At 48.4% G+C, this 56,881-nt stretch overlaps 2 protein-coding genes and 1 pseudogene across 3 annotated transcripts; 2 read left to right on the top strand and 1 right to left on the bottom strand.

Moving 5' to 3' along the window:
• Positions 1–21,890: 21,890 nt before the first annotated feature.
• Positions 21,891–27,062, bottom strand: PNMA6E (PNMA family member 6E). Its single transcript, XM_025276613.3, has 2 exons — positions 26,933–27,062; positions 21,891–24,975 (listed from the first exon to the last, which is right to left on the bottom strand). Exon 2 carries the CDS (start codon positions 24,963–24,965, stop codon positions 22,731–22,733), a length of 2,235 nt encoding a protein of 744 aa, XP_025132398.3. The 5' UTR covers positions 24,966–24,975; positions 26,933–27,062; the 3' UTR covers positions 21,891–22,730.
• Positions 27,061–52,199, top strand: ZFP92 (ZFP92 zinc finger protein). Of its 2 annotated transcripts, none has more exons than XM_044936847.2 (4): positions 27,061–27,180; positions 45,818–45,865; positions 46,061–46,187; positions 47,499–52,199. In XM_044936847.2, the coding sequence occupies exons 3-4, from the start codon at positions 46,154–46,156 to the stop codon at positions 48,773–48,775; spliced, it is 1,311 nt and encodes a 436-aa protein (XP_044792782.2). In that variant the 5' UTR covers positions 27,061–27,180; positions 45,818–45,865; positions 46,061–46,153; the 3' UTR covers positions 48,776–52,199. The 2 variants fall into 2 exon arrangements, with proteins under 2 accessions (XP_044792782.2, XP_025132104.3); XM_025276319.3 differs by lacking the exon at positions 27,061–27,180 and adding an exon at positions 37,104–37,218.
• On the top strand, positions 27,126–33,246 carry LOC102393744 (annotated as a pseudogene).
• Positions 52,200–56,881: the final 4,682 nt, after the last annotated feature.

Raw genomic sequence — 56,881 nt, 5'->3', positions numbered from 1 at the left:
TCTATACATGTTCACTAGACAAAGCTGCCATTGTTTCAAATCCATATCCTTACTGATAATTTTGTCTGCTTGATCTGTCAATTACTGGGAGAGAGCTGTTAAAGTCTCCCAGCTCCACGTATGAATTGCTCTTGCTAAAAAAAATTTGAATCCAAATTTGGTCAGCTTTCTAGACTAAACTCATAATTTACAGGAAGTAATAAGCCCAGAGGAACTTGTTGAATTGCCCCACAGGGATGCAATCATCAACATACAGACTGTGGGAACTCTACAGTACAAACAACACAATTTTCTCAGCAAATAAATTGCAAGATTAAAAAAAGATAAAGGAAGAACCTATAGATTTAAAGATACTTGAAAATATATCATTCCACTATGGACCTCAATTGGTTCCTAATTTAAACAAACTACCTATAAAGAAAAAAATGTGAAAATGGAGAATTTGAACACAGACCTGGATATTTGATAGTAGTAAACAATTGCTGTTGGTTTGTAGTGTGATAATGGTATTTTAGTTATGTTATTAAAGAGTCCATCTTTTAAAAGTACATACTTAAATTGCATGTGACAATCCATCACCTTTGCTACATCAAAATATTTTATAATCTTGATGCTATTATAAATTAAATGTTTTCTATTTTTATTTGGAAATCATTTCAAACTTACTGAAAAATATCCAGATTAGAATAAAAACAACCCATACACATTTTAACCAGATTAACCTACTCTTAATATTTTGCCCCATTTACTTTATCATTGTCATCCTCTCTATTTTTTCTACTAAAATCAAGAGTTGTATCTTCTCCCTCATTTGTTTATTCATCTATTTATCTCTGTGTTATGGGTTTGGACTCACAGGTTTCCATCTTGCAGTGGCTTATGATTTGTTACCCTCCTTACTTATTTGAGCACTTCTTTACTTCCTACCCCAATTCTGATATCAACTATTTCTTCAAGGAGCCTTAGTTTCTTTTAGTGAGGAATGGTATTAGGGACCAAGATCTGAGTGTTGAGCATGTTAGTTGCTACTGGGCTTTTTTCACTGAAAGGAGCTAAGAAATATATGTGTGTATCTATCAGTATACACACATACTGTGGTGTTGGAGAAGGCTCTTGAGAGTCCCTTGGACTGCAAGGAGATCCAACCAGTCCATTCTAAAGGAGATCAGCCCTGGGATTTCTTTGGAAGGAATGATGCTAAAGCTGAAACTCCAGTACTTTGGCCACCTCATGCGAAGAGTTGACTCATTGGAAAAGACTCTGATGCTGGGAGGGATTGGGGGCAGGAGGAGAAGGGGACGACAGAGGATGAGATGGCTGGATGGCATCACTGACTCGATGGACATGAGTCTCAGTGAACTCTGGGAGTTGGTGATGGACAGGGAGGCCTGGCGTGCTGCGATTCATGGGGTCGCAAAGGGTCGGACACAACTGAGCGACTGATCTGATCTGATCTGATACATTTACAAGTGAAAAAGCTGGCCTAAAACTCAACATTCAAAAAACAGATCATGGCAACCAGTCTCATCACTTCATGGCAAATAGAAGGGGGGAAAGTGGTTCCAGTGACAGATTTTATATTTTCTTGGGCTCCAAAATCACTGCAGTGACTGCAGCCACAAAATTAAGACTCTGGCTCCTTGGAAGAAAAGCTATGACACACCTAGAAAGCGTATTAAAAAACAGAGATATCACTTTGCCAACAAAAGTCTGTATAGTCAAAGCTATGATTTTTCCACTAGTCATATATGGATGTGAGAGTATTAGAAAAGACTCTGATGCTGGGAGGGATTGGGGGCAGGAGGAGAAGGGGACGACAGAGGATGAGATGGCTGGATGGCATCACTGACTCAATGGATGTGAGTCTGAGTGAACTCCGGGAGTTGGTGATGGACAGGGAGGCCTGGCGTGCTGTGATTCATGGGGTCGCAAAGAGTCGGACACGACTGAGTGACTGAACTGAACTGAACTGAATTGAACTGAAAGGAGGCTGAGTGCCAAAGAACTGATGCATTTGAATTGTGCTGGAGAAGACTCTTTAAAAAAAATCATTTATTTTTGATTGAAGGATAATTGCTTTACAATGTCAGGTTGGTTTCTGCCAAACATCAACATGAATCAGCTATAGGTATACATATGCCACCTCCCTCTTGAACTTCCCTCCCACCTCCCTGCCCATTCCACCCCTCTGGGTTGTTACAGAGCCCCAGTTTGAATTCCCTGAGTCATACAGAAAATTCCCATTGGCTATCTATTTTACATATGATAATGTAAGTTACCATGTTACTCCCTCCATACATCCCACCCTCTCTTTCCTCCCCCTCCCCCTCCAACACCCATGTCCATAAGTCTGTTCTCTATGTTTGTGTCTCCATTGCTGCCCTGCAAATAATTTCATCAGTATCATCTTTCTAGATTCCATGTATATGCATTAGTATATGATATTTGTTTTTCTCTTTCTTTCTTACTTCACTCTGTATAATAGGCTCTAGGTTCATCCTCCTTGTTAAAACTGACTCAGATGCATTCCTTTTCATGGCCAAATAATATTCCATTGTATATATGTACCACATCTTCTTTATCCATTCATCTGTCGATGGACACCTAGGTTGCTTTCATGTTCTAGGTATTGTAACTAGTGCTGCAATGAACAATGGGGTACATGTGTCTTTTGTAATTTCAGTTTCCTTAGGATAAATGCCTGGGAGTGGGATTGGTGGGTCATATGATGCTCTTATTCCTAGTTTTTTTAAGGAATCTCCATGCCGTCTTCCATAGTGGCTGTATCAATTTACATTCCCACCAACAGTGCTAGAGGGTTCCTTTTTCTCCATACCATCTTAAACATTTATTGTTGTAGACTTATTGATGATGGCCATTCTGACTAGTGTGAGGTGATATCTCATTGTAGTTTTGATTTGCATTTCTCTAATAATGAGCTATGTTGAGCATTTTCTCATGTGTTTATTAGTCATCTGTATGTCTTCTTTGGAGAAATGTCTGTTTTTGTCTTTTGCCCACTTTTTTACTGGGTTGTTTGTTTTTCTGGTATTAATTTGTATGAGCTGCTTGTATATTTTGGAAATTAATCCTTTGTCAGTTGTTTCATTTGATATTATTCTCTCCCATTCTGAGGGTTGTCTTTTCACCTTGTTTATACTTTCTTTGGCTGTGTAAAAGCTTTTAAGTTTAATTAGGTCCCACTTGTTTACTTTTGTTTTTATTTCCATTACTCTAAGAGGTAGGTGGAGAAGCCTTTTGAGAGTCCCTTGGACAGCAAGGAGATCAAACCAGTCAAGCCGAAAGGAAATAAGTCCTGAATATCCACTGGAAGGACTGATGCCAAAGCTGAAGCTCCAATACTTTGGCCACCTGATGCAAAGAGCTGACTCATTGGAAAAGACCGTGATGCTGGGAAATATTGAGGGCAAGAGGAGAAGGGGACAACAGAGGATGAGATGGTTGACTGGCATCATCGACTCAATAGACATGAGTTTGAGCAAAACTCCGGGAGACAGTGAAGGACAGGGAATCCTGGCTTCCTGCAGTCCATGAGGTCACAAAGAGTCGGACACAACTGAGCTACTGAACAACAACAACATACAGATGCATGTGCACATGTGCATGCGTACACATCTATACCTTCATTCTACATTCATTCCGCTCCCCAGCTTCTTATTTTTCTTCCTCTATTCCTTATCTGTACCTCTCTTCTTTTTTTAATGTAAATTTATTTATTTTAACTGGAGGCTAATTACTTTACAATATTGTATTGGTTTTGCCATACATTGACATGAATCCGCCATGGGTGTACATGTGTTCCCCATCCTGAACCCCCCTCCCACCTCCCTCCCCATCCATGTATATTATCGTATGTGAAATGAATCACCAGTCCAGGTTCGATGCATGATACAGGATGCTTGGGGCTGGTGCACTGGGATGTACCTCCCTTCTTTCACAGTGAGAACCATGACTCCCAACAATGACACATTCAGTCATTTGCCCCAGCCTATAATATAGCATACTTCCTTCATACTTCCCAGCACCATAAACAAACCTGTAGGAGCTTGGGCCTCTAGGCAGTCCCCCTTGGTTCTCCAACCTTTCCCAAGAGTGAAGGTAAATAGTCAAATAAGCTTAAAATAATTTTTAAAAATAGTGTTTATGAATTACTGAGTGTTTTATTTCCTCCTCATTGTGGTTATGGTATTCAGCTGACATCCAATCAGGTTCATTTGTTTTCAGTTCTAGGGTTTTTCCCCCGTTCTTATCCTTATTGATTTTGTTTTCTGAATATGAAGAACATTAGCATGATCATAAAAGTGAAAAGTGATCAAAAAGGCATATTCAGAAAAATATATCTACACCTTCCTCACACACCTCTTCTGCTCCATTTCCCTACTCCTTATAGATAACCAACTTCTTTGTTTTCTGTATTATCCTTTCCTTGTTTCTTTTTGTAATGATTAGCAGATGTATATATATTTCCTTATTTCCCCTTCCTTATTATACAAAAGGCACCATACTCTATATTCTCTTTGCACTTTCCTTTTTCCACTTAAGCATAACTCTTGTCATTTCTCTTGAGTGAGTTTTAGGATTTTATCTTTACCTTTGATGGTCTACACTTCCACAACAGTGTAGAGTGGTTGGGGATGTGTTTTCTTTTTTCTTAAACCTTGCTTGACTGTTGGTAAGCTGTTGAAATTTGAGGACTTGTATCTTGATTCAAACCTGGAAAAATTTTAACCACTGGCTCCTAGAATATTTGATATCTCATATTCACTGGTCTTTCTAATTGGATATCCTATTTAATTTTGGAGGGTCTTGACTGATTATCATCCATGCCTCATTGTCTCCCTGTGCTATGCTTTAGGGGCAAGAAGTTTCTTGTTATATTAATATTTCTCTATTAGGGACTGAAGTGGCCCCTGCCTCAAAATTCCTGTGTTGAAGTCCTAGTGCTCAATACCTCAGAAGGTAACCCTATTTGGAGACAGGGTCTTTACAGAGGTAATCCAGTTAAAATAAGGTCCTTGGGATAGCCCTAATATAATATGACAGGCACATTTATAAAAGGGGACACTTGGAGATGCAAACACACACAGAGGAAAGACAACATGAAGACACAGGGCACAGACGGCCTCTCCAATCCCAGAAGAGAGGCCTGTAACAAACCCTCCCTCACGGCCATCAAGGAGGAGCCAACCCTGCCCACACCTGGATCGTGGACTTCTGGCCTCCACAACTGGGAGACAATATGTTTCTGTGGCTTAAAACTACCCAGTTTGTGGTACTCTGTTCCAGCAGCCCCCACAAACTTATCCCAAAACAACAGTTCTCTTCAACTCTGTCTGCTCCACTACTTGACAAATGAGATTTTCTTCCAGTAGCCATTTTAAATTTCTAAGCTCTTACCTTAGTCTTTCTTCTATGTCTTTCTGCCTTTGTTTTATGACATCCTGATCTTGTCTTAAGGGTGCTATTTCTTCCTTTATCTCTTTGACATGATGGAGGACTCTCTGGCAGGGCTTTGAGCTTCTTGGTGTGGTTTATGGTTTCAGTCTGGGAGTTCATCCTTAGAGGGAATCATCTCCACAGGAGTTCCGAGCATGGCTGATGCTTGCCTGGTCTGGCAGTTGCTTTGTTAGTCTCTTAGCTCAGGAGGGTATCTCCCCGCTTGCAGGTGATGCTTATCCCAGCTGTACGTCACAGATGATGCTGGCTGGGCGTTCAGCACTCCCTTTCTAAACTATTCACTTTTGGCTTCCATCCCCAACTCTTGTCCAGGTCATCAATGGCCTCCAAGGTATAAAATCCAATAGACACATTTATGTCCTCATTTCAGTCAGTCTCTCAGCAGAATTCAACACCAGTGGAAACTTTCCCTCCTGGAAGCACTATTCTCTTGGCTTCTGTGACACCACACACTCCCAGTTGTACTTTCAGCTTTATCTTCCTACCATTCTCCCCCATGTTCACTCCATTCTGGCCTTACTAGCCTCCTTTTTATTCTCACCACATGGCCTTTGCACTGTTTCCTCTGCCTGGAACACTCTTCTCCCACACAGCCACATAGCTCATATCTTAGACTGGACTTCCCAGAGCAGACCCTAAAATGAGGATTTAAGTGAAAGTGGTTTATTTAGGAAGTAATCCCAGGAAGGCCACTGGGAGAATGGGGAAGTGAGGCAAGGAAGGAAGGATGTCAGCACTGTGGGCAAGGGGATCGCAAGCCTGAGATGCAAGACAGCTGAGGTATTTATTCTCCAGCTCCCAACTGTCATTACCTGAGGGCTGCTTTCAGGAGCATTGACCCTCGCACCTCTAGCCAGCCCCTTGATCACAGCCTGGCAGGATCCTGAGCAGAGGACCAGCCAAGTCCAAATACCTAACCCAGGGACTGAGTAAAGTTGCTCAGTCATGTCTGACTCTTTGCAATCCCATAGACTGCAGCATGCCAAGTTCCTCTTTCCATAGGATTTTCCAGGCAAGAATACTGGATTGGGTTGCCATTCCCTTCCAGGGGATCTTCCTGACCCAGGGATCGAACCCAGGTCTCCTGCACTACAGGCAGACTCTTTACCATCTGAGCCACCAGGGAAACCCAGTGACCGGGAAATAACAAACGTGTGCTATTTTAAGCTGCGAAGTTTTTAGTCATCTGTTATGGGGCAATGAAAAACAGATACCTGGGGACTTACCTGGTGGTCCAGTTGTTAAGACTTCATGTTTCCAATGCAGGGGGTGTGGATTGAATCCCTGGTTGAGGAACTAACATCCCACATGACTTGGGGCCAAAAAAAGCATAAAACAGAAACAAGATGATAACCAATTCAATAAAGACTTAAAAAAAAGAAAAAGAGGGATTCCTTAGTGGCTCAGTGGTAAAGAATCTGCCAGCCAAGCAGGCAACAGGGGTTCCATCCTTGATCTGGGAAGATCCCACATAGCACACAGCAGCTAAGCCCATGTGCCACAATAATAAGCCATGCTAAGTCTGTGCTCTGGAGCCCAGGAGCCACAACTACTGAGGCCACATGACACAACGACTAAAGCCCCTGTGCCCTAGAGCCTGCGCTCTGCAACAAGAGAAGCCGTCACAATGAGAAGCCGGCATCAGCCCAACCAGACGGTAGCCCATAGTCTTCACAGCAACAAAGACCCAGCAGAGCCAAAAATAAATGTAAATAAATAAATTTTTTGAGAACGAAAACACACACCTGTTGTAGAGAGCTGATTGGTGGCCCTCCCCGCAAAAAAGGACATAAGTACATGGAACCTGGGAACGTGAGCTTATTTGGATGAAAGAGCCTTTACAATGGTGATGACAGGAATGATCTCAGTATGTGATCATTCCAGATGAAGGCAGACCCTAAATCCAGTGACTGAGTTCACAGAAGAGAAGACAGACACAGATGAGAAGCCACATGGAGGGACTGAAATGACACGGCCACAAGCTGGCAGATTGGCCTGAGACAGATTCTCCCTCAAGGCCTCTGGAGGGAACCAAGTCCGCCCATACCTGATCTCAGACTTCTCCCTCCAGAACAGGGAGAGAATGCATTTCCATTGCTGTAAGCCCACCCTCCCCCCACCCCAGTTCGTGGCCCTTTGTTATGGCAGCCCCATGAAAGCCATACCCTTGTAAGTGCGCCAAGCAGCAGTGCCCAGGGAAGAAAGTGATGTAGTTCCAGAGTCCAGTGGGGATGGGAGTGGAATCAGGCTTGATCCTAAGGAAAAGGAAGGCTTTGAACACAGAGGAGATGCGTGAGAGAATACAGAGGGTGGGCTGTGTCTGTCTGAGGGGCAGTGTTAGCTCTGGTGACTTTTGTGTGCAGAAGGCTGAGGGGACATTGAAGAGCTGAGACTGATTCTGCTGCTGGTGTGAGCCTCTATGATAAGGGCTGAAGGGAGGCCTCCCAGTGGCTTTAAGCAGCTGAGGACAAGATGCGAGTGGCATGTGCCAAGGATCCCTCTGCTGCTGGGTAGAGGAGGGTTTGGAGGAGACCAACCTGGAGGCTGAGAGAGCCAGAGGGGACAGTCCCCATTGTTCAGAGGACAGAACAAAAAGGAAGGAAATGGGAAAGAGGACACTCGAGGATGGAGCCAGTGAGACCAAGAGAAGGTAAGGCTGGCAGAAGAGACAAAATCAGAGTGAACACAGAGCCTCTCTGAGACCAAAGAAGGGTCTCAGTTTCACAATGAGGTAGACTTTGCTCCATGCTCAATAACCCAAAGAAAGTGGGAAGCGCAACCACAGCAGAAAACCAGGAAGTGCCCCTGGCCCCCCAACTGTTTGAATCATCAGGTGGTCTTCAATGGACCGATCAATCCATCAACTTGTACCTCTTAGGTGACTGCAGTGGCCCTTCCCTCTGTAGGCTGATTCTGAGCTCATTAGACCCCCAGCTGGGCCAAGACCTTTCCAGTTCTTCTCAGTTTCTGAGTAAGCATATTGGAATTCTAGGTACGAGGGACTCAGCTGTTACAGGAGTTGAGTCTTCTAGGCCAGCTTCGCACATCTTACATTCCTTTTGGATTGTGCTGAAAATCCCCGGCAGACTGTAGAATTTTCCAGAGAGGGCAAGCTCTGCCCCAGTGTGCTCCCAAGGCTTCTGCACCTCTTGTAACTGCTCAGACCCTTGTAGCCAAGGCCAGTGAACCTGTGATGGCCCCTGGGAGATGTCCACATTCTAACCCCTGGAGCCTGTGGATGGAGCACTTTGCAGACATGCTTGAGCTCAGGACTTTGAGATGGGGAGAAGACTCTGGGTGATCTGGGTGCACCTTAACTGCAATCTTCTGTATCCTTATAAAAAGGATCTGAACAACAGAAGTGAGAAGGCACTGTGATGGCAGCAGAGAGAGAGTCGAAACTGCTCTCCTGCTGGCGTTGATGATGGAAGGAGCCACAAGCCGAGGAGTGCAGGAGTTTCTCTGGAGGCTGGAAAAGATCATGAAGTGGATTCTCCCCTAGAGCCTCCAGAGGGAGCACAACCTTGCTGACACCTTGATTTTGACCCAATGAAACTGAGTTTGTTTTTCTGATGCCCACCCCCACCCCCCAGCCGACTGTATAAACTCCTTGGGCACAGGCCCCTCCTCAAGTCCTGAGAGGGGCGCTAGCAATATTGTAGCTGTAATTTTATGTTCTTTCCCTTGTAGCTCAGCTGGTAAAGAATCCGCCTGCAATGCAGGAGACCTGAGTTCGATCCCTGGGTTGGGAAGATCCCCTTGACAAGGGAAAGGCTACTCAATCCAGTATTCTGGCATGGAGAATTCCATGGGGTCACAAAGAGTCAGACACAACTGAGCGACTTTCACGTTTCACGTTTCTTAAAGACGACAGCCCTCCAAATTGCATGAGCTTTAAGCTCTGCAAACATTGGATCCACTTGTGGCCAGGTACCCACTGGCACTTGGAATGAAACCCTGATAAATGGCTCACTGAGGTTGGCAGAATTTCTCCTCTGAGCCCCCTTCTGCATGAGGCCTCAATCTTGGCTGAGAAAGACTTGAACAAAACACTGACATAGTTTTGAACAGCTTGAATCTGCCTCCCTGGGATGACTCTAGCCTCCTTAGAGTGCCTGCCTGAGAAAACTCAAGGCTGGCCAAAGAACTTGCAGTTTTCTCCAGCCTGTGCCTAAAGATGGATCTTATTTGCCAGCCTGTGTGGGAGGGCAGGAGCCTAACTTTGAGAAGTACCAGTTAGAGAACCCATGCAGGTTTCATGTGGATCAGCCTCTCCTTAAAATGCCCAGTCCACTCTGTATGGATTGGAGTTGCATTGAGTTCATACTGGGCTCTTTTCCCCACTGCAGTAGTAGATGATTAATTAGCATCTGTTCTTTTGCCACTTCAACTAGGGCTAGGCTTTGATTTTCTCTGACCAACCCCAAGTCCCAGCCCCTGGGGTATCCTCCCTGTGTGATGCTCCAGCCTCCAAAGTTGATGGGCCACCATGCCCATGACTGGGTTATGTTCTAGGTCACAGGTGACTTCAAGAAAGAGAAATTATCCCCAGTAGACCTGACCTAATCCCATGAACCCCTTAAATCTGGGCCCAGCAGCCAGAGACCAGGAAGTTAAAGATTCAAAGCACAAAAGGGATTCAATAAGAAGGAAATTCTCCTGCTGGCTTTGGAGATGGAGGAGGCCTTGGCGAGCTGAGAGCAGTTCCCAGCTGATAGCCAGTGAGGGAACAGGGACCTCATTCCTATAGCCACAAGGAGCTGAACATGCCAATGGCTTTGATGAGACTGCAGAGTAGAAGGTGGCCTGGTAGTTGTAATTTTATGTTCTTTATGCACCTCCAGTGCAACCTGAGAACCCAGCTACATCATTCCTAGAACTTCTGACTGATAGGGCTGTGAGCTGAAAAGTAGGTAGTATTGGTGAAGGCCACTGAGTTTGTGGTAATTTGTTACACAGCCATAGCTAACTAATACACTTATCACTCATGATGTGGCACCTAGCTGAAACACATGCCTGTGGCAGGCTAACATTCAAGAGAAGGGACGCTGCTCCTTCTCTTCCTGTAGATTGTAGAACAAAAGTCACTTTCTCGGGGCAAGTTTTCTGCCCTTCTCCTCCTAGACTATATTTGGACGCTGTTCTGCACTCAGGGAGCCCGGCACTTTCCTACACAGCTCTTTGTCTCCATTTGTAAGTGGCCATTTAACTATGAGGTGACTTTCCCATGTCTGGGTTTTGACATCCATGAGGTCAGGGAGCTGTGTCTCAGCAGCTAGCAGGCCCACAGTTAGTGCTCAATAAATGGGATGGATCAGCAGCCACATGGGAGGCAGGGGTGTCGAGGAGGTGGTCAGGGGCAGCCCCTGTCTTCCAGGCAGTGAAGAATAGGAGCCCGGAAGGGGCTGGGCTTGTGTTCTCTCCCATCAATGTCACAAGAGGCGGTGGTGGGGAGGACAAAATAAGGAGGTATGGGCCCAGTGAGGGCGCTTGGCTGTTGGGGGGAGGGGTGGGCAGACCCAGAATGTGCCCACAAGAGCAGAAAACTAAGGGGGTGAGGGGTGCAGACAACAGGGATAGTTGAGATGCATCTGACTGGAAGGGTCAGACTGTATACACAGGCGGAGGCATGCAGGTACATGGAGTGACTCTGAAGGGCAAAAAAGATGGGGGGACAGGAGTGTAAGACGACAGCCCCTGGAGGCACACCTCAGCTGAAGCAGGAGGTGAAGGAGAGGAGGGTGAGGGCCAGAGGAGGCCATGGCAGAAGGGCTGGGGAGGAGCGCGAGGGAGAGTGTGGAGGGCAGTGCAGGGCAGGGGTGCGAGGCCCAGGGAGCTGGCACTGTAGCACCAACCAGCAAGAGTGGCGGGTGAGGCTGGTGGTTTCAGCTGTAGCCAAGATTTCCAAATGGACCTCGGGGGTCCAGGTGGAGATGGTAGGGCCCAAAGGGAGCTCTCACTGTCCCTTATCAAACTCTGGGTTCCCAGGTGGGCCAGAGTGGTTGCTCCATGGATGTGGGTGACCTAAAACAGCACCTGCTGTGTGTAGGCCAAGGGCTAGGAGCTGGGGTGTTTGGTGGTGGCAACATATTCCCTGGTCTCACAGAGCTCATTGTCATGAAAGGGCAATGGGCATCTCTCCGGGAAGGAAGTGGGGTCATGATATAATGGTTATGGTGAAGGGAGCCTCAGTTTGGGTCACAAGTACCACACAAGGCCTTGGCACATGAGTCCCACTTCCAAGGAACCCCCTTTCCTGCCCCTTGCTGCTGGTCCTTCAGGTGACAGATTCAAGGTCACCTGCTCAGAGCGCCTTCCTTGAATCCCCCTGCCCCTGCCCTGTTCATCTCTATCCTATCTGTTCGCTTTGGAGCCCTCTGCCCTGTCCATTCTTTTCCAGCATGTGAATGGGACCTTCCATGAGCGTCCAGGTCCCTGAGCCCATCCTCTGGGCTCTCAGGTACTCCACAACCCAGGCTGGCGTGGGCCAAGCCTTGGTGAGTGCTGGCAGACTAAGTGAAGGGAGGGGTTGTAAAGATGAAATGAGGTGAGGGGTGGAAAAATGCCCAGCGTCGCATCTGCTAGAAAGTGCTTTTGGCATTTCCTTGAACTGTGAGATCCGAGCAGAATGTCAGTTTCAGAAAGTTGGTAACCACAGCAGTGGAGTTGAGAGTGTTTCCCATCAGGCAGGCTTTGATCACTTGACCACGTGGCTCCAGAGGTTGCCTCCAGCCCTTCCTGGGCACCCCTGGCCTGAGTCACGGGAATCCCTAAGTTAGAACACATGTTTCCATCAGCAGGGCTTCTGATCAAGGACAGATCTTGTCGCCCCTGGCCACCCTCCCAGCCTCTGCCCCTGGAGCTCTGCTTACTGACTGAGCACCAGTTCAAGGCATCAGGCAGAACCCTTGGCCCCAGAAGCCCAGAGGAGGCCCGTCTCACAGTCTCTCTTTCCTGGAGCTACAGCTTGGGGCCCGCCACCCTCTACATTTCACATTGTCTTCACAAACACGTCCTGCATTAGATACCAGAGAAATGGCCACCCCCTCAACGCATGCACCCTAACTTGAATCAGGGCCAGGGGAGGCCCCATGACATTTGGGGGCTGTAGGGAACATATATTTTTGAGGACTCACTAACCCAACGTGGTTACCTGTGTGTTCTTACTGATCATGATGGATGGGAAGCCACACAGGACCTGGCATTACACTTTGTGTTTCCTTTTGTCCTGGTGGCCTTTTTTAAAAATGTCGCTTCTCACTGTTTACAATAGCTAGGACATGGAAGCAACCAAGATGTCCATCAGCAGACGAATGGATAAGAAAGCTGTGGTACATATACACAATGGACTATTACTCAGCTATTTAAAAAATGCATTTGAATCAGTTCTAATGAGGTGGATGAAACTGGAGCCTATTATACAGAGTGAAGTAAGTCAGAAAGAAAAACACCAATACAATATTAATGCATATATATGGAATTTAGAAAGATGATGACCCTATATGCAATACAGCAAAAGAGATACAGATGTAAATAACAGACTTTTGGACTCTGTGGGAGAAGGCAAGGGTGGGATGATTTGAGAGAATAGCACTGAAACAAGTATATTACCATATGTGAAATAGATCACCAGTCCAGGCTCAATGCATGAGACAGGGTGCTCAGGGCTGGTGCACTGGGATGACCCTGAGGCATGGGATGGGGAGGGAGGTGGGAAGGGAGTTCAAGATGGGGGACACATGTACACTCATGGCTGATTCATGTGAATGTATGGCAAAAAACCACTACAATATTGTAAAGTAGTTAGCCTTCAATTAAAATTAATTAATTAATTTTTTTAAAATGTCACTGCTGTGGGAACCCATTACCCAAGTTCAAACACATGGCACTGCCTTGGGATAGACACCAGGAGGGATGTGAAGCTGCCATCCCAAGTTCTGACATCAAGAGCAGCAGTAAGAGGGTGTGAAGTCCACCCACTCCGCTTTACCAGCCCTCCCAATGTGGACCACACATGCACACACCCACCCCAGTTGCCAAGCCCTCCCTGACTGTGACCAGGCAGTCTTCTGGCCCTCCTTGCTGCTCATATTCTCTTTCCACCATTTTCTCCCAGAGGCCAACATCCAGTCCCCTCCATGGGGCCAGGGGTAGCACAGGGGGCATACCCAGATAGTGCAAGATGACGTTCGCCTTCTTGAAGACCACAGCCCATGGGCTTATGGGGCCCTATGGCTCTGGAGCTGAGCTGAGACCCACTGACTGCGTGGTAGTCCCAGGCCCATGCTTACCAAATCAGAGAGGGCCGTGCTACCCCACTCAGATTTCAGGAAGCCAGAGATGACACCCACGAGGTAGGAGGCAACTGACATTTGGCCTTGGGCCTAGAAATTAGAAACATGATCAAATCTCAAGCTATAAGGTTTTGTTCCACAACCTCCTTTCATCAGAGCTGTTCTATCTGAGACCCACCCGTGGCAGGCGGCCACCTGGCTCCCACAGTGAGCCTGACTTGGAGCACACAGAGCTTGCTTACAAAGGGCAGAATGACTTGTGTGTGTTTGCAGACTAAACTAAGCTCCCACAGGAAGGTCAGGTAGGATGGTCCTCTTGTGACACATGGCTTTATCAGTGGCACCATGTGCCTGGGGGCTTCCCTGATGGCTCAGTCAGTAAAGAATCCATCTGCAATACAGGAGACCTGGGTTCAATGCCTGGGTCAGGAAGATCCCCCAGAGAAGAAAATGGCAACCCGCTCCATATTCTGGTCTGAAAAATCCCACAGACAGAGGAGCCTGGAGGGCTCCAGTCCATGGAGGTGTGAGAGTCAGACCCCACTTAGCAACTAAATCACCACCACCATGTGCCTGGCTGGCTCTGTGTGGCAAATTACTTATGTCAAACTTACGATGGACTCTGTGCCTCTTAAGGACATGGGTTCCAGACTCCACCGGAATTAAAGCCTATTTCATGATGCAGAATCACCATGTCCCGGCGACAAGGAAGCTTAGCTCGGCAGGCAGAGCCCTAGCAGGCTGCATGTGGCTTTCCTCGTAAATCCCGTCTCCCGTGTCAGATGAGTAGTCTGCTGTTGCCGTGGTGAATTGGTATTATACTGTGACCTTGATTCTGAGCAAAAATGTACGTTGCCTTGACCGTGATTACACAAAACTGGTTGTCTAGGAAACAGCACAGTTCCGAGAACAGGAAGGGCTAGATCCTTTGGGACTTTGACTGGAAGCCACACAGGGTTACCTTGTACCCAGGGGCGTCTCAGCTTTCCTCAGGGGGCCTCTCGTCTTCGTGTTTCTATACGTGACACAGAGAGAGGGAGGGGGGCAGGGAGCAACACAGAGGCAGACAGAAAGGGGGGAGAGCTAGCCTGCCTCTGCCCCCCAGGAAGTTTCAAGCCACTAGAAGCCTCTCCAGCTGTGGATACAAGTGAAGGGGCTTGCAGCGCCCTCTCCCATCTCTGACTGGGATGCTGCTGGAGAGGGGAGTGACGTTCCTCAATGCTTTTGGCCTCCTGCCTATTTGCTATCACTCGACAGAGCTCCAGAGCTGGGGAGGTCACCCCAGGCTCTGGGACATTACTGCTTCCCATTGAGGGTGTCTGGTTCCACCTGTGAGAAGCTCACACACACACACACACAGCACACAGCACACCCAGCACACCCAGGGCAGATGGATGTAGCTGAACTGCACATGGTCTCAGAGATGTCTTCCCAGGGCAGCTGTGAAAGCTGCCTTGACCTAGAAAGAAGCCTTGGAGGAGGGCTGCTACCCGCCTGTGGGAACAGATGCCAGTGTGGCAGGGGAGGCAGTTTCCAGCAGGGCACACTGAGTGAGAACCCAGCAGAGGCTGCCCATAGGGGGCATGGCCTCCTCCACCCCAGCACCTTCCCCTCTTCCAACCCAACCAAGGAGCAGCCCAGGTTAGGAGCACATTCCCCGCCCTGGGTACACACACGTGCTGATCACGAACCCCCATCAGTTGCCCAGGCTGAAAACCTCTCCCTCATCCTTGACTCCTCTTCTTCCTCAACCAGGAGCCCACACCCCTCTCCAGGCAGTCAGGAATTCCTGTTCTCTCAGCCCCTCCTTGGATCCCCCGGTCCAGCCATCCCTCCCTCTCCACTCTCCCTGACAATGACTCCCGGCCCAGGTCCCATCCTCCATCACCTGACAACTGCACACAGGACAGGTACCATCAATACTTCTCAAATACATAACTGACGAGGCCTTGCTTTACTGAGATATCCACTTTATGGCTGTAGTCCAGAACCAAACCTGAGATATCTCTGAGGTGTGCTTGTTCTACACTAATTTGACTGGGGGCAAACTAATACAATTATGTAAAATTTATAGAACAGTCTTATGGACTCTGTGGGAGAGGGAGAGGGTGGGAAGATTTGGGAGAATGGCATTGAAACATGTAAAATATCATGTATGAAATGAATTGCCAGTCCAGGTTCGATGCACGATACTGGATGCTTGGGGCTGGTGCACTGGGATGACCCAGAGGGATGGAATGGGGAGGGAGGAGGGAGGAGGGTTCAGGATGGGGAACACATGTAAACCTGTGGCGGATTCATTTTGATATTTGGCAAATCTAATACAGTTATGTAAAGTTTAAAAATAAAATAAAATTAAAGAAAAAATAAATAAATAAATAAATAAATTTCCAAGCAAAAAAAAAAAAATAATAAAATAAAATAAAATAAAATTAAAAAAAATAAAAGAAAAGAAAAGAAAAAGAAATGGCAAGACCCTTTAACTTGTACTAAATGCTTCTTTCCAAGGAGTATTAGTTCCTAAAAGATCTCACAAAAGTTAAAGAGTAAAATTCTAAAGAATGCTAAGTTTTCTGAGATATTTGAAGGATTATGTTTAATGATATCTTCCAACACAGTATCCAATGACTCTTGGCTCTAACAGATGAAGAAATCATTTCACCATCTTCCTCCTGCCCTCTCGGTTCTCCACTTCTGGTTTTGGTTAGATTATTACTTTTACATTGTCAAGGTTTCAAAAATTTGCATTCTGTCCTATAATAGGACAATGATTAATGCATAATTCCACAATTATGGAATACTAGTTCTGCATATAGATGGATTAAGTGATCGGGATAGTTCCTTCCATCTCCAAGGTCTTGATTTCAGTTTATCTTTTAGTTGGCTAGGCTTTATTGTTCAGTGGTAATTGCAACTTTCTGCTTTTAGACTTGAAGGACAAGTTGGACAAATGGAGCATTCTCAGAGCAAACTGCCTTTTCCTCAAAAGTTTAGAAAACTTTCCCCACTGGCATCCAGCATTGAGAATTGATTACGAGATGTCTAAGGCCAGCGTGACTTCTCCCAGGAAGATATTCTTCTCTTGATTGTTCTCTTTTCTAGAAAACCCATTATATATGTGCCTCATCTCCTTTTCTGCCTCCCAGACTGTCGTCTGCTCTGCAATCTTCTCCTCCCTCGCATTTTATATTGTGTGACTTCTTCAAGCCTTAACACTATGTCCCCACATCGTCACTATGTCCCCACATCGTCACTATGTCCCCACATCGTCACTATGTATGTGGTCACCTTGGTCACACTGACCTGAATTGCTCTCACTGTGGCTTTCATCTCAGCAATATTTTTATTTTTTCTTTCCATTCTTTTCTGAACTCTGCTACCTTTCTTTCATTTCCTTCTGCTTTCTAATCATCCCTTCTTTGAACTCTACATCTCTTCTTCAAATTTTATTTTGAGAAATCATGTTTTCTGAAACTTCTTTGAGTTTTGGGGGAGTTGTTTTTTGTTTTTGTCTAGAGTCTCCCTATATTTTTCAGGTATTAATGATTCCCTTTATGATGCGCTTTTCTTCTGTTTGCTCCCATTCCTTTCCTCCTCTTATTATTTTTGTGATTGGTGCTGTTTCCATGTTACGAATAGGACTCATGTTGGGCTGTGAATGCCCTGGCTTTTGCCAACATGTCCACATCATCTCCCTGGGTCTCCATAGTGACATTCCATGGCTTCAGTGCTCTGTGTCCTTAATTTTCCTTGATCTAACAAGACCTTCCAGATTGACCCTGGACTTTGGGGCAGTCTGATTCCTCCTCCACTTCTGAGAAGGCATTGCTGGCCCCGTTTGCTCCCTACACCTGTGCAGACATAGCAGTGTTTGGCTGGAGAGCTTCCTAATTTAATGTGTGGGGATGTAGCTGTTTTTCTCTTTGAAGCCAGGCTAGCCTATCATTTTTCTGTGAAACTAGGTGGAGGGGTGGGAACCCAATGTTTGGAAGAATTTCCTTTCTTAGGTCATACCTACCACAGGCAGCTAAGACTCAGGCAGGAGCACAAAGCACCTGGCTCTACCAGTTCCCTGACTCTGGACTGGGGAGGAGCCCAGGCTGGAAAGGCCTCGCCTATCTAAGCTGAGAGCTTCTCTGTGGGGAAGAATATGGGTGGAGACGACTGTCTGCTTGCCCTGCCCTCTGCCAGCCATCATACTTGTGAGATCACATGCAATGTGTCTGTTAACATCACACTGGGTCACTGGGAGATGTGTCATGGCCAGGAGGCAGCCCTCAGCTGGCTGCCTCTCAGGGGCCCCAGGAGGGAGCTGAAGACAAGCACAGAAGGAGATGTCAGCTTTCTAAACACGGCTGAATGTGGAGAATGGGCTCTAGCCCTTTGATGAGCAAGTTGAGACTCTTAGGAAGTCCCAAGTCTGAGCAGTTCCTTAAACTTGGACCCAGGGCATTAGGTGGCAGACTTTCTCAGCCACCCAGAAAAAAGTTAAAGAAAAAGTAGCCAGAAGTAACTGCTGAAAGGCAAAGACAGACTGCAAGTGGCCCAGAAAGACAGAGCAGAGCAAGACACAAAGAGCCAGCAAGCCTGTGGTCAACCCTAACCTGGGACCCTAAAGAGCAGGGCATTCTGGGAAAACTAGTTGCAGTTCAGCCCAGGGGACATGGTACACTTGACAAGTGCTGTCTCCCCATTATAGATGCCTCACTGTTTTCTCCGGGCTTCCCTCATAGCTCAGTTGGTAAAGAATCTGCCTGCAGTGCAGGAGACCCTGGCTCAATTCCTGGGTTGGGAAGATCCACTGGAGAAGGGACAGGCTACCCACTCCAGTATTCTCGGGCTTCCCTTGTGGCTCAGCTGGTAAAGAATCTGCCTGCAATGCGGGAGACCTGGGTTCAATCCCTGGGTTGGGAAGATCCCCTGGAGAAGGGAACGGCTACCCACTCCAGTATTCTGGCCTGGAGAATTCCATGGACTATACAGTCCATGGGGTCACAAAGAGTCAGACACGACTGAGCGACTTTCACTTTCCTTTCACTCTCACTGTTTCCTCCACCCCTCCCCACTGCCCCTCTATACAAACCTGCAAACATTGGCCTTCTACCTCAGAAGCACATGTGTGCACTCGGGTCCCCAAGGAACCCCCCCCCAGCCCTGAAGGCACCTGTCTCCATGGGCACCAGAGGGCAGGACTGAGTGGGAGGATCATTGCAGGGAAACAGCTGGGGCCCAGCCTCTTGGGGACCCAGTGGAGAAGCATCACCCTGCAGCTGTGGCAAGATTCTCGGGTGGCCCAAGATGGCGGAATGCACCAGATGTTAAGATTGGCAGTTTACGTGAAGATGATGGACACGGTCTCCAGCCTGAAGCCTTCTGAAAGCCAGGGCTTTGGGGCCTGCCAGACGGCTGCCAGGACACAAGTTCACAAGCTCCTTCCATGCCACCCTGAGCCCAGATTCCTACTCACCTGGAAGTCGCTGGCTCCCTGCGGGACCTGGCTGCTGGCGGAGTCCCTGGAGCCCTGCTCTGGTGAACTTGTCCCTTAAAGCCCAGCGTGGCTACTGAGATGTGTCCACAGAGCAAGACGCAGGCCCCCACACCAAGGCCCCTGTGGAGGAGCTGCTCAAGGCCAGTTCTTCAGTGCCCCCAAGGGTCAGGTACCAAGTTGCACCCACCCCCAAGCATCCATTCTTATAGCTGAGTCTCAGGGGGCTATTGGCTGAATACTGTCTCCCCCTCTGCACACAGGGACTGGGCTGGGACCGAGATGGGCCAGGGGACTGCAGGGGGCACCAGCAGGATCTCCCTGGGGCTTAGGGAGGGTGTCCACATGGTGAGCTGCCACCCCTTGCCAGCAGAGCCGTGGACATGGACCTGCCCACTAGAAAGGGTGTGTCAGGGAGTAGAGGGCATGCCACCCCACAGGCTTCCACCAGCTGCCCCAGGTCCTGGCAGGGCCAGAAGGGGCTATGCCAACGTGGGCTTGGACTGCAGGGCAAATGAAGGGCGGAGGGAGACAGAGAGGGAAATGTGAAAGGCAATGTCAAGGTCTGTAGAGATATCTCTGGCCACCCCATTTGAGACTTGAGTAAAGTACCTGAAGCTTTGGGGAATGGGGACAGGGTGGCACACTGGGGACAGGGGCTCCCCCTACAGCCAGTCTGCTTGGCACCCTCAGTTGGCTGGAGTCAGCTGACATCATCTTCCTCCGGCTCACAGGGAAGATGGAAGCTGGTGGAAGTCTCAAGCTCCAGTCAGCAAAGGTGATGTGGCCTGAGAAATAAGCCCTTCCATGCCCACACTCGCTCACATATATATGTAGCCACACACACACACACGCTCAAACATGTTCACATCAACCCTACACACACTACACAATCACACACACTCACAAAAACTCCACACAGTCACATATACCCACATATGCACCACACAAATGCACACACATACTGAAGCTTTGCCTGGAGATTCCAAATCCCAGGGCCTCCCCCAGGGGCTCACAGGCTCCTCGCCACTGGCAATCAGCCCTCCCAGGCAGCAGGAGGCACCAGCTGGACATGCATGCGTGTGTGCCCTGCCACTGACCACAGACTGTGGGCTCTGCTCTTGCCATCAGCCTGGCTCCCCCTCAGACTTCAGTTCCAAGAGACAAGAGGTGAAGACCCACCCTTTGTACCTCTGCCTGGTTTGCCCTAGACTTGCCCTTAGGGCATCAGCCCCAGCTTTCCAACTCCGGCCACTCAGCAGGCGCCTGCTGAGGTCTGGGATCCTTTCGGCAAGTGTCACTGGGCGGCCTTCGTATCACTGACAGACTTTAGCCATCACATCTCATTGTGGCCAGTGCGAGCACAAAGGGAATTAGCCAAAGGATGCCCGGGGTCCCATCGGCATTCGGGGAGAGCTGGAGAGCCAGGCCCAGAGGCTTTGCAGAAAGGAACAAGGCTCTAAATCATGCCACATGATTTAGTGCTAGACAGGCGAGGACACCCCTCTGGCCCCCTCCCTCCCACCACTTCCCAGATGGCACTAGTGGTAAAGAATCTGCCTGCCAATGCAGGAAGCACGAGATGCAGGTTTGGTCCCTGGGTCCGACAGCTTCCCAGTGCCCTTAGTGTCAGGCCAGTTTCCCCCATCCCTGAACATTACCCCTTCAGAGAGCACCCCTGGCCCTCCCCCTCACATGACTGGGCCTTCGCCCTTGCAGGTCTCAGTAGGCTGGTCCTGTCTTCTCTTCAAAAGCAAATTTGTTTTCAGGTGGAGGTGGTGTGGGTATGTTTGCGCCCGCTCTCCCAGAAACCCTACGAGTCTCCAGGCCCGATTTTCCACTGCCAAGTGCTGTCACTGTTGTTGACAGTGAGGTTTTCGCATTTTACAATCCCTCAGCTTAAAATACATTTGGGTTTTTTCAAAACTCTATCAGACTAATACTAGTTTTCTCACCAAGGAGGCTAGAGACCTCCGGACATGCCAGTTCCTTGTTTTGGAGCCCCACTCTGCATCCCACCTCTTCAGCGGCCCTGGGTCCCAGGCACTTGGATGCCAGGGGCACCTGCCCCCAGTGAAAAAGAAAACCAGGATCACAACCATCCATTTTCAAAAGACAGAGGACTATTCTGTCTCTGTCAACTATAGTTGTGTTCAAAAGACACAACTATCCCAAATTGAGAACAAACATAACCTCAAAATGTTATGGTTCACCTATCAAATGGAAGAAAAACCCTCACCATGTCTGGGTCTTCAAAGTACCTACCCTACCCTCTCATTGCCATGGGTGCTGAGCAGGAAGCTATTTTGGCCACCGCCCCCCACCCTGCTAGGACTGCACCACAGTGCTGACTCGGGATACTGGGCCACTGTCACTCCCCCCACCCTCGGCCCTACCCCCAGCAGCCCCTCCCCTCCACTGTCCAGAGCAGAGACGAGACTCAGCTGAAACATTCAGCAAATTTTATTGAAGTGCAACACAGACTGAAACCATTGAAGACAAGGAATGACAACACAGGGAACTTCTGATGGCCGCTAGAGATCACAGTCCCGCCCCCCCTCCTCCCAGAGTCCCTAACGAGGTGCCCTCCCTCCCGCCACACAGTGGCCCTCCCTCCCCCCACCCTCTCCCTTTCCGAGGGCTTTGTGTGCAGTGTCTTGCCAGGATGGTGAGCACTGGCAATGCCCGATCCCCTCAGGGCAGCCCCTCCCACTCGGGCCCACATGTCCTATGGCGGGCACAGGACAGTCACACAGCAGGGCATGCCGCACCAAGCCGAGAACACCGAGTCCCAAGGAAGCATGGCGTGGCCCAGCAGGGCACAGGTCCTGGGGGGCCTCCCGAAGCCCCGCTGCAAAGCCCCAATGCAGATCTTCCTTCCTGAGGTCCCGGGGTGGTCACCGGCCAAGCCCTCGTCCGTCCCCTCCTTCCCAACGGCTCCTGGGAGTGGGCTGGGGTGTCTCTGCACCATGGTGGGGGGAACTGCTCAGAGAAGAACACATGCTCATCTCCAGGAGACCAAGCAGAACTTGGCCTGAATCCACAATGGGGAAGCACACGCTGAGCTGAGGACCAGGTCTTGGCTGGTGCTCAAGCTCAGGGCATGTGGCAGGGCTCAGGGTGGCTGACCGGGTAGGTGGGGACATCCGGCCTGGGTTCACAGGCACCTCAGGGCTCTGCAGGGGTTGGGAGGGGAGTTGATGACAGCTCAGGGATGTGTTTTGACAGGGAGGGGAGAGAGGCTGGGCCAGGGAGGCGTTCCTTGAGATCTGGGTCACTACGGGGCCTACAGGGACACATCTGGACTTCCCAGGACACTGACCAGCCTGTCCCAGGGGATGCTGAATAGGGGACCCCTCTTGGGGGGGGTGGGGAGGCCCAGGCACCATGACTTGGCCCCTAACGTGGGGCCAGGAGGCTGCCTGACCTGGCCTCTCCCTGCTTCCAGGCCAGGGGCCTGGGACCTGCTGAGCCTATTGACCGGAGGAGAACCCCAGGGGGCTCATCTCCACAGCCCCTTCCTCATCTTTGGGCTCCTCTGGGATGGGCTTGAGCCCCTTCTTGGGGGGCTCCTCAGCCTCCTGGTATCCTACCTGGGGGAGACCCTCTGGCTCCCAGCCAGGACTTCCTGGGACCACCGGGGAAGCCCCACCCATCCAGGCAGTGGCAGGGCCCCAAGGGGCCTCTGAGGGTGCTGCTTGACCTAGGCCCAGGGGGCTGGGAGCCCTTCCATCTTCCTGAGTGGTCTCCCCAGGGGCAGAGGCTGCCGTGGTGGCACCACGGGCTTCAGGAGCAGCCTGGGCAACCTCGGCACTGCTGCCAACTGCCTTACTGGCCTCTTCACACGTTGGGAGGGCCTCGACATCACCTTCCTTGGAAAAGGCAACCTGGGCAGAGGTATCTCCCCTGGCTGGGGAGGCCTCACTTCCACCTGCAGCTGCGCCCTCGGTGATGATCATATGGCCTAGGGCAGCAGCCAGGTCTCCAAGGACCCCATGGGCCTCCTCCTCCACTGGGAGCTGCTCACCCATCGCTGGGTTGGTCTCCCAGGACTCCGTCTCCCGGATGAGCTGCAGCATCGCCACGAAGCTGGGGGGTCTTCTCTCCATCCGCATCCTCTTCAGCTTGTTCTGCATCAGGTTGTTGGGCCGGGCCCGCATGAGCACCTGCCGGGCACGCAGCTGATCTGCAATGGCTGGGTGCACGGCCCCCTTGCCCAGGGCCAACTGAAGCAGGCCTTCTAGGCGCATCACAAAGGCAAAGAGGCTCTCCTGGGGCCACTGGGTGCACGTCATGAACTTCAGCCGAGTGGTTACCCAGGGATCCTTACTCCCGAATGCCTCCACCAGCACTGTCAGGCAATCCTGGGCTGTCAGGTTGGGATCTTCCTCCAGAAGGCTGCACAGGAGATCCAACGCCGGACCCCCCAAGCGCTCCACCAGCCGCCTCCTCCGCTCCATCTCGGTCACATGGCGACACAGGTACAGCATGTCGTTGGCATGATCCAGCCAGCTCTCAAAGGACTCTTCCCCTTCGTCCGGCTCTTCCATCCCGGAGAAGGTTCTCAGCTCCAGGTAGCCCATATTCTCTAGCACGGGCTCCAAGGCCAGCCACCACTGAGGGGACCAGGCCCGTGGCTCATCCATGGCTCCGGCGATGCCTGCAGCTGCAGCCTCCATGGGAACTCCTGCCTCCCCGGCCGCTCCTGCCAGGCTCAGTGATCCGGCCACACCTGCAACTCCCGTATCACCTGCCGCTCCCTCCTCATCAGATGTTCCTGCTTCATCTTCAGCTCTGGCCTCACTCTCAGCTCCTGCCTCACCAGCCACCCTGGCCTCATCTGCAGTGTCTGCTTCACCTATACCACCTGCCTCATCTGCAGTCCCTTCCTCATCTGCAGTGCCTTCCTCACCTGTACCACCTGCCTCACTGGTAGCTCGTCCCTCGAAGCCAGCTCCTGCCTGCCCTGCAGCTCCTGCCTCCCCTGCGGCTCCCTCCTCATCTGTGGCTCCCTCCTCACAGGCAGGCCCATTCTCACTTGAGGCTCCCGCCTCACCTGTGGGTCCATTCTCAACTGCAGCTCCCTCCATACCTGCAGCTGCCTCCTCACCTGCCTCTATCTCACCTGCAGCTCTCTCCTCATCTGCGTCTATCTCACCTGCAGCTCCCTCCTCACCTGTGGGTCCATTCTCACTTGAGATTCCCTCCTCATTTGAGGTTCCCTCCTCACCTGCTGCTCCTACCTCATCTGTTCCTCCAACATCTCCTGCGGCTCCCTCCTCACCTGCTGCTCCTACCTCACCTATTCCTCCAACATCACCTGCGGCTCTTGCCTCACCTACCCTACCAACCACTGCTCGTCTCTGGGGCTGTGCAGGGAAATTGGGTCTATCCTGTGGCTCAGCATCAGGGGCCTGGGGCAGGCAGACAACATCCCAGGGCCCCCCTTTGCCTGGTATTTGCCGGGGGATCAAGCTTCGGCTTAAATACTCAGCAAACTCGACCAAAGCAATCTTCGACCCCAGATCCTTTCTGAAGATCTTGCCCAGCACTCGGTATCTGCCCAGGGGGCCCAGGGCAGCCTGCACGGCATCCCTGAATTCTTGGTCTTCGCAGTCATCTGGGATGCCCAGGAGGAGCAGAGAGCGCTCCTCATTCACGTCCATCCACCTGCACCAGTCTCGCAGCAGTGCCAGTGGCTTCACCATTTTTGAGGACCTGAGGGTGGGGAAAGTGATCAAAGGGGTGTGCACAGACTTTTGAAGCGTGGGAATAGGCTTGTGCGTGCAAAGGGGAGAGAATAATGTTTGGGCCACACGGCCCACCCCACTGCCCCTCACAGCAGCAGCTTGGAGCACTGCCCCAACCTGTTTTGTTTGTTTGGTTTTAGGAAAATTTTCTGATAAATTAAATGTATTTACAAAACAAACCACAAAATTCTGTAAAACAATAAATATATATTTACAAAACAAAACATTTTCTACATTTCTGGCATCAGTTTTAAGAAGTTGCCTTTTTCCCAAGGAATTTTTCAAGTTTTTTAGCATAATTTTTTCTATCATAGCCCTATATTCTCTTTTTACTGTACATCTGACCTGTAGTGTTAGCCCTCTTTCATTCCTAATATTGGTGTTTAGCATTCTTTGTATTTTTACTTGATTCATCTTTCTAGGGCTTTCTCAGTTTTGTTGCCCTTTTTTAAAAGAACAAACATATGGCTTGGTTTATCGTGTCCATAATTTGCTTTCTATCACCAACCTCCTTTCTTAGCCCAATTATTACTTCAGTCAACTCATTTTATGCTTCTTTCGCTCTTCTTCTTTTAGCATCTCTATAGGGACTGTTAGGTCACTGATTTTATGTCCTCACTCTTTTCTAACATAAGCATTTAGAGCAATACATTTTCCTCCTATTGCTTCTTTAGCTGCCTCCCACTAATTTGGGTAAGTTGTGTTTTTTCATTATTCAGTTTGAAATATTTTCTAAGTCCCTTAGTGATTTTTTTTCCTTCAATCCATGGATTTCCCAGTATTTAAAGATATATTATCATTATTAACATCAAATAAAATTCCCCTGTGGTAAGAGAACTTATCATGTAAAATTGCAATACTTTTAAATTTAGGTGTGGTGTATCCTGGTGAATGTACAAAGCACCCTCATGAAGAACCTGTATTTTGTGTGGAGACCAGGGCCCCGCCCCTCCCACCACTGCAATTCTGGTGACCTGGAACCTCTCCGTTCCTAATACAGTGCACCAGAGCACCCCCCAGAACCCCCACAAATCCATTTGCAACGGCAAACAGCCTCCACCAGATCACAGCAGCTCCAGCGCCGCCAGTCTCAGCCTCACTCACTGCACATGGCCAGGCGGCTCCTCCTAGCTCCCTTCAACTACACTCCCCTACCCTGCCACTTGGCAGCGCTCTCCTCTAGGCCCTGGAAGCAGGGCGCCACCACATGTTTAGAGATCAGACTTCCCCTCTCACCTCCCCACACTGGGAAGTCCTCCCACAAGCACTATCTCACCCATGTAGCGACTGCCCCTCTTGCCTCCCCCCTCCCAAGAAGAGAGCCAGGGCTCCCTTCCGGCCACCAACGCCCTCTCGCCTCGCCCCGCCCCGCCCCGCCCCGCCCCCCGCAGAGCTGGTACCTCCCCTAACGGTTTCCAAACCACACCCACAAGTCCATCCCATCCACCCTTCCCTCAGCCCCTTCTTTCCACCACAGGGGGCAGACATTAGCCCTTTCCTCATGTTCCCTTCATGTCTCGGCATGGGGGACCCCCTCTCACGTCCTCCCCACTCCCTCAGCCAGTAATACTCTCTTCTGGCCTCCAAAGTAGGCCTCACCCACTCAGCAGGAAGCCCTTCCTTCTGAGACCCCCACAAGTTTAACCATTAGCCACCCCCTCTGAACCCCCAAACCAGAACGCCCCCCCCACCAGCCACCCTGGCAGCCAGCAGTCCTCCCCGCAGAACCCCTACACTGAGGAAACCCTTCCCTCAGCCCCTCTGAAGCCTGCCGCTGTCTGTGGCCTCACCAGGATTCCCAATCTAGTACGTGTTGGCCTTCCCCCCACCTCCACTCCTTGCTGGGCCAGCTAAGGGACCCCCACCCGGGACCCCTGGTAACTGCGGAGTCCAGACCCCAGCAAAGTCCCCACCTGTCTACTTACTTTCTCTGACTCTATAAACGACTCTCGAATCCCGCTCAGAAGGGTCTGAAGAACTCGGCTCAGCAGCGCAGCCAGGAACCGTGCAGCGCACTATTCCGAGCCCTCTGTGCGAATGCCACCTGGGTTTCCTCCATGCTCCCAGAAGCCCGAGGAAGATGAGGGGGAAAGGTCTAGGCAGCTGTTTACAAGGAAAATGATTGGATGAGAAACACACGAGAGGAGGCTCTTTGCTACTGTATCAACAAGCGGTGAGCACTAAGGACTTGATGTTCCAAGGCTTGGCCCCCCGGGAAGCAAAGATGGCTTCCCTGATGGCACAGATGGTAAAAAACTGCCCGCAATGCGGGAGACCTGGGTTCAATCCCTGGGCTGGGAAGATCCCCTGGAGAAGGACACGACTGAGCGACTTTCATGTTACTTCATTTGCTTTCCACCAATCAAAAGGTCTCCCTGCAAGGCAGCTGAGTTGCAAAAGTAAACTTGCAGATGGAAAACCCATCGCTGGCAAATTGGTTAATTTCTGTTTAAGTGTGTGCTAAGTTGCTTCAGTCGTTTCTGGCTCTTTGCAACCCTATGGACTATAGCCCGCCAGGGTCCTGTGTCTGTGGGGGTTCTCCAGGCAAGAATACTGCAGTGGGCTCCCATGCCCTTCTCCAGGGAATCTTCCCGACCCAGGGATCAAACCTGCACCTCTTAGTCTCCTGCATTGGCAGGCAGGTTCTTTACCACTAGTGCCACCTAGGAAGCCTGTTATAGTTCATCTTATACTGTGACTGATAATTTCATAATGCTGTTCTGTATATTACTGATTTTTGTCTAGTTTTATCAACTAGCCATCTTCTCTCATGGCAGAAAGAGGATGAGGGAACTCTCTGGTGTCCCTTTTATAAAGTCACTAATCTCTTTCGTTAGGGTTCCACCCTCGTGGGCTAATCACTTCCCAAGGCCCCACTTCCAAATCTCATTGCTTTGGGGGTTAGAATTTAATAGGTGAATTGGCGGGGCGTTTACAAACATTCAATACATAGCATTGTCTGTCCATCTATTTTTGTCCCTATGTTCCCTTTTTTCCTGCCTGAGGTAATAATTTCATAAAGGCTTTTAGTTTTCTCTCTTTTTATTTATTTATTTTAATTGGAAGATTAATTACTTTGCAGTGTTATGATGGTTTTTGCCATGCATAAATATGAATTGGCCATAGGTATACATGTGTCCCCTCCATTCTGAAATCTCCTCCCACCTCCCTCCCCACCCTATCCCTCCAGGCTGTCACCTTTCTCTTAAATCAGCATTAAGCTGAGTGGACTTACTGATGCTGATCTTGCATTCACACACTGAGACATTTCTCTTTCTCTAGCTCCTCCATCACTTTTTCACACTTCTGCCATATTATTGTTCACATCATCGACACAGCCAACTTCACATGTTCCATGATTTTGTCATAATGCTTTAGAATCATCCAGTGGTTGAATAAGTCATGTTATAAGAACAAGTGACGTCTACCACCTTTCACCTTGCTCCCTCTCTCCATTCTTTTCACTTTTGTTTCCATTGTTATCGCTTGGGACTTCTTCTCAGTACCGGCTACATTGCCACTGCTTTTATGATTGAGTCTGGGCATCCTGGGCTTGAAATACAGATACTGTACTCCATACAGTACTGTACAGTAAAGTACACTAAAGTACATCCACTTGTAGAGGGTGCTCACACATGACAGTTTACACCAGAAAGGTGAGCTAACTTACATGATTGGACATGTGAATATACATTCACATCTTTGAAAGTTCCCCACTTGAATGCTGTTCTATAGGGGACTTATTGGATATCTTTAATTTTTCACTGCCTGATTGTGGTTAACATTGTACCACTTCACATAAATGTACGGACATTTCTACAACATAATTTACAATATTGTGATGTTTTCTGCCATGCATAAATATGAATCGGCCATAGGTGTCCCCTCCATCCTGAGCCCTCATTCCTGCTCTACCCCATCTTTTATGCTGTAGTTACCATGTATGTTATATCTACATGGATTATAAAGCTTACAATATACTTGCTATTACAACTTTTAATAGCCATATGTATAATAAAGAAATTAAGAGCAAACAAGTATTTTTTAACGTTTAAATGCCTGTTGTTGCTGTTCAGTCACTAAGTCGTTTCTGACTCTTGTCGACCCCATGGCTTGCAGCATGCCAGGCTCCTCTGTCCTCCACTATCTCCTGGAGTTTGCTCAAATTCATGTCCATGTTTAAATGTTTACACCCATATTTACCATTTCTGGTGTTCCTCATCTCTACCCAAAGACCAAGATTTCCCTCTACTATCATATTTCTTCATGTGGAAAGATATTCTTTAGCATTCTTTTAGTACAGATCTATTGGTGAATTTTCTTAGCTTTCATCTGTCTCAAAAGGTACTTATTTCACCTTCATTCTTTTTTTCCACTTTCCTTTTAAATTTTTTATTGAAGTATAGCTGATTTACAATGTTGTGCCAATCTCTGCTGTCCAGCAAAGTGACTCAGTTATACACATATATACATTCTTTTTATATTCTTTTCCATTGTGATCTATCACAGGATATTGAGTATAGTTCTCTGTGCTCCACAGTAAGACCTTGTTTTTTTTAATTAATTTATGTATTTTAATTGGAGGCTAATTACTTTACAATATTCTGGTGGTTTTTGCCATACATTGACATGAATTAGCCATGGGTGTACATGTGTTCCCCATCCCGAACCCCTCTCCTACCTCCCTCCCCATCCCATCCTTCTGGGTTGTCCCAGTGCACCAGCTTTGAGTGCCCTGTTTTATGCATCAAACTTGGACTGGTCATCTATTTCACATACGGTATGTGCTCAGTTGCTAATTTGTGTCTGACTCTGTTACCCCATGGACTGTCGCCCACCAGGCTCAGACTTTGTCCATGGGATTTCCTAGGCGAGAATACTGGAGTGGGTTGCCATTTCCTTTATCACATATGGTAACATCACATATGTAATATCACATATGGTAATATCACATAAATTATCACATATGGTAATATATATGTTTCAATGCTATCCTCTCAAATCATCCCACCCCTGCTTTCTCCCACCAAGTCCAAAAAGAACAGAGTCTGTTTTTTATATCTGTGTCTCTTTTGCTGTCTTGTGTATAGGGTCATCGTTACCGTCTTTCTAAATTCCATTAGTTCAGTTCAGTCACTCAGTCATGTCCAACTCTGCAACCCCATGGACTGCATAAATTCCATGTATATGTGTTAATATACTGTATTGGTGTTTTTCTTTCTGGCTTACTTCATTCTGTATAACAGGCTCCAGTTTCATCCACCTCATCAGAACTGATTCAAATGTGTTCTTTTTAATACCTGAGTAACATTCCATTGTGTATATGTACCATAGCTCTCTTATCCATTCGTCTGCCAGTGGCCATCTAGGTTGCTTCCATGTCCCCGCTATTGTAAACAGTGCTGCAATGAACATTGGGGTACGTGTGTCCCTTTCAATTCTGGTTTCCTCGGTGTGTATGCCCAGCAGTGGGATTGCTGGGTCATACAGCAGTTATATATCCAGTTTGTTTGTTTGTTTTTGTAAATTAATTTATTTATTTTAATTGGAGGCTAATTACTTTACTATTGTGGTGGATTTTGCCATACATTCACATGAATCAGCCATGGGTATACATGCGTCCCCCATTCTGAACTCCCCCTCCCACCTCCCTCCCCATCCCATCTCTCAGGGTCATCCCATTGCACCAGCCCTGAGCACCCTGTCTCATGCATCAAGCCTGGACTGGCGATCTATTTCACATATGGTAATATACGTGTTTCAATGCTATTCTCTCAAATCATCCCACCCTCTGCTTCTCCCACAGAGTCCAAAAGTCTTTTCTTTACATCTGTGTCTCTTTTGCTGTCTCACATACAGGGTTATCATTACCATCTTTCTAAACTCCATATATATGCATTAATATACTGTATTGGTGGCTTTCTTTTTTTTTTTTAATTTTATTTTATTTTTAAACTTTACATAATTGTATTAGTTTTGCCAAATATCAAAATGAATCCGCCACAGGTATACATGTGTTCCCCATCCTGAACCCTCCTTCCTCCTCCCTCCCCATACCATCCCTCTGGGTCATCCCAGTGCACCAGCCCCAAGCATCAGTATCGTGCATCGAACCTGGACTGGCAACTCGTTTCATACATGATATTTTACATGTTTCAGTGCCATTCTCCCAAATCTTCCCACCCTCTCCCTCTCCCACAGAGTCCATAAGACTGTTCTATACATCAGCGTCTCCTCTGCTGTCTCGTACACAGGGTTATTGTTACCATCTTTCTAAATTCCATATATATGCGTTAGTATACTGTATTGGTATTTTTCTTTCTGGCTTACTTCACTCTGTATAATAGGCTCCAGTTTCATCCACCTCATTAGAACTGATTCAAATGTACTCTTTTTAATGGCTGAGTAATACTCCATTGTGTATATGTACCACAGCTTTCTTATCCATTCATCTGCTGATGGACATTTAGGTTGCTTCCATGTCCTGGCTATTATAAACAGTGCTGCGATGAACATTGGGGTACACGTATCTCTTTCCCTTCTGGTTTCCTCAGTGTGTATGCCCAGCAGTGGGATTGCTGGATCATAAAGCAGTTCTATTTCCAGTTTTTTTAAGGAATCTCCACACTGTTCTCCATAGTGGTTGTACTAGTTTGCATTCCCACCAACAGTGTAAGAGGGTTCCCTTTTCTCCACACCCTCTCCAGCATTTATTACTTGTAGACTTTTGGATCGCAGCCATTCTGACTGGTGTGAAATGGTACCTCATAGTGGTTTTGATTTGCATTTCTCGGATAATGAGTGATGTTGAGCATCTTTTCATGTGTTTGTTAGCCATCTGTATGTCTTCTTTGGAGAAATGTCTATTTAGTTCTTTGGCCCATTTTTTGATTGGGTCATTTATTTCCTGGAGTTGAGCTGTAGGAGTTGCTTGTATATTTTTGAGATTAGTTGTTTGTCAGTTGCTTCATTTGCTATTATCTTCTCCCATTCTGAAGGCTGTCTTTTCACCTTGCTAATAGTTTCCTCTGATGTGAAGAAGCTTTTAAGGTTGGTGTTTTTCTTTCTGACTTACTTCACTCTGTATAATAGGCTTCAGTTTCATCCACCTCATTAAAACTGATTCAAATGTACTCTTTTTAATAGCTGAGTAATACTCCATTATGTATATGTACCACAGCTTTCTTATCCATTCATCTGCTGATGGACATCTAGGTTGCTTCCACTGCCTGGCTATTGTAAACAGTGCTGCAATGAACACTGGGGTATACGTGTCTCTTTCAATTCTGGTTTCCTCGGTGTGTATGCCCAACAGTGGGATTGCTGGGTTGTATGGCAATTCTATTTCCAGTTTTTTAAGGAATCTCCACACTGTTCTCCATAGTGGCTGTACTAGATTGCATTCCCACCAACAGTGTAAGGGTTCCCTTTTCTCCTTGTTGTTTATGCATTCTAAATGTAATGGCTTGCCATCAGGTTTGGGCTTTGTCTGTCACTCCCTTAGTGTCTGGAGTTGGAAGGACACCACTCAAGGCTCCACACACCTCCCAGGCCACCTCCCACCACTGGCTTGGGCCCTCCCTCCTTCCTGAGGCTTGGCTTCGCCCTGGACTTTTCCAGGCCCCTTCCCTGCTAGGATCCCTGGGACTCACTACAGAGTGGCTGAATCAGGGCTTGCTGCCCTCAAGGTACTATCTCTGCCAGCACCCACCCCACCCTCACTCTTGCCACAATAAGGAGAGGTGGATGGAGGAAAGACAGAGTAGGATGGGCCTGGGTGGATTGCTGCTGGAGCTGCCAGGTGCATCCACAGATTTCTGTTACATGACTTTCTCTAGGCTGGGCGTGTGTTTGAAATTCTTCATTAAAAAAAAAACTGGGAAACCTTCTGGAGAAGGCATCTAGAGGCATTCATGATGGTGCCTACAATACAGCCTCTAACAAAACCAGGCTGTCCCGAACCCCTGGTAATAGAATTGTTTATCTTTATACCAAGAAGGTTGGGAAAGCACCAAAATCCGCATGTGGTGTGTGCCCAGGCAGACTTAGGGGCATTCGTGCTGTGAGACCTAAAGTTCTCATGAAATTGTCTAAAATGAAGAAACATGTCAGCCGAGCCTATGGTGGGTCCATGCGTGCTAAATGCGTCCGTGACAGAATCAAGCGCACTTTCCTTATTGAGTAGAAGATTGTTGTGGAAGTGTTGAAAGCACAAGAACAGAGTCAGAAAGCTAAATAGGACCTTAAGGAAGTCTCTTCTATTGTTGGATTGCTCCCCACCCTGAAAAGTTTTTTTAAAAAATGAATGGTTATTAAATTCTATCAAAATCTCTTTTTTTGTTTTTTGCATTTGGCAAAATAATGATCACATGGTTCTTCTCCTTTATTTTATTAATATGGCTGATTTTATTGATTGATTTCCTACTTTTTCTAAACTTAAATGATTTCAAATGGTTTATGGACTCAATTTGCTAATATTTTATTTAGAATTTTTGCATTTGTGTTTATAAGAGAGATTGGCTCATAATTTTCCTTCCTTGTAGTACCTCTTTGTGGGCCTGAGTTTTCTTTGCAGAAAGATTTTTTTAATACAAATACAATTACTATAATATAAGATGTTCTATTTCAAAAAAATTCTAAATAAAAAATGAAGCATTTTTGAGTAAGAAAAAAATAAAAAAGCCTCAAAAAAACAAAAACTGGAAAACTTCTAGAAGGAAATGAATCTCCTGATACATGCTGAGGACACTCAGCCATTCCACAGTGTGGCAGATGTGGGGTGCACTCCAACAGGCTCCTGCCCCACCTCAGGCTTTCACTCCCTCCTTCTGTGCAGGTTGGATGCCAAGGCTCTCTAAGAATTGCCCCAAACCACAAAAGCTGCCTTCCCCAAGGTTGCGCTTAGCACACATCCCACTACTAGTTGCTAATGTGGGATACAAACGTCCAGCCCCTTGCGTCAACTGCCTCAATCCATTCCCTAGTGGATGAGTTTCCTACGGATGCAGCAATAAATAACCACAAATCAGGTGGCTTAAAACAAGAGGAATTTATTCTCCTGGCTCTTGAGGCCAGAAGCCCCAAATCAAGGTGCCAGTAGGGCCGTGCTCCCTCCAAAGGCTCCAGGTTCCTTGCCTCTTTCATTTTGTGGGGCTCCAGGCATCCCTTGGCTTGTGGTCACATCCCTCCAGTCTCTGTGTTTGCCTTCATGTGGCTTCTCTTCTGTGTGTGTGTCTCTCTCCTCTTCTGTCTCTTTAAGGACACTTGTCATTGGATTTAGGGCTCACCTGATTTCATGCAAAGATGGGCTCGATAAAGGACAGAAATGGTATGGACCTAACAGAAGCAGAAGATATTAAGAAGAGGTGGCAAGAATACACAGAAGAACTGTACAAAAAAGATCCTCACAACCAAGATAATCTCGATGGTGTGATCACTCACCTAGAGCCAGACATCCTGGAATGTGAAGTCAAGCGGGCCTTAGGAAGCATCACTACAAACAAAGCTAGTGGAGGTGATGGAATTCCAGTTGAGCTATTTCAAATCCTGAAAAATGATGCTGTGAAAGTGCTGCACTCAATATGCCAGCAAATTTCAAAAACTCAGCAGTGGCCACAGGACTGGAAAAGGTCAGTTTTCATTCCAATCCCAAAGAAAGGCAATGCCAAAAACTGCTCAAACTACCGCACAATTGCACTCATCTCACACGCTAGTAAAGTAATGCTCAAAATTCTCCAAGCCAGGCTTCAGCAATATGTGAACTTCCAGATGTTCAAGCTGGTTGTAGAAAAGGCAAAGGAACCAGAGATCAAATTGCCAACATCCACTGGATCATGGAAAAAGCAAGAGAGTTCCAGAAAAACATCTATTTCTGCTTTATTGACTATGCCAAAGCCTTTGACTGTGTGGATCACAATAAATTGTGGAAAATTTTGAAAGAGATGGGAACACCAGACCACCTGACCTGCCTCTTGAGAAACCTATATGCAGGTCAGGAAGCAACTGTTAGAACTGGACATGAAACAACAGACTGGTTCCAAATAGGAAAAGGAGTCCATCAGGGCTGTATATTGTCACCCTGCTTATTTAACTTATATGTGGAATACATCATGAGAAATGCTGGGCTGGAAGGAGCACAAGCTGGAATCAAGATTGCCGGGAGAAATATCAATAACCTCAGATATGCAGATGACACCTCCCTTATGGCAGAAAGTGAAGAGGAACTAAAAAGCCTCTTGATGAAAGTGAAAGAGGAGAGTGAAAAAGTTGACTTAAAGCACAACATTCAGAAAACTAAGATCATGGCATCTGGTCCCATCACTTCATGGCAAATAGATGGGGAAACAGTAGAAACAGTGTCAGACTTTATTTTTCTGGGCTCCAAAATCACTGCAGATGGTGATTGCAGCCATGAAATTAAAAGACACTTACTCCTTGGAAGGAAAGTTATGACCAACCTAGATAGCATATTGAAAAGCAGAGACATTACTTTGCCAACAAAGGTCCATCTAGTCAAGGCTATAGTTTTTCCAGTAGTCATGTATGGATGTGAGAGTTAGACTGTGAAGAAAGCTGAGCGCTGAAGAATTAATGCTTTTGAACTGTGGTGTTGGAGAAGACTCTTGAGAGTCCCTTGGACTGCAAGGAGATCCAACCAGTCCATTCTAAAGGAGATCAGTCCTGGGTGTTCTTTGGAAGGAATGGTGCTAAAGCTGAAACTCCAGTACTTTGGCCACCTCATGCGAAGAGTTGACTCATTGGAAAAGACTCTGATGCTGGGAGGGATTGGGAGCAGGAGGAAAAGGGGACGACAGAGGATGAGATGGCTGGATGGCATCACCGACTCAATGGACGTGAGTTTGGGTGAACTCTGGGAGTTGGTGATGGACAGGGAGGCCTGGTGTGCTTCAATTCATGGAGTTGCAAAGAGTCGGACACAACTGAGTGACTGAACTGAACTGAACTGAATCATCCAGAATGATCTCATGTTGAGATTCTTAATTTCATCACATCTGCACAAGACCCATTTCCCGGAAAACTCACATTCACAGATTCTGGAAGTTAGGGCGTGCACGTATCTTTTAAGGGGCTACCGTTCACCCCATTATACCTCTAAAGCCCAGGTCCAGGCTTATCTAGCCAGACTCCTGGTGAGAAGACAAGAGTTGGCATCAGAACCTGCAACCAGGGGCCACAGGGGATCTCCCTGCCTCTGATCCAGGGACGGGGCCCTGAAGCTATGCTGCATTTGGCCTCCTGAGAACCCTGCTCCCCGAGGCCAGAAGCACCCAAGTTAGGGCTCCCAGCTTTCCTCCTAAACCAGGGTCAGGCAGCTTCTGTCCTGGGAGCATCAGCATGGGGAGGGCTTCTCTGTGCAGTCCTGTGCTCTGCTTGTGGAAGGAAGGGTCCCCACCTCATGCTTAAATCCCAATGACCAGGGCCGGGAGAAACAGAACAGGCAGTCCTGGTGCTTTTTTGTTGTGGATTTTCTTCCACAGCCTTTTTCCTATTCTTAACGTTGGGAGGAATCATCATGCCCAAGGGCAGGCATGTGCATTCAGCCCTGGATTCCAACCCCAGTCCTGTGGGGAAATGCAGATTCCAAGGCCCCTGGGGGACCCAAGGAAAGACCAAAGCACGCAGTAGCTCTTCACTACTCCTCCGTCTGTCTGTCCACTGGTCTCCCCAAATCCCCTCTCACTGCCCCCCACTTTCTTAGCTTCACCCTTCTGCCTCAAATGGGCTGGCCCCATACTGAGGTGCTGTGGCTGAGCCACTTGGTGCTGACTGCCCCCCCCAACCCCAGGGATTCTGTGAGTCCTAGATGGATGGACGGATGGACAGACAGACAAAAAGTAAAGCCCTGCAGTCTTGAGACATGGGACGTGCGCGACTAACACTGCCCCTCCCCTGCCCCCTGGGGGATGGTCTTGGACTGACTGCGACCCCCAAGTTCTCTAAGCAGCCCAGACTGAAAGCGGAAGTGCCCCGGGGGACACAGGGAGCCAAGCCAGACCCCCCGCGGGGCGCGCCGAGGGTGGATGCGGGGCCGGGCCTCCCTCCTGCTGTGCTGCGCATGCTCCATGCCCCCCCCCACCACGCCCCATCCCACGCCGCGCCCCACCGGCCCTGCTAGTGCCCCGGCCCCAGCAAATTGGAGCTGAACAGACGGACTACTGTGCAGAACGCGCCTCCCGCACGGCACCCAAGGGTAAAGTCAAGCCCCGTCGCCCCCTGAGGGTGGTGCCGTGGAGGGCTGCTCGGAGGTGGTGGCCTTGGCCTCGGACTTTCTCCGACGCAGGGACGGGGGCGCGGTGCGGGGGGGAACGGAAGGACGGCTCAGAAGCCCGCGAGTCAGGTCTCAGCAGGTGGTTAGGGACGCCCTGGGAGGTGGCGAGCGCGGAGAGCTGCCGAAAAAGCCCTCGGGGCTTCCCTCCCCTTTCCTCTCGGTTTCTCTCCTCCGACTGCGGTTCGCGGCTGACTCTAGGGCTGCTCGGAGAGCGTCGCGACGCGAGTAAGTTTGGATTTTGCGCCTCTGCGTCAGGTCGCAGCACTCCCGCCCAGGGACACCCAGCCAACCGTCCGCGAACGTGAGCCCCCGAGGTCCCTGGACCGGCCCCCTGCGGTTCTCGGTGGGTGGGGCGTTGTGTTCCTGGGTAGTGAGGGATGTTAGCGGGGCCGAGCACGTCCAGAGAAGGTGCGAGAAGAGGAAGCCAGGGGCCGAGCGGCAAAGCATGCCGGGCTCTGGACAGAGGTAGCGGTGCCAGCCCTCCGGCCCCCAGACAACAGCCAAGCACTCCCGGAGGCCAGGCTGCAGCGGGCACTGCAGATCCAGCCTTGGGGAACAAAACCCGCAAATCCCTGCTGGGGCTGGGGGGGGGGGGGGGGTTTCCGATTCTAGTGGCAGGAAATGGGCAAGAAAGAGTCGACGTTTGGAATTAAGAACCACAGAGTCAATGTATGGCCAAAACCACTATAGTATTGCAAAGTAATTAGCCTTTAATTAAAATAAATGAGTTAATTTTAAAAATAAGCAAACAGAAAAGAATCACAGAGTATGTTAACCAGTGCTAAGTGCTGCGAGGCAGAAATAGAGAAGAGAGGTCGGGTCCGGGTTTAAGCAGTGTGGTTAGAAGGCAACCTTTCGGAAAAACTGAACGGAGGTGAAAGATCATTGGGGCCAGAGGCAACAGCCAGTGCAAAGGCAAGAGCCACTCTGGGCTAGTGTGGAGTAGAAGAGGGCAAGGTCCGGAAGCTTCTCCACATGAGTGAGATAGGCACTCCATGAAGGGCTGGGAGCAGGTAGCATCTCTCTGTTCCCCACCCCCACCCCCGCAAAGAGCAGAGCCTGGAGACCCGGGTTGCGAGGTTGCTCCCAGAGGCCTTTGCTGGCCCCGAGCAGCTCTCAGACTGGTCCTCAGGCCTTTCCCCTGGGTGGCTGGCAGGTGACACGGATCTCCGGGAAGGCTGCCTGGCACTGAGCACTTGGGGTCTTGAATTACTAAAGCCCAGAGGAAGTTCCAGCAGGGCAGAAGGCGGCCAACCCTTGTGGCCCCGTGCGTTCCTCTCGGTGGACGACAAAGCCCCAATTCCCTGACCCGCCCTCAGTAGAACTGCTGCATGCCTTCCCTGGTGTTTGTTTCCGTTTTCTTTTTCTGGGGAAATAGCCCCATCTCGTGGTCTTCAGAAGACATCAGCACTGAAGCGCTCTGCTTCTCCCTCTGGTGCCCACGTTTTCACCTGTCTCCATCCCGCGGCCCCCAGCCAGGCTCAGCCAGTGACGGGGAGTCTGCCTCCCCTCTGTGGGGTGGACCAGCCTGGAAGGGGCTGCCGGGTTCCCCAGACTCTTGGGACCTTCCCAGCTCCTTGCCCCAAGTGCTGCTATCTGAGAGGCCCTCACCTGCATACCTGGTGTCCTATCTCTGGGAAACCCGAGCCCCGGGGCCTAGAATCATCCTTCCGCTTCTCCCCTACTCTGGAGAGGCCACAGTGTCTCGGGAGAAGCCACCCTCCAGTTCTGCAAGCTCCTTCCATATCTTTTCTTCCATTCCTGCTTGAGAAGGTCACACTGTTCCTACCCGGGGCTTTTAGGGCATTAGGGTCTGTGAAAAGGATTTCCCTGTAGTTCAAACGGTAAAGAATCTGCCTGCGATGCAGGAGACCCTGGTTCGATCCCTGGGTCAGGAAGATCCTCTGGAGAAGGGAATGGCAATCCACTCCAGTGTTCTTGCCTGGAGAATTCCATGGATAGAGGAGCCTGGCAGGCTATAGTTCATGGGGTGGCAGAGTCAGACACGACTGAGCAACTAACACACACACACACAGGGTCTGTGAGCACAGGGCTTGTCATGTTTCTTTCCAGGATTTGAAACTATGCTGCCAGTGGGGTGCTAGGTCCCAAGGATAGACGCTGCTGTGTGTAACCAGCTTGCTGGCTGGCACCTCTGATGCGCCTTGTGGTACTGAACTTGAGCATCAGTCTCCATCCACCAGTGAACTGTCCATGACGTGTTTCTCTTGGGCAGTCACAGTTCAAGTGTCTTCTCTCTTGAGGGCTTGCAGCACAACTTGGGATATAGGATTAGAGAAAACACCTCTTCCTTTAAGTTTTTCTGTGTTTTTCAAAATGGTTGGTGACCTGGCAGTACGGTCATGATAGAGAAAAAAATAAGGTTGTGATGTGTTTGAAAACAATTTGGCAATAGTCTGAAAACCCTTGCTAATATCAGTATTCCACACACACACACACACGCGCGTGCGCACACACACACACCCCTTCAGCTTGTGCAGGCCTCTTAGTGAATGATGGTGGTTTCCCAGTGAACATGGTAAAAGAGAATCCCTTGACAGCGACATTAAGTATATTGGCAACACTGTGCAGCTGTCACCAGTAGCAACTTCCAAACACTTTGATCACCCCGAAAAGAAGCAGTCACCCCACCCCACCCAATCCCAGCCCCTGGCTCTCTGACTCCCTGGATCTACCTATGACTCTCTGGATATGTCATATGTTTTATAAGATTTAAAGATTTCTTGTTTATAGTGAGCTACAGAACAGTGACACTCTGGAGAGATGACAGGCAGAAGAAGGGGTGAGTGCCGCAGGAAGGCGCACCTGATAACGGTAGCTAGTGTCCACAGGTTCCCTAGGCGGTGGCTAGTTTGAATGGTTTCTCAGGCTCCAGGACACAGGGACTATCCTAGCTGTCTGGTACCTGGCCCCAGAGTGTGAGACCTCAATAAGTGGGACTTGGGCCATGGGTTTAGTGGCCCAGGAGAGAGGGGCCCTGATATGGGGGGTCCGTGGGGTGGGAGCTTAGCAAACTGCCTGAGAAGGTGAAAGGAAAAGAGTTTTTCTTTTTTTTTTTTTTCCACAATATTTATCTTAAATATTTTTAAATTTAATTTATTTATTTTAATTGGAGGAAGTTTTTAGTCATAATCTCAAAGCTCGATCAAGAAAGCTCTTGTGAAATCTTATCTTGCATCATATAAGTAGAATCATGCAGTAGTTGTTGTTTAGTTGCTCAGTTGTGTCCGACTCTTTGCGACCTCATCAACTGCAGCATACCAGGCTTCCCTGCCTTTTACCATCTCCTGGAGTGTGCTCAAACTCATGTCCATTGAGTCGGTGATGCCATCCAACCATCTGTCGCCCGCTTCTCCACTTGCCCTCAATCTTTCCCAGCATCAGGGTCTTTCCCAGTGAGTCAGCTCTTTGCATCAAGTGGCCAAAATACTGGAGCTTCAGCTTCAGCATCAGTCCTTCCAGTGAATATTCAGGGTTGATCATGCAGGATGTGGCCTTTTGTGTCTGTGTCTGGTTTTTTCACTTAGCATCATGACACCAGGTTCACCCACATGGTAGCGTGGGTCAGTATTTCATTCTCCTTTGCAGCCAAATAATGTTCCATCTTTGTCTAGACCATGGTTGGTTTTCCACTCTTCTGTTGATAGACACTTGGGTTGTTTCCACCTTTTGGAGATTATGAGTTGTTTTGCACTTAATTCACATGGGTGGACAAGTTTTTTTTCTTTTGGTGGACAGGTTTCTTTCTCTTTTTTTTTTTTTTTTTGGTGGACAAGTTTTTATGAAAACATGTTTTCAATTCTTTTGAGCATATACTCAGGAGTGGAACTACTGGGCCTGATGATAACTATGTTTACTTACTAAGGAACTACCAGACTGTTTTCCCTTTTAACTTTGAGCATTGTCAAGCAAATGGACAAGTGGAATGGTCTAACGAAGCCCAGTACCCACCTCCCAGGGTTAGCAGTGGCCTCCAGCTTGCCTTATGTGCTTGTTTCCCTCCCTCACGCTCTCTTCCTCCCTCCCCCTCTTTCCATCTCTCTTTCTTTTGTTTTCATTAAAATACTTGAAAGTCACTTCACAAGCCCTGTTCTCCCCAAATGGTTCACTGTGCATCTCTTGAGAAAGACATTTTCTTCCCTGACCCGGGGGCCACGATTCACTCACCATGTGGGCAGCAGTTGCCCCACCCTCACCCTCCACTCCCCCTTTGATTCCTCTTTTGTTCATGCTAGCATGTCATCAGGGACTTCCACTGCACTTGGCTGTTGGCCACTTAACTCTTTTTTAATCCAGAACAATCTCCCTCCCCAGCCTCCTCTTTCCCCTGTGACACTGATTTGCAGAGGAAACCAGGAAACAGCCCACCTTCTGGATCAGTGCTGGCTGCTCCATTGTGGTGCCCTTAACCGGTCCCTCTGTCCCAAGGTCCTCTGTAAACCAGAGGCTGAGTCCCAAGGCGGCATAGAATCAGATCAAGCTTTGGCAGGAGCCCTACTGAGCACTTCCACCAAGGGAATGGACATCCCACCTCTGGGGGACATCCCAGCTCTGTCCCACCCTTAGGTTCACTTCATCTCTTGTGACCAGCAGTAAATAGGGAAGACATTATGACATCATGTGGCCAGCAGCCCTCAGCATTTCACCTCATGGTTTTGCAGGAAGGGGGACCCCTTCCAGAGCCTGAGAGAGGGCTCGTGTCTGACACTTGGAAATGAATTGTCCAAGGAGGCATACATCCTGAGACTTTACTGAGACTTTACAAGAGATTTTACTGAGAAGGGGCACCCAGGCAGAGAACAGTAGGGTAAGGGAACCCAGGAGAACTGCTCGGCCACGTGGCCTGCAGTCTCGGGTTTTATGGGTGGGATTAGCGTCTGGGTTGTCTTTGGCAAGTCATTCTGACTCAGGGCCCTTCCTGGTGGCACATGCATTGCTTAGCCAAAATGGATTCCTGCAAAGAGGATCCTGGGACATGTGACATCTCCTTTTGGCCTTTTCCGAACTCTTCTGTTTGGTTGTGGCTTGTTGGTTATGTGTTCCTTACCAGGACCTCCTGTCGTAAAATAACTCACGCAAATGGTTATTGTGGTGCCTATGATTTTTATCCTATTTTTCCAATTTCTGCCATCTTTTTCCTTGAAGTTAGCTCTAGTTCTAACTCTTCTTACTGCTCCTTTGAAGGTACTATGTCTTCTCCTTACTCCTTCTCCCCCATGCTGGTTGTAAAGTTTTCTCTTTTTCTTTGGTTTTCATCAGTGGAACTATGTTGTGCCTTTGTATAATTTTTCTTTTTTTTTAATTTCTCTTGCTTGATATTCTTAGAGCTTCTTAAATCTGTTGGTTAATACCTTCCTCTTACATTTAGAAAATCTTGTAAACGTTTGTTCAGATCTGTTTTCTTCATAGATCTTCAGTTATAGTGTTTCATATGTCTCTTATTGGTCTTTTCTGTATTTTCCACTTTTTTGTTTTTTAATGTCTGGGCTTTTATTTATAGTATTTTGTATCGACATGTCATCCAATTCAAAATTCTGACTTTTGTGTTACTCTCCTGTTGGTGGCGGTTTAGTTGCTAAGTCATTTCTGACTCTTTGTGACCCCATGGTCTGTAGCCTGCCATGCTCCTCTGTCCATGGGATTCTCCAGGCAAGAATACTGGAGTGGGTTGCCATTCCCTTCTCCAGGGGATCTTCCCGACCCAGAAATCGAACCCTGGTCTCCTGCATTGCAGGTTCTTTATCAACTGTGCTATGAGGGAAGCCTTATCTCCTATTAATACCATTTATTGAGCTCACTTTAGACGTTTCAGTTAAAGAGTATCCTTTTGATTCTTTTCTGATACAGATGTTGTCTAGGGAAATTGCCATCTTTTCATGTATTTCTTCCATCTCTTTCACTATTTTCTTTAACATATTAATTATATTTTAATGTCTTAGTTTGTTAACTCAAATATGTAGATTGCTTATTTGGTTCTGTTCTGTGTTGTTTTTCTTCTTTTTGAGGTTTGTTCTTATGGTCCTATTTCTTGGTAATGTAGTTATTTTTAGTTAAATGCTAGAAATATAAATAATCCTGCAGTATTTACAATTAAATGTTAATTTAATTCATATTTTAGAATCTTTAAAATTATAGATACTCCTGAAGATTATATCTTCCCCTGGAAAAGTTTCACCCTTTCTTTGCTAGGTTGATAAAGTGGAAGTTAGCCCCCTTAATTCAGGAAGGTACTGAATGGAATGCGGGTTGGGTTTTGTTTTAGTAAGGTATCAGCTGCCTTTGATTATTTCTTGGCTTTCATCTGAAAACCTAGTTTGTTCACCAGACTTCTTCCCTTAAAGGTTCCTTAACTCTTAAGTTTTGTATCATCAGTTCCCTGAGCTCTGCTTTTCAGACTTTCAGTTTAGTTGTTGGGCCTTTTTAGCTTCAGAAGTTCATATACACCATGAGAGGAAAAGACAACCATATGCTTAAGATGTCTCATGTCTATGATTTTGTTACAACAGCCTTCTCAGACTGCTTTAAACTTCTGCTCAGGACAAACTGTAATTCTCAGCCTGTTCCCTGTGCCTTGAGTTGTCCAAGAAAAGAACATTAAATTAATTATCCATGGTTATCTCCTGAACTTTAGTCCCTCTTGTTCTCACTGCTTAGGCAACTCTTAGGTGCTTTCTAAGAAATGATTTTGTATTCATTTGGCTTTGCCAATTTAGGGAAGAATTCTTGGTTTGTTATAAGCTTTTTGTCCCAACTTGGAGGTTAGTTACATAGCTACTTGCAAGTGATTTAGTATTAATTTTTCTCTAGTCACTGACAGTTGATGGTGTTTCTTTAAAATAAAAATGTACTCCTTTAATTGGTGCAAGGACATTTCAAGTTGAATTTTTTTGTCATTTGTTAAGATATTTTTCCCCCATCATTCTACTACTTCTGCTTCCCTGGTGGCTCAGATGGTAAAGAATCTGCCAGCAATGCGGAAGACCCAGGTTCAGTCCCTAGGTTGGGAAGATCCCCTGGAGGAGGGCATGGCAACCCGCTCCAGTATTCTTGTGTGGAGAGTCCCCATGGATGGAGGAGCCTGGCAGGGCTACAGTCCATGGGGGTCACAGAGAGTGGGACACAACTAAGCAACTAAGCACAGCACATTGTTAACTGACAGCTCATTGTGGGTGATAAGGAAATTTGGGGCGATTTAAATTGTTCCAGGGACCCTGTCCCCTTGCCCTTTCTCGGGGCTCAAACAGGCTGTGACACCCACTCTTCCCCCAACGGCCCAGCTGGGGCCCATCTTCGGGCTGGGTATGGGCCATGCCCTTTGCCTGCTACTCTCTTTGCTCACCCCCAGTCCACAGCTCTCAGCCTGTGCTCTCAGAAAGCACCCTCTCTCCCAGCATTGGAGGGGGGAAGCCTCCATCATGCATTCCACCAGCTTGGTCTTTCTCTTTCTCTGAGAGCAAGTCTGTTTACAAGTGAAAGTGACGTGTATTTGAAGTTTTTCTTTAAGAACCCTGAGCTCGATCTCCTTCTGCGGGGCTTCCCTGGTGGCTCAGTGGTAAAGAATGTGCCTGCCAATACAGGAGACACGGGTTCAATCCCTGGGATGGAAAGAACCCACATACTGCAGAGCAACTGAGTCCATGCACCACAACTACTGAGCCTGTGCTCTAGAGGCCAGGAGCTGCAACTACTGAGGCCACATGCTGCAACTACTGAAGAGAAGCCACTTCAGTGAGAAGCCACTTCAGTGAGAAGCCTGTGCACCACAGCTGGAGAGTAGTCCCCACTCTCTGCAACTAGAGAAAAGCCCATGCAGCAACAGAGACCCAGTACAGCCAAAAATAAATAAAAGCATATATATATTATATATATATATATATATATATATATATATAGGCTTCCTAGTGGCTCAGACGGTAAAGAATCTGCTTGCAATGCAGGAGACCTGGGTTCGATCCCTGGGTCAGGAAGATCCCCTGGAGAAGGGAATGACAACCCACTCCAGTATTATTGCCTAGAGGATTCTATGGACAGAGGAGCCTGGTGGGTTACAGTCCATGGGGTTGCAACTAGAGAAAAGCCCATGCAGCAGCAAAGACCCAGAGGAGCCAAAAATAAATAAATAAAATTGTATATATATATATACATTTATATGTGTATGTAAAGAACCCTGACCTCAGGGGCAAGGGAGTGGCAGTGGGGCTTCCAGGGATAGCTTGAAAGTCAGGATTGAGGGGCTAGTCATGTGGTAGGAGGGCTGAGAGAGGAAGGAAGTGAGAAAAGGAAAGAAGAAAGACACTCCCTTAACAGTCTGGCAGCCTGGCTAGGCGGGTCCAGCATGAGGAGAGATGGAATCCTTGTCTCCTGAGGAGAGGGGACAGAAGCTCAGCTTTGGAAAGTGTTATGTGTTGAATTTTGTTAGCAGCTCTGATTGGGGCCTTATCTGGACAAGGTCACACAGTGCATAGGCTCAGCTCACATCAGTCTCTCTCCACCCCCTTAGCATCCCTGTACCCCCAAGATGGCAGCCATCCTGACAGCCAGACCCAAGGTGAGTGGGTCTCCAGCCCCTTGGCCTGGCATCCCCTCCCATCAGCCTCCATCTGTTGCATTTTCCCGTCCCACTGTCACAGCTCTTGCCGAGCTCTCTGGGCCCCACCACGATCCATGTTTTTTGTTGCTGCCAGCTCATCCTGGGACCCATGGGGGTAAATTCCCCTGAAACCACAGCAATGGTTTGTTTTAGGTGCCAGTATCTTTTGAGGATGTTGCCGTGTACTTCACCAAGACAGAATGAAAGCTTCTGGATCACAGACAAAGGAAGCTGTACAAGCAAGTGATGCTAGAGAATCACCACCATTTGGTGTCAGTGGGTAAGGATCCTGCACACAGTCAGGCCCCCATCCTGTCTCAGGACTCAGTTTATTTCTGAATTCCTTTTCTTGCTAGTTACTATGATTCTAAGAATAAATGCATTTCCCATCAGGTCAGTAATACACTGGTGTCCAAGCTTTTACCTCAAAGACAGTTTTATCTAAATGGTTTTAGGCCTATAGGTATTTTGATATAAAATCGGGGGTTAACTAAACCTCATCTACCCAAAAGATAAGTGCAAGTTATGCTTGAAAATTTATATGCATTAATTTATACTTATTTTTACCAAGGTTGTCTTTTATGTACATTTCATATTATAGAGTTTAGAAGCATCTGTTCCTTGCATCAAGCCATATAGAGCCCAGGGCATAGAGGCCCAGGACTTGGTTTTCCAGTCTGGAGGCATCTGGAAAGAGCTGGCAAAGGCTCCTCCACTGTCCCCCCCTTGGTTGTTTCTGCCCCTCACCAGGCAGTGAGGTTTGGTGTAAGGAACAGAGACATCTCCTCTCTTACATGGTGAAACAGGCAGCCTTTCAGCTCTGTTCACTCCTTGATACTCCCTGCAGCTTTGCTCCAGCCCTCTGTCTGTCCTTCAGTGTCTCTACACTAACTCCCCACTTCCCACAAGGCTGCCCATCTGGCAGACCAAATAATAACATGGTTATCTTCTTGGCCCAAATCACCACCTACTTAAGACTCTTGATACACGCCAAGCCTTTTCATACACTCAGAGCTCTTTGCCCCTAGAGGGACTGTGCCTTTTTTCAGGACCTTCCCAGTGACACTTTCTAGAAAGTTCTTTATTCTCTGGTCCTGAAGATACTAATGCTGGACTGAGTCCAGGAGTGATTAACCTTGTTCTCCATGGACAGGATTTTCGTTCTCCAAGCCTCAGCTGATCATCCAGCTAGAGCAAGGAGAGAAACCATGGGTAGCAGATGTCCACAGGATGAGGATCACCACAGGGATGCACGAGTGAGAGGAGCTCTACTGGCTTGCCTGAGCCATTGGCAAAGAGCAGCAGTTGATGGAGGGTGGCATGGTCACTTTGGGTTGGACCTTCTCTTTCACGACAGTTTTAAATCTGCCATGGAATCCTCTGTCTCACAACAGCTCTTCTGTTTTTAGCTCACTGCTACCTCCTCCCCTCTTGCCTTCCTGTCTGCTGATGGTCATCTTGCTTTCTCTCCCATGTCCTCAACTCCTGATTCAGCTCTTCTCAGCCTTGGAGTGAGGGTGAGGGTTAAAGAACAAACCTAAATTGAGACCCAGGAAGGTAGTGACACTTGGTGCTCTCTATGTCTTTCCAGGTGACAGGATGAATAGCACGCTGACAATTTCAAAGGAGAAAAATTGTCCAAAAGAACTCCCAGGGGCCGATCTTCAGGTTGGCAACATGGGCCAGGTAACTGGGCAGTCGGAGGAAACACTTGAGAACAGACAGAAACATGCCTGTTGTCCACAGACAAGTTCCAGCAGGGATGACCCTCCTGAGGAGAAAGGCCAAGGCAGCTCCCCAGGTGAGGGAAGAGAGATGCAGGGAAGCAGCTGCGGAGGTAAGCAGGATTTGGTTGTAAGGCAGCCGAGTTTCAAAGACACAGAGAGGCGGTTCGTGTGTCAGCAGTGTGGGAAATCCTTTACCCGGAACTCCAACCTCGTCAAGCACCAAGTCATCCATAGTGGCGTGAAGCCCTTTAAGTGTGGTGAGTGTGGGAGACATTTTCAGCGCAAGTTCTCACTCATGGAGCACCAGCGCACCCACAGCGGTGAGAAGCCCTATACATGTGGTGAGTGTGAAAAGACTTTCACACGTGGCTCCAGCCTCATGAAACACCAGATTATCCACACTGGCGAGAAGCCCTATGGGTGTGATGAATGTGGGAAACGCTTTGGGCGCAAATTCACACTCAAGGAGCACCAGCGCATCCACAGCGGTGAGCGGCCCTACTCCTGTGATGTGTGCGGCAAGGCCTTCACCAGGAGCTCCAACCTAATGGAGCACCAACGCACGCACAGCAGTGAGAAGCCCTACACATGCAGCCAGTGCCCAAAAGCCTTCAAGGGCATCTCCCAGCTCACTCACCACCAGCGTGTCCACAAGGAAGAGAAGCCATTCATGTGCAAGGAGTGCGGAAAGGCCTTCCGGGGGCATTCAGGCCTCAACCAGCACCGCCGGGTGCACACCGGTGAGAAGCCCTATGAGTGCAGTGAGTGTGGGAAGACCTTCAGCCGGCGATTCAACCTCCTCAACCACCAGATAGTGCACACTGAGAAGAGCCCCTACGTGTGTCAAGAGTGCGGAAAGGCGTTCCACCACAGCTGTGCCTTCCTGAAGCACTGGCACACCCACAGCCGCCCACAGCCCTGTGCCTGCGGCCACTGTGATGACTGCAACCAGGCCTCCAAGGAGAAACCACAGCCTGACCAGCAGCCGAGAATTCACCAGAACCTCTTGGAAGGGAACAACTCAGAGATGGACCTGGCCTGCCTGGACCTCCAAAGAGCCGCTGCAGAGTCCCGCCCAGAGAATGAGAATCACCTTCAAGACTCCAGCTGTGCCACTGCCCCAGCACTGCCATCTGACTGAGTGCTCTGCAGGAGGGCTGACTTGAAGATGAGCCCTCCTAGTCCCCCTCCCTTCCCTCGTTGATGATGCAGTTGTACCCCAGAGACTGCACTGAAGACTGGCCCTGTATCACATTTGTATTCCTCACTGGAGCAGCTGAAAGTGCCCTTGCCCCTCGTGCCTGGGGCCTGCATGCTGTGGGTGGGAGGGAGCGAGTGCTTTGAGTTAAGTAGTGACCCATATCATCTCATAGGGGGCCTTCCCTTCATCCCAAGACTTGTTAGTGTTTTCAGGTAGAAGACACAAAGAGCACTTTAATCCTTTAAAAGCTTAGTAGTGGAAGGGACTTGACAGCACTCAAAATTGTGGGCTGTGGCTGGACTGTGACATCACCTAAAATTCATCAGAAATGGTCTGAGAAAGGACTCAGAGACTGCGACGGTAAACTGCTCGTGCCCTCTTTGTGTGCCCACACCTCAGCCCACGGAGAGTGGCGTCTCCCCAGGGGGTAATTCACAGGACACCCTGCTTTTGTGCTGAGCAGTGGCCCATACTTTTTCCAGGCCATTTGACTTTGTGCCTGAAAGCCGCAGCCTCCCACGGGCACCGCCAGCTGCTTCCAGGAGAAGCAGCACCCAGGACCCATCTTTTCGGAGCTCAGGGAATTTGGGAGGACAGCTTCCCTGGGCCCTTCAAAGAGGATGAGGCCTGGGGACTCTCGGCTTCCCCTCCCAGAGAGAGGAGCCCTTGGGCTCAGGTCCCTCCCAGCTGCCACCAGCTGCCCTGCTGCCTTTTGTCTCCTACCCGCACCCCAGCTCACCCCACCCACTGCCTCCAGATTCAGCCTGCAAGGGCCGGGCTGGCCTGTCTGCTCCTCCTCCCCACCCTCAGTGCCTAAAGCGCCCAACTTAAGTTGCTTCTCCCCCTGAAACAGCAGCCCCTCATGCCTAGTGCTGATCAGGAGGAAAGCAGGCCAGGTTAGGAATTTGCACAGAGCAAGCCCAGTAATGGCTCCTGCTTTCACATGGTGTTTGTTACAATATTAGAGGTTCAGTTGCTTTTCATGTTTCTGCATTCAGGTGTAATGTAAGTCATAGTAGAAATTTTTGCTATAGGGGAGTGTCAGGAAATCGCCCCTTAAATAAGAATCCTTCCAACCCTCTCAGAAGACCTCAGGAAGGAGAAAGGGGCCTACCTCAGGCCTGACGGTCAGTTAGCTTGCTGGCAAGCCTGGCTCGTCTTCTCACTCCCTCCCCTATCCCTGCAGAGACAGGGTGAAGCCTTCAAATGGCACTTTACTGCAGGCCACCCTCTGCCCACCCTACCCACAGAGACTCTGCAGGGGAGAGTTTGTGCTGCCTGGGGGGAAGTTGCTGGCAGGTCTGGATTGTTCTGCCCACACTGTCCCCAGAGCTGGGACCAGGAATTCTGCCCCTTGCCCTTCTCAGCCCTGCATCCCAGTTGGATCGCCACCTGCCAGCCCCCTTCATCACCCGCCAGGGTCTTTGGCTCAGTCACACAGGCTGCCAGAGGGCAGGCAGGTGGTGGGTGTGCTGGAGATTTCCCCCTCTGGGCCTCTGAGAAGCACGCACTTCCCCTGTCAGAAACTGGGCTTGGAAGTGCAGGGGTCCTTCTGCACATGCTGCTTGGAGCACCCACTGCTTGAACGACTCTGAAAGTGAGAGGGAGAGAAGGAGATAGAGATTGACTCATTTCATACAGTTATATGACCGTCACTTGTGCACATTTGTGACTTAGGAAAAGTTCTTTAGTTGTTATAACTTGCTTTTATTTCAGCCTCTTTTTGCTCTGTGTGTCACGTTGTCTTTGAGCCCAGCATTTAGTAAATATTTGTGAAATGAATCTTGTCCCCTTAGCACATTGACCTCAGGTTTTAGACCACAGTTGGCTCCAACCTTACCTTTTGGCAGTGGAAAGTATTTGCAGCTTTGGATTTTCCACTAGAAAAAAGAAGTTTTAAAGGAGTGTTGTCTTTGGACTCTCTGGTGAGGTCACTGGGAAGCGTGTTGTTTGTCTGAGGTGCCAGACAATCTGTCTTAAGGCAGCAGGGCTTCAGGAAGCCCATCTCCACAATGGGCAGGGGACAGGGGCCTGAGGCCATGTGCTTGGGCTCTGGTCCCCTTTTTGTTCAGCTGAGGACCCAGGATAGGGGCAACAATTGCTTCATGACGGACCCAGAAGGCGCGTAAATCCATGCACAATGCTATCCATTTCCATCGCTCTAGAAAGTGAATGGCTTCACTCCTATGGGTCAGTAACCAACTTTTAATAAAGAAAAGGTGTATCTCCCCAGTACAGCATCATCCCATTGGTTCCACTGGATAAGCTGACTAAATTTTGAACGTGAGCACCTTTTTTTTACCTTGGTACCCACCTAGAGATGACTAGATACTGGGGGTACAGGTGGTGATGTCTGATTTTTCAACAGAAAGTGGACTTTCCTGGAGAGATGCAAGCAGAGATGCCAGGAACATGTGCTCTGGTCTCAGTGCCCTGAAAGGCTCCAGGGTTTCTAAGTGCTTACCCAGATATCTGACATGTATAAGTGATGCATCTTTGGTTTGGCATTTCTCCATTTCATCTCACTCCTCTTCATTAGATTTTCACTCCTCTTCATTAGCACATGTGGTGGTAATCAATCGGGTGTGCATCAGGAACTAAACGGGTATCACATGGAATCATCCAGAATGTCCAGAGAGGATGCTTGCTATTTGCCTTCTACAATGCCTTGAAATCGGGCTCCCCTCTCACTAGGTGGGGAACTGCGATTGTGGCCCACACTTGCTTTCTGATGACGACTGGAGTGTAAAAGCTGAGACTGTTGGGGAATGTCTTGCCTGCTTTTCACCACCTGCCCCCCAACAAAATTCACACTCCACACTTCTGGACTGGGCTTCAGCTCCAGAGATGACCCTGTCGGATGCTGGATCAGCCTGTAGCACATGATTTGCTCTTCCAAATTTGGGACACTTTTCAAGAGCTGTTTAAGTGCTGCGGCAGTATCTTCTCATAACTGGTCAACTGTCCCAACTGAATTATTTGACTTTGGGTGTAAACAAATAAGGAAGGTCCGGGTGTTGGTTTGAAGTAACAGCAGTTTGGTGAAAGGTCTCAGGAAAGTGTGCTGACCTAGACTGGGGGAGGGGGAGCCAAGACAGTGTGTCTGGGCGTGAAGGGAAGCCAGGACCCCTCCAAGCGGAGCTGCACAGAGACCAAGGGCGGCCACCCAAGGCCACTGGGACTCCTAGAGCAGGAAGGCAGAGCACCCTTCAGTGACCTGGTGTCTTAGACCTTTTGCTTACATTGCCTGCAAGGCTCGTTCCCCTTTGCGAAGCTGCCTGGTGCCTGAGAAGAGGGCTCAGGATTCTGTTGCCATTGTTGTTGAATGTCCTTAGTTTCTAACTCTTTACTGGATGGCTTCCCCCTCACTCTTGGGGCTGGTTCTGGCCCATGCTGTGGCAACCTAGGGGAAGCAGGATGCCCAGGCTGGAGGCAACTCCCTGTGAACAGTTCCAGAGGGGCCATGACCCCGCTTTTGCCATTCCTGCCTCGGTAGGGGGACACAGCAGCTTTCAGTTCAGGATGCTGAGTCTTTCCCTGGTTAGGTAGCAGAGTGCTGTGTGGAGGTCAGGGTAGAACTTAGTACCAGGTGAACTCTGAAGACGAGTAGAGATCATGGGATTTCTGGGAGGATGGAGGGCTTTCTGTAGGGCAGACATGGGGTAAAGAATCATTAGAACCAGTGCACAAACAGCTAGGAGTGTCAGACGAAGAAGCTTGGTCTATAGCTGGCTCCTGAAGAAGAGCAATTTATTGTAACATGAGAGAATTATTCTAAGATCAAGGAAGAAAAAAGTTGCAGATGATAACTGCTAGAGTTTGTGAATTTACACATTGAAGACCACTAAGTGTACACTGGAGTCATCTAGACAGTTCTGAAGAATTTTCCATGCAGGAAGTGAACAAAAGGACAGAGTACTGGAGGGGGTGGGGAAGGGCAGACAGGAGTGGCCAAATTTGCAAAGCACCCCGGGTCGTGGCTTGCTGCTATTTATTCCCTCAAGTCAGTTCCCACTTGTACCTGTACTTAGATGGTTTCCTCTTGTGCTAGCCACAGTGTGTCCATGACATCACAACACAAGGGTCCTCTAGGATTTGAAGGTTGCTGGTTCATCTTTCAAAACCTGCACATATTCAGAGTGTACAATTGGATGAGTTTTGATACATATCCACCTGTAAAACCACAGCAGCGAAGATGGTGAATGTATGTCCATCACCCCAAAAAGTTACCTTGTATGCCCCAGTGCTCACTCCTTCCTACCCCTTCTTGCCACCCCCACTTCTCACAGCGATTGTTCTGTCACTCCACATTGGTTTGCCTTTTCTAGAATTCTGTGTAATTGAAATCTTGCCTGACTCTCAGCATAATGACTTTGAAGTTCATCCAGGTTGTTGTGTTTTGTAAGTTCTTCATTTTTTAATCACTAAGTACTAGTCTTATTGTCTGAATGGATCAAAATGATTTTGGTACATTCTTGGGTTTTCCAAGCTTTGGCCTTGACAAATAAACCTGCTGTGAAGTTTTGTGTGCAATTTTTTTGTGTCGACAGATGTTTTCCTTTCTCCCGCATGTATAGCTAGGAGTGGAATTGCTGGGTCACATAGTAAGTCTATGTTTAACTGTTTGAGGAACTGCCAAAGTGTTTTCCAAAGCAGTTGCACCATGCTGCCTTCCCACCAGAAATGTATGAGGGGTCCAACTTTGCACATCATCCCAACACTTGTTTTTGTCCATCTTTGTGATTCCAGACATCCTGGTGGGTTGAAGTGGGATCACGTTGTAGTTCTGATTTGCATTTTCCTGATGATTAATGATGTTGAGCAACTTTGTACAACCTCATCAGCTAGTCATATATCTTAACTGGGCGATGTGTGTGTTTAAATATTTTTACTTTTCTTTTCTTTTTTTTTTTTTTTGGCTGCACTGTGGAGCTTACAGAATCTCAGATCCCTGACCAGGGATTGAACCCAGGCCTTCCACAGTGAATGCGCTGAGTCCTAACTGCTGGACCGCCAGGGAATTCCCCTTTTTTTTTTAACTTGGGCTGTCTTGTTATTTAATGTAAGAGTTCTAGATACAAGTCCTTTGTCAGATACTTGTATTGAAGATATTTCTCCCAGACTGCGGCTTCCTTTTTCATTTTCATAGCTGTTTCTTGATGAGAAGGAGTGATTTTATCTTGATGAAGTCAGATTTATGAATTTTTAAATTTTATAGCTTGCACTCTTCATATCACAGTTAAGAAATCTTTTCAAAACTTGAGCCACTAAGATTTGATCCTCAATTTTCTTTTTTTTTTTCAATTTTCTTAAACAAGTTGTATAGTTTTGTTGTTCAGTCGCTCAGTCATGTCCGACTCTGCAACCCCAGTCCGACTCTGCAACCCCATGGACTGCAGCACACCACACCTCCCTGTCCTTCACCATCTCCCAGAGCTTGCTCAAACTTACGTCCATCGAGTCAGTGATGCCATCCAACCATTTCATTCTCTGTTGTCCCCTTCTCCTGCCCACAGTCTTTCCCAGCATCAGGGCCTTTTCAAATGAGTCAGCTCTTCGCATCAGATGGCCAAAGTATTGGAGCTTCAGCTTCAGTCCTTCCTATTAATATTCAGTGTTGATTTCCTTTAGGATTGACTGGTTTGATCTCCTTGCTGTACAAGGGACTCTCAAGAGTCTTCTCTAACACCACAGTTTAAAGCATCAATTCTTTGGCACTCAGCCTTTATGGTCCAACTCTGACATCCATACATACATGACTACTGGAAAAACCATAGCTTTGATTATATGAACCTTTGTCAGCAAAGTAATGTCTCTGCTTTTTAATACACTGCTTAAGTTTGTCATAGCTTTTCTTCCAAGGAGTAAGTGTCTTTTAATTTCATGGCTGCAGTCACCGTCCAAAGTGATCTTGGAGCCCAAGAAAATAAAGTCTGTCACTATTTCCATTGTTTCCCCATCTATTTGCCATGAAGTGTTGGGACCAGATGCCATGATCTTAGTTTTTTGAATACTGAGTTTTAAGTCAGCTTTTTCACTCTCTTCTTTCACTTTCCTCAAGAAGCTCTTTATTTAGTTTCTTTTCGCTTTCTGCCGTTAGGGTGGTGACATATGCATATCTGAGGTTATTGATATTTCTCCTGGCAATCTTGATACCAGCTTGTGCTTCATCCAGCCTGGCATTTCACATGATGTACTCTGCATATATGTTAAATAAGCAGGGTGACAATATACAGCCTTGACGCACTTTTGTTATAGAAGTTGCATAGTCTTAGTTTTTACGTTTAGGTCTATGATCCATTTCATTAACTTTGTGTATGGTGTGAGGTCAATTCACAATTCATTTTTTCCATATAGATATCTAGTTTTTTTCAGATCCATCTGCTAGACACCTGTCATTGGATTTGAGACCCACCTGGCTAATCCAGGATGACCTCAAGATTTGTCATATAATTATATCTGCAGAGACCCTTTCTCCAAATAAGGTCACATCCACCAAGTCTAAGAATTGGCATATCGAGGTCCCCGTAGAGCCCAGACAAGAACATTGTGGAACCCAGGGAGCTGGTGGAGGGATGAGGGCAGTGGGCAGGGGCAGCAGGTAGGCCTCAGAGGTCATAATCAGAATCTCAAACATGCCAAGCCTCTAGGCCAGGGTTCCAAGGAGCAGGAGCTGGATTGTCACTGATGCTTACCACTCAGCTGATGTGTGCCCTACCCTGGGTTCAATCTGTCCTCCTGGCACAACTGTACTGTGTCCATTTTACAGAGGGAGAAACTGAGGCCACCCTGTGAAGTCCTGTCTGCTGGTCACAGAGTTGGGGAACAGGGTGGGTAGGGGCAGGGCCCAGCACCCAGGCTCTTCCCCTTGGCAAAGTCCCCACACATCACCAAGAGTCAAGGCTCTGTCCCAACTGCTGGGTACCTCTCACCACCTCCAGGGTAAGCACATGTAGAGGAAAGGTCAACAATTCATTGCTCACTCTTTGTCCACGAGCAGGATTTCCAGCTTCTCAACCAGATGCCCCCTGGCAGGCAGGTGAGAGGCTCCATGCGGTCAGGGGATGAGTTTTCAGTATCGCCTTTGTTTGTTGGAGAAGGAAATGGTAACCCACTCCAGTACTCCTGCCTGGAAAATTCCATGGATGGAGGAGCCTTGTATGCTACAGTCCATGGTGTCGCAAAGAGTCAGACACAACTGAGCGACTTCAGTTTCACTTTTGTTTTTTTTAATCCAAGTTAAATGGAAGGTTATACAGCTTCCCTGACCCCGTGTAGCCTCTCACATGCCACGGTCACTGGCCAGCCTTCTGCGGGGCTGCCCACTCCTTGTGCCCGCCCTCCCCACAGGCTTTTCCTCACCTGGTTACGGGCCAGGCCCCCAACCCCACCCCAGGCTTCTGCCAACACTGATGGGGTCCACTGACCACTGTGGGTAACAACCCGAGCTAGGCCTTTCTAAAGATGCACCATCTCGCCTTGGGAAGGCCTACCAGCTGGCATTGTCCAGAGCACTCCCTTTCCCCCCCGAGCCCCAGCTATGCCCAGATTGGTGGCCGAGGCGGAGAAATGGCAGGGAAGCCGGCCAGAAAAGGGACAATCCCCCGTGGGTGGGCCTTTGGGAGGTCATGTGCTTCATTCAGCAGAGAGCAGCCCCATGAGCAGAGTCCACACAACTCATCAGACACCCAAGTGTCCCCAAAGAGGCCAGTCGTGTGGGGCAGTAGCTGGGAAGCCACAAGGCAGCCCGAGGGCGGCAGGCAGGGCTGTGGGAGGCCTGCAAGCTGAGATTTGCGGTGGAAAGACTGTGGGAAAGCCTCAGCCAAGCTACTGGAAGGAAACCTTTCTGCCCTCCCTTTCTTTAGATCACTACGGAGATCCACCTCCCCTTTGTGAACCCTGGAGCTGGCCCGCCTCCTGCCAGCCTTACAGTTCAGGAAGGCTCTTCTTAAGGGCCCTGGAGTCACCTCTTTGAAATGCAAATCTTCAGGCAGAGAGAAAGCTTTCTGGTCCTGAGGATAAAGGCAGTTCCCGGCACAGAGGGCC

Source organism: Bubalus bubalis, chromosome X (assembly GCF_019923935.1).
Source record: "Bubalus bubalis isolate 160015118507 breed Murrah chromosome X, NDDB_SH_1, whole genome shotgun sequence".
Taxonomy (NCBI): Eukaryota; Metazoa; Chordata; class Mammalia; order Artiodactyla; family Bovidae; genus Bubalus; species Bubalus bubalis.
Note: the sequence above shows the minus strand (reverse complement) of the source record. Positions and strands in the feature narration are given on the sequence as shown.

What these genes read in the sequence shown, in the direction of transcription:
- PNMA6E (XM_025276613.3), bottom strand. Translation starts at nt 24,965, where the DNA reads ATGGTGAAGCCACTGGCACTGCTGCGAGACTGGTGCAGGTGGATGGAC.
- ZFP92 (XM_044936847.2), top strand. Translation starts at nt 46,154, where the DNA reads ATGCTAGAGAATCACCACCATTTGGTGTCAGTGG. An exon ending in CCACCATTTGGTGTCAGTGG is followed by an intron (nt 46,188 to 47,498) that starts GTAAGGATCCTG and finishes ATGTCTTTCCAG; the next exon opens with GTGACAGGATGAATAGCACG.